Genomic DNA, 71,728 nt, shown 5'->3' with positions numbered 1-71,728 from the left:
AGATACGAAATCTGTGTCTGTGTCCATTGGTCCTTTGTGCTGCTTCCTTCTGGGTGTTGTCTTAATGCTGCCACATTTATTTTCAAAGAGGGTATTTTCAAAAGAAGGTGATCGCTTCTAACTCCCAAGGCCGTCAATATGTCTGATCTTCTTTAGTGAGCCCACTTGACAAGTTTTATTGTTCTTGGGTCTGGCTTCCATCTCCTCTCCAACGGTTGCAGCTGTCTGGAGGTGCTTGCCTTCCACGCCTTACCCATTCACACCTCGTTCATTCAACAGGTCAATTGATTAACCGGGGGGGGGGGGGCAGGAGGGAGAGCTCTTATTCTACTTCTAGCAAAAAGACATTTTTAACATTATACCAAGGCTCAATACAAAGTTTTCTATATAAGGATCTGATATAAAGTTGTAGGAAAATAGAGGCATAATACAAAGTCATATGAAAGTTATATGAAGATGCTTAATGCAGAGATTTATCTACAACAGCGCAATAAAGACAATGGATTTCAGGAAGGCAGACTTTTTAGCAAACTCAGGGAGTTGTTAGGTAAAATCCCATGGGAAGCAAGTCTAAGGGGAAAAATAATAGAAGACAATTGGCAGTTTTTCAAAGAGACATTATTAAGGGCACAAGAGCAAACTATCCCATTGTGTAAGAAAGATAAGAAGTATGGCAAGAGACTACCCTGGCTTAACCAGGAGATCTTCAATGATCTAAAACTCAAAAAAGAGTCCTACAAAAAGTGAAAACTAGGTCAAATTACAAAGGATGAATATGAACAAATATCACAAGTGTGTAGGGACAAAATTAGAAAGGTCAAGGCACAAAACGAGATCAAACTAGCTGGGGACATAAAGGGTAAAAAGAAAACATTCTACAAATACATTAGAAGCAAGAGGAAGACTAAGGACAGGGTAGGCCCATTACTCAATGAGGGGGAAAAAACAATAACAGAAAATGTGGAAATGGAAGAGGTGTTCAATGACTTCTTTGTTTCAGTTTTCACCAAGAAGGTTGGTGGCGATTGGACGTCTAACATAGTGAATGCAGTGAAAATGAGGTAGGATCAGAGGCTAAGATAGGGAAAGAACAAGTTAAAAATTACTTAGACATGTTAGATGTCTTCAAGTGACCAGGGCCTGATGAAATGCATCCTAGAATACTCAAGGAGCTGACTGAGGAGATATCTGAGCCATTAGTGATTATCTTTGAAAAGTCATGGAAGATGGGAGAAATTCCAGAAGACTGGAAAAGGGCAAATATAGTGCCCATCTATAAAAAGGGAAATAAGGATAATCCAGGGAATTACAGACCAGTCAGCTTAACTTCTGTACCCAGAAAGATAAAGGAGCAAATAATTAAGCGATCAATTTGCAAACATCTAGACAATAATGAGGTGATAAGTAACAGTCAGTATGGGTTTGTCAAGAACAAATCCTGTCAAACCAACCTGATAGCTTTCTTTGACAGGGTAAAAAGCCGTGTGGATAGGGAAGAATCGGTAGATGTGGTATATCTTGACTTTAGTAAGGCTTTTAGTACTGTCTCGCATGACCTTCTCATAAACAAACTAGGGAAATGCAACCTAGATGGAGCTACTATAAGGTGGGTGCATAACTGGTTGGAAAACTGTTCCCAGAGAGTAGTTATGAATGGTTCAGTCATGCTTGAGGGGTGTAACGAGTGGGGTCCCACAGGGATCGGTTCTAGGTCTGGTTCTGTTCAATATCTTCATCAATGATTTAGATAATGGCACAGAGAGTACACTTATAAAGTTTGCAGATGATACCAAGCTGGGAGGGGTTGCAAGTGGATAGGGTTATAATTCAAAATTATCTGGACAAACTGGAGAAATGGTCTGAAGTAAATAGGATGAAATTCAATGAGGACAAATGCAAAGTTCTCCACTTAGGAAGGAACAATTAGTTGCACACATACAAAATAGCAAATGACTGCCTAGGAAGGTGTACTGTGGAAAGGAATCTGGGAGTCATAGTGGATAACAAGCTAAATAGGAGTCAAAAGTGCAACATTGTTACAAAAAAAGCAAATCTCATTCTGAGATGTATTAGCAGGAGTGTTGTAAGCAAGACATGAGAAGTAATTCTTCTGCTCTACTCTGTGCTGATTAGGCCTCAACTGGAGTAGTGTGTCCAGTTCTGGGCGCCACATTTCAGGAAAGATGTTGACAAATTAGAGAAAGTCCAGAGAAAAGCAACAAAAATTATCAAAGGTCTAGAAAACATGACTTATGAGTGAAGATTGAAAAAAAAAATTGGTTCGTTTAGTCTGGAGAAGAGAAGACTGAGAGGGGACCTGATAACAGTTTTCAAGTACATAAAAGGTTTTTACAAGGAGGAGGGAGAGAAGTTGTTCCTCTTAACCTCTGAGGATAGGACAAGAAGCAATGGTTTTAAATTGCAGCAAGGAAGGTTTAGGTTGGACATTAGGAAAAAACTTCCTAACTGTCAGACTGGTTAAGCACTGGAATAAATTGCCTAGGGAGGTTGTGGTGTCTCCTTCATTGGAGATTTTTAAGAGCTGGTTAGACAAACACCTGTCAGGGATAGTCTAGATCAGGGTGGGCAAACTACGGCCAGCGGGCCACATCTGGCCCGCGGGACCATCCTGCCCGGCCCCTGAACTCACAGCCAGGGAGGCTAGCCCTGGCCCCTCCCATGCTGTTCTCCCTCCCCCGCAGCCACACCGCTGTGCAGGCAGTGCTCTGGGCGGTGGGGCAGAGCACTCCTGCGGGGGTCCCGGGGGACAGTCAGGGGACAGTGGGCAGAGATTTGGGGGTGCCAGTCAGTGGCCGGGGAACGGGGGGGGAGAGTTGGATAAGCGTGGGAGTCCTGGGGGACCTGTCAGGGGGTGGGGGTGTGGATAGGGGTCGGGTCAGTCAGGGGACAGGGAACGGGGGGGTTGGATAGGGGTTGGGGTGCTGGGGGGTTGGTTAGGGGCAGAGGGTCCCAGGGGGCAGTCAGGGGACAAAGAACAGTGGGGGTTGGATTGGGGGTGGGGTCCTGGGGGGGCGATTAGGGGCACGGGGTCTCGGGAGGGGGTGGTCAGGGAACAAGGAGCAGGGGGGGTTGGATGGGTCGGAGATTCTGAGGGGGGCAGTCAGGTGGCTGGAAGTGGGAGGAGGCGGATAGGGGCAGGGGCCAGGCTGTTTGAGGAGGCACAGCCTCCCCTACCCTGCCCTCCATACAGTTTTTCAACTACCATGTGGCCCTTGGGCCAAAAAGTTTGCCCACCTCTGGTCTAGATAATACTTAGTCCTGCCATGAGTACAGGGGACTGGACTAGATGATCTCTCGAGGTCCCTTCCACTTCTATGATTCTATGAGTCTATGAAAGTAAGTTTTCTATTTCAATTAAATATGTTAGAGTATTAATGTACAGGGAAAATTTAATATCAGAAATATGAATTGTCATTAGAACTCTTTGAGACTTTAACTATCAAATTATGCAGACATCTAGATATCAGATTTTTTAAAAAAAATTTCATCAGAAAAAATTAACTTTTCATTGAGGTTGTGAAAACCAAACAATTTCAGCCTAAATCTGGGCAAACTTTTTGGCCCAAGGGCCACATGGGGGTTGCAAAACTGTATGGAAGGCCGGGCAGGAGAGGCTGTGGTGGAGCCAAGAGTAGAACCCAAGTCTCCTGACTGCCACTGACCCACACAATACAGAGATAAAGTCACAGAGGGAAACAATACAACCTAGCAGTAACTGAGCGACGCTACTAGCCCATCATCGCCCAGAGATGGAAATGCAGCTACAATTTGGTGCCATAAATCAATGTGTAAACAGGCAGCAGGCCATCTGTGTGGTATTGGGGTGGAATCATCACAGATGAGCTGCCACGTGGGACTCCGGATGAGTCTACACCGCATTTCCCAGAAAAGTGGGAATCAGACTGTGTGGGCATTTTAGTTGGTGTCTGTAGCAACAGGGGCACAATGCTGGCTAACATTCTTGGATTTGGGTTGTGTTTTGTTCCATCCTCCATACTGCATTTGATCAAGCCACATATTAGGCCAGATCGTCAGATGGAGTAAACTGACCCCAGCTACATTGACTTTAAGGGAGCGATGCCAATTTACACTCCCGTGATAAAGCACCAGAGTCGTGCTCTGGTTGTGAGCAGTGAGGAGCCCTCACTACTCCAGTCAATAGAAGTGATGAATGCTGTGCACCTTTGACATTTACATAATGAGATATTATGGAGAGGGGAATTGGAATCATTCCCTCTCTCACTATAATCCTGGCCATTGCCCTTGTCTTTCCCTCCACAGGCAGGACACTATGAACTAAGAAAGAAAATGTCCAACCAAACCAACATAACTGAGTTCCTTCTCCTGGGATTCTCTGACATTCGGGAGCTGCAGATTTTGCACTTTGTGGTGTTTCTAGTGCTTTACCTGGCAGTCCTGGCAGGGAATCTTCTCATCATCATAGTCATAGCTCTTGACCACCACCTTCACAGCCCCATGTACTTCTTCCTGATGAATTTGTCCATCCTGGACCTCGGTACCATCTCTGTCACCATCCCCAAGTCCATGGCTAATTCCCTCATGAACACCAGATCCATTTCCTATTCTGGATGTGTTGCCCAAGTCTTTTTCCTCGTCTTCTTTGCTGTAGCCAACTTCGCCTTACTCACCATCATGGCGTACGATCGATACGTCGCCATCTGCAAACCACTGCACTATGAGACTATAATGAACAGGAGAGCTTGTGTCCAAATGGCAGCCAGTGCCTGGATCAGTGTAACTGTCTATTCTTCACTGCACACCAGGAACACATTTGCAATCTCCTTCTGTGGAGGCAACATGGTGGATCAGTTCTTCTGTGAAATCCCTCAGCTACTCAAGCTCGCCTGCTCTGACACATACCTTGGTGAAGTTGAGATACTCATCTTGAGTGCATGCTTAGGCTTAAGCTGTTTTGTTTTTTTAATTGTATCATATACTCAGATCTTGCAAACAGTGCTGAGAATCCCCTCTGAGCAGGGTAGGCATAAAGCCCTATCCACCTGCCTCCCTCACCTCATTGTGGTCTCCTTGTTTGTTTCCACTGGCATCTTTGCATATCTGAAACCCACCTCCAGCTCTCCATCAGGTCTGGATCTCATGGTGGCTGTTCTTTATTCCGTGCTACCGCCAGTGATGAATCCGATCATCTACAGCATGAGGAACAAGGAAATCAAAGCTTCCCTGAGGAAACTGACTGCGTGGAGATTATTCACAAAGAATAAAATGTCTATATTTCTCTTATGAACATGGTTTTATCTGTGTTTCTTTACAAACACAATCAATTGATGATACTCTGTTATTGTCCCCATAAGAATATGGTATGTGATTTTTTATGCAAAATGCTGTATTTATAGTGGTAAATCCACACTTGCTCCACTAAATCAGTGGAGTTATTATAGGTTTATATCAGTGTAAGTAAGTTACCCATTAACACGTCTCAGGTCATAGGGAAGGAGGCAGGGGGTGGGGTGGTTAGTGGATTACAGATTGTTGTAATAAGCCATAAATCCAGTGTCTCTATTCAGTCCATGATTTTTAGGATCTAGCAAAGTTATGAATTTAAGCTCCCAGGCTCATCCCTTGAAGGTGTTGTGCAAGTTTCCTCTGGGAGAAGGACTGAGAGATCAGATATAGAATGCAAAAAGAAAAGGAGTACTTGTGGCACCTTAGAGACTAACCAATTTATTTGATCATGAGCTTTCATGAGCTACAGCTCACTTCATCGGATGCATACCGTGGAAATCCACGGTATAGATATAGAATGATCACTTTATGAAAAGTGTACACCCACAGGCAATAGGGTGTTTTTGTCTTTTATCATTTTCCTGTGCGAGTTCTTTCGAGAGCGTAGTGAATGTCTGGTTTCACCCACATAATTGTTATTGAGGCATTTAGTGCACTGGATGAGGCATACCACATGTTGTGATAGGCATGTGTAGGACCCATGAATCTTGACAGGTGTTTTGTGGGGGGTGCTGATCATCACAGCAGTGGAGATATGTCTGCAGGTTTTGTATCTGTTGTTCTGGTAAGGTCTGGTGTCGCTTTGAGTTGGTGTGTCCTGGTCTCTGAGGAGCTTGCTTCTGAGGATGAGCTTGGAGAGGTTGGAAGGCTGTTTGAAGGCCAGAACACGGAGTTCTGGAAGTATTTCTTTCAGGACGTGGTCCCTATTGAGTATGGTTTGTAACTGTTTGATGATACCCTGTGTCGTCAACAGGCCAATTCACATTGAATGGTCCCTTGAAATATGTGTTAACTACTTACACTAAACAATCTGTTTCAATTTTTATTTAGCTGTAACACCCTGAGTAGATTTCCTAGATCTGAAGAAGAGCGCTGTGTTAACTCAAAAGCTTGTCTCTCTCACCAACAGAAGTTGAGGAATAAAAGATCTTACCTCATTCACCTTGTCTATCTAGTATCCTGGGACCAACATGGCTAAAACACCACTGCATAAATCAATGTTGTGTCATTCTTGCTGTTGTTGAAAGGCTTATTTAAGAGGAAGGTTTTGCAATGTTTCCTAAAGACAATCAGACTCTGGATAACAAGGCCAAATTCTGATCCCCACTGAAGTAACTGGAATTTAGCCACTCACTTCAAAGGAATCATGATTTGGTCAATGGTTTGTACACACAAGGATCCAAGTGGGGCTAAAGGCAGCCTGGAGAAAGTGAATGCAACAGACATGTAAGGGTGAGATTCCCATCTCAGCTAAACCAGAGCTAATGCAGAGTAGCTCAATTTGCATCACCAGTTTACTACTGACAAGTTCTTGGACCAAAGACATGGAACTAAGTTCAGTAGTAACATAAACACTGGTGCAAGTTATTTGGCTGGGGTAATTTTGTTATAATTTCGTGTAAATGGAAAAATGCCATCACATGCTGTCATAAAAATAAAGGGAAGTGTAACCACCTTTCTGTATACAGTGCTATAAAATCCCTCCTGGCCAGAGGCAAAACCCTTTCACCTGTAAAGAGTTAAGAAGCTAAGATAACCTCACTGGCACCTGACCAAAATGACCAATGAGAAGACAAGATACTTTCAAAGCTGGAGGGGGGGGAGGAACGAAGGGTCTGTCTGTCTGTTTGATGCTTTTGCCAGGAACAGATCAGGAATGCAGCTCAGAAACTCTGTAAAGTTAGTAAGTAATCTAGCTAGAAATGCATTAGATTTCCTTTTGTTAAATGGCGGGTAAAATAGCTGTGCTGAATGGAATGTATATTCCTGTTTTTGTGTCTTTTTGTAACTTAAGGTTTTGCCTAGAGGGATTCTCTATGTTTTGAATCTGATTACCCTGTAAGGTGTTTACCATCCTGATTTTACAGAGGTGATTCTTTTATCTTTTCTTTAATTAAAAGTCTTCTTTTAAGAACCTGATTGATTTTTCATTGTTCTTAAGATCCAAGGGTTTGGGTCTGTGTTCACCTGTACAAATTGGTGAGAATTTTTATCAAGCCTTCCCCAGGAAAGGGGGTGTAGGGCTTGGGGGTACATTTTGGGGGAAGACGTCTCCAAGTGGGCTCTTTCCCTGTTCTTTGTTTAATACGCATGGTGGTGGCAGCATAGGGTTCAAGGACAAGGCAAAGTTTGTACCTTGGGGAAGTTTTTAACCTAAGCTGGTAAGAATGAGATGAGGGGGTCTTTCATGCAGGTCCCCACATCTATACCCGAGAATCAGAGTGGGGAAGGAACCTTGATACATGCACTGATCTGGTATTCCATATGCCATCCAGTGTAAATCTAGTCACCTCCAAACTGAGAAAGGATCTCAGAAGTTGGCCTTTTATTACTATTAGAATACTATCTTTGTGTGTGGTTGTGTACACTACACATACGATAGACAAAGGCAGAGTCTGAGATTAGATAGGCAGAGAGAGAGGACCATTCTTTGTCCTAACATGCAACCTAATTGTGTCATAATGATAGATTTCTATTTGATTGTGAACTGTTAGATAGATAGATAGATAATGAATAATTTATGGAAATTATTGTGACTCATTTCCTATTCAAGACTATGCCCAGATCATGATTTTCTTATAAAGATTAATTATTAAACATTTACCAAAGAATTTCTCTGACAATATCTTACTCCACAGCTCATCTACACAGTTCATCCTAAGTACTCAGCATTTGAACTTTGAGCTGTTTCGGCTGGATATATTTTTAACATGCTCTGTTTCCCTTCCCTGAGTGGATCAGTTGAACTGTCACACACAGGTTCCTTAAAAAGGAAGGGGCCAGTCCTCAGCTGGAGTAAATTGTTATATCTCCACTGAAGTCAACAAAGCTCTGAGAATTTACACGACCTCAGGATCTGTTCTAAACACACATGGTTGTGAATTTGAAACTCCCCTCCACTGAATATTCTGCACTAAGGCCCTGATCCAGCAAACCACTTCAGGATGTGCTTAATTTAAACACGGTAGTCCCATTGAAAACTGGAAGTTAATCTCATGCTTAAGTGTTTTGTTGGATTAGGGATAGGGCCAACTGGTCTCAGACTTGCCACTGCTTCAGTTTCTCCCCTTCCCCAATTAAACAAACTGCTACAATTGGTGCATTTAAATTTCTCTCTGCTTCTGGTGTCTGGTTATTGACATAAAATAAAAGTTTATCTCAAAGCCAGTCTCTCAAGGCTGTCTTCTCCACGCTCACTAGGCCATTACACCCATCCTGGACTCCTAATTCCCTCTGTGGGTTTTGTTCCTGCCCTGCAGTGCAGGTCACTCCAGCCAGTCCTCCCCTCTGGCAGCTATGGAGAGCTTCTTCCCAAGTCCTCTCTGACCCTGGGTCCCCTCTGGATCCCCTGCAGGAGACTCCCTGTGCCCTCTTTAAGTCTTTACCCTTGGATCAGGGCATCAGGTCCAGCTCTCTTTGCTCCTCAGATCTCTCTGAGCAGTGGCGCTCTGCCAGACCCATTCCAGACTCTGAGCTTCTCCAGACAGACCTCCCCTGGGTCTGTCCTACCCACTGGTACCCCTTGCTCTGATGGATCAGGCTCCCTCCCATGATGCCTGGTCACCTGACCCACCCACAGCCCCAAAATCAAGCCCATCATCTGGGACTGAATAACAGGGCACAGGTGTGGATGAGACCATCTCCCCTTAAAGGGCCAGTCCAACCTGAGAAACTGGGATTTTCAACTGGGCCTAAGGTATTTAGGCATCCAACTCCTATTGACTTTCAATGGGAGTTCTGCACATTAATCCCTGAGGCCCCTTTGAAAATCCCATCTCATTGCTTAAATGTCATTGATTCCACCAATTTTCCTGTCTGCATTGCAGGAATATTCACACAGGGGTCATGAACTCAGCTGAATCAAATTCTCTGAAAAAGTAACATTACGAGTCACCCAGGGATGACTTTGCTGTATTCAGTCAGTTCTTCCAATGATACAGGGTGGAGCACACTCCAGCTTCTGGCTGAGACAATAACAGGGAGGCCACGTATTGAGCTAGATGGAAATTTTCCAGTGAAACAGAGTTTTGTCCAAAAATGCTGATTCATAGAACTCAAAGAGTCATAGAACTCAGGAACTTTGGGGTTCCATGAACTTTCAGTGAAGCAAAAGCAGGTTGGCCATGGAGCAGTGCCTGCCTGCCAAGCTGGGGAGCCCGTTCTCTCAGGGTCCTTGGCTTCAGGGCAGTGCTTCCAGGCTCCCCACCACAGAGTTGGGAGACTGAAAGCCCTGGGATCCCCGTCTCTAAGTGTGGCTCAGAAGCAGGGAGCCTGGGAATGCTGAAGACCTGTCTTGAGCCAGGGCTCTCAGGGCTTCCAAGTCCCTACCCTGGACCTGGGAGCCTGTAATTCCTGGGATGGGCTCCCAGGTCAGTGGCTCTAGGGCTTCCTCGCCTTGTGGGCTGCAATTGGGATTCTGGGACCTGGTGTGTCAGTTACGTTAGACACCCCACTGATGAATGGAGCAGAGAGGGATCAACACGGACAAGGGTGTGCACTGAGAAAGGGTGTAGTGCCAATGTCCACATCATCAGTGCTGTGGGGTATTATCAGGAGGGGATCCCTGTCAATAAATAATTACACAGGCATTGGAGCAGGGGACTGAACCTTGGGTCTGCCACCTTCCAGGGGAGTGCTCTAACTACCTGTCTAGAGAGTCATTCTCGTGCTTGCTTTCTCTCTGTCCCAGTGACTCTTTACCTCTTTATCCAAAGTGGAACAGCTTTAACAGGACAGATTGAGGGCGCTCCATATCAGAATATCCTACAGACCAGTGGTTAGAGCACTCACCTGAGAGGTAGCAGATCCCTCTTCAAATCCCTTTTCCTCATCAGGCAGAGGAGGGATTTGAACCAGGGATCTCCCATATCCCAGGTGAGTACCCTAACCACTGGTCTGACAGTTATGAGGGAGGGGTTCCTCCTCGTTGCAAAAAAATACCATATATGACTGACCCTAGGAGAGGGTTCCCAATTGTGAATCACAAGCCAAGATGGACGCTTCCTGCCTACCTGGACTGAGGCACCTTACACTGCAACAGGGACACAGCTTAGCACACACCCTTCTAGTTTGTATCTCACATTGGCTAGCTTAGGTGCCTCTGGGCCCCGCATGCTGGCTTGTGTGGATCCCGTTGTTAGGCACCTGTTTTTTCCCATTCATTGAATAGGGAGCCTAGGCCACTAACTGAGGCTTTGTCAAGGCCAGTGATTTTAGAACATGGAAGGGCCAGATTTTTAAAGGTATGTAGGTGCCTAGTGGGATTTTCAAAAGCAGGAGTTTGGGGGCTGAGACAGATCAATTTGTTCACACAGTTCAATTTGCTTCCCAGTTGGGTATAAGTTAAAGGTTATTCCATTTGCTGGATATCTGACAGTCCATGGTAGCTGAGCACCTTTGAAAATTAAGCCCCTTTGAAAATGCCAGCTGAAGGCTTTGAGAAGTAGAAATTTAGCCAGCCTCAAAATTTACAGTTGGCCACTCTTTCATCATTGGCCAAACAAAAACAACAGAAACAACCAGGCCTGAGCTTTGGAGTGTTCAACGCCCAGCCTTGCATTCATTGCTGCCTGCACAGGGACCATTCACCCCTCTAGGCCGCTAGTGGCAATGTTTTGGCACAAGCATCTAAGCGTATGTCTACACTACGAAATTAGGTTGAATTTATAGAAGTCGGTTTTGTAGAAAGCGTTTTTATACAGTCAATTGTGTGTGTCCCCACGCAAATGCTCTAAGTGCCTGTAGTCAGCGGAGTGAGTCCACGGTACCGAGGCAACCGTCGACTTCCGGAGCGTTGCACTGTGGGTAGCTATCCCACAGTTCCCGCAGTCTCCGCCGCCCATTTGAATTCTGGGTAGAAATCCCAGTGCCTGATGGGGCTAAAACATTGTCACGGGTGGTTCTGGGTACATATTGTCAGGCCCCCGTTCCCTCCCTCCTTCCATGAAAGCAAGGGCAGACAATCATTTTACGCCTTTTTTTCTTGAGTTACCTGTGCAAACGCCATACCATGGCAAGCATGGAGCCCGCTCAGGTAACCGTCACTGTATGTCTCCTGGGTGCTGGCAGACGTGGTACTGCATTGCTACACAGCAGTAGCTTATTGCCTTTTGGCAGAAAACAGTGCAGTATGACTGGTAGCCATCGTCAACGTAGTCCAGGGTGCTCTTTTAACCGACCTCGATGAGGTCAGGGGTGCCTGGGCAAACATGGGAGTGACTCAGCCAGGTCGTTTCCCTTTTAAGTTTCATCTCATGGCGATTGAGTCCTACCAGCAATGCACTGTCTTTTAATCAGCAGCCAGCAGAAGACGACAGCCAGCAGTCATGCTGCACAGTCTTCTGCCGAGCTCCCAGGAGATGATGATGGCTAGTGGTCATACTGCACAGTCTGCTGCCAGCAAGATGTATAAAGATAGATGAAGGGGCTCAAAACAAGAAATAGACCAGATTTGTTTTGTATTCATTTTCTCCTCCCTCCCTCTGTGAAATCAATGGACTCCTAAACCCAGTTTTGAGTTCTATCCTTGAGGTTTTGAGTTCTGTCCTTGAGGGGGCCATTCAGTTTCTCGCAAAGCCACCCCCTTTGCTGATTTTAATTCCCTGTAAGCCAACCCTATAAGCCATGTCATCAGTCGCCCCCTCCCTCCGTCAGGGCAACGGCAGACAATTGTTCCGCACCTTTTTTCTGTGTAGATGCCATACCATGGCAAGCATGGAGCCCGCTCAGATCACTTTGGCAATTAGGAGCACATTAAACACCACACGCATTATCCAGCAGTATATGCAGCACCGGAACCTGGCAAAGCGATACCGGGCGAGGAGGCGACATCAGCGTGGTGACGAGAGTCATGAGGACGTGGACACAGACTTCTCTCAAAGCACGGGCCCTGGCAGTGTGGGCAAAACTTTAAAACTTATTGAATGCCAGCCTTCTGTTGCTTGGGCAATCCTCTGGGGTGGAGTGCCCCCCCCCACCGCGTTCTTGGGCGTCTGGGTGAGGAGGCTATGAAACTTGGGGAGGAGGGCGGTTGGTTACACAGGGGCTGTAGCGGCGGTCTGTGCTCCTCTGCCTTTCCTGCAGCTCAACCATATGCTGGAGCATATTAGTTTGATCCTCCAGCAGCCTCAGCATTGAATCCTGCCTCCTCTCATCATGCTACCACCACCTTTCAGCTTCAGACCTCTCTTCAGCCCACCACTTACTCTCTTCAGCCCGCTACCTCTCCTCCCAGTCATTTTGTGCTTTCCTGCACTCTGATATTGTCTGACTCCATGCACTCGTCTGTGCTCTGTCAGTGTGGGAGGACAGCATGAGCTCAGAGAACATTTCATAGTGAGTGAGTTTTTTTCGCCTTCTAAACTTCGCTAGCCTCTGGGAAGAAGAAGATCCTGTGATCCTTGAAACACATGCAGCTGGTGGAGAAAAAAAAAGGGACAGTGGTATTTAAAAAGACACATTTTATAGAACAATGGGTACACTCTTTCATGGTAAACCTTGCTGTTAAAATTACATACATAGCACATGTGCTTTCATTCCAAGGTCACATTTTACCTTCCCACACTGCGTGGCTAGCCCCTCCCTCTTCCCGTGGCTAACAGTGGGGAGCATTTCTGTTCAGCTACAGGCAACCAGGAAGGGACTTTATTCCCAGACCAGAAAATAACTGATGGGGGATGTTGAAATGCCTATAGTTATCCTTGGGGACCCAGCCTATCCCTTAATGCCATGGCTCATGAAGCTGTACACAGGCAGCCTGGACAGTAGTCAGGAGCTGTACAACTACAGGCTGAGCAAGTGAAGAATGGTGGTAGAATGTGCATTTGGATGTTTAAAGGCACACTGGCGCAGTTTACTGACTCGCTTAGACCTCAGTGAAACCAATATTCCCACTGTTATTACTGCTTGCTGTGCGCGCCACAATATCTGTGAGAGTAAGAGGGAGACATTTATGGTGGGGTGGGAGGTTGAGGCAAATCGCCTGGCTGCTGGTTACGTGCAGCCAGACACCAGGGCGGTTAGAAGAGCACAGGAGGGCGTGGTGCACATCAGAGAAGCTTTGAAAACCAGTTTCATGACTGGACAGTCTACGGTGTGAAAGTTCTGTTTGTTTCTCCTTGATGAAACCCCCCGCCCCTTCGTTCACTCTACTTCCCTGTAAGCAAACCACCCTCCCCTCCTCCCTTCGATCACCGCTTGCAGAGGCAATAAAGTCATTGTTGCTTCACATTCATGCATTCTTTATTCATTCATCACACAAATAGGGGGATGATTACCAAGGTAGCCCAGGACGGGTGGTGGAGGAGGGAAGGAAAATGCCACACAGCACTTTAAAAGCTTACAACTTTAAAATTTATTGAATGCCAGCCTTCTGGTTTTTGGGCAATACTCTATGGTGGAGTGGCTGGTTGGCTGGAGGCCCCCCCATCACATTCTTGGGCGTCTGGGTGTGGAGGCTATGGAACTTGGGGAGGAGGGTGGTTGGTTACACAGGGGCTGTAGCGGCAGTCTGTGCTCCAGCTGCCTTTGCAGCAGCTCAGCCATACACTGGAGCATATTGGTTTGATCCTCCAGCAGCCTCACGATTGAATCGTGCCTCCTCTCATCACGCTGCCGCCACATTTGAGTTTCAGCCCTGTCTCCAGCCCGCCACTTACTCTCTTCAGCCTGCCACTTACTCTCTTCAGCCCGCCACCTCTCCTCCTGGTCATTTTGTGCTTTTCTGCACTCTGACATTATTTGCCTCCACGCATTCGTCTGAGCTCTGTCAGTGTGGGAGGACAGCATGAGCTCAGAGAACATTTCATCACGAGTGCGTTTTTTTTTCTTTCTAATCTTCACTAGCCTCTGGGAAGGAGAAGATCCTGTGAACATTGAAACACATGCAGCTGGTGGAGAAAAGAAAGGGACAGGGGTATTTAAAAAGACACATTTTATGAAACAATGGCTACACTCTTTCAGGGTAAACCTTGCTGTTAACATTACATACATAGCACATGTGCTTTCGTTACAAGGTCACATTTTGCCTCCCCCCACCGCGTGGCTACCCCCTCAACCCTCCCCCCTCCCAGTGGCTAACAGCGGGGAACATTTCTGTTCAGCCACAGGCAAACAGCCCAGCAGGAACGGGCACCTCTGAGTGTCCCCTGAAGAAAAGCCCCCTATTTCAACCAGGTGACCATGAATGATATCTCACTCTCCTGAGGATAACACTGAGAGATAAAGAACAGATGTTGTTTGAACGCCAGCAAACATACACTGCAATGCTTTGTTGTACAATGATTCCCGAGTGCGTGCTACTGGCCTGGAGTGGTAAAGTGTCCTACCATGGAGGACGCAATAAGACTGCCCTCCCCAGAAACCTTTTGCAAAGGCTTTGGGAGTACATCCAGGAGAGCCGCGAATGCCAGGGAAAATTAATCCTTTCACATGCTTGCTTTTAAACTATGTATAGTATTTTAAAAGGTACACTCACCGGAGGTCCCTTCTCCACCTGCCGGGTCCAGGAGGCAGCCTTGGGTGGGTTCGGGGGTACTGGCTCCAGGTTCAGGGTGAGAAACAGTTCCCAGCTGTCGGGAAAACCGGTTTCTCTGCTTGCTTGCTGTGTGCTAGCTACAACCTCATCATCATCGTCGTCTTCTTCATCCCCAAAACCTGCTTCCGTGTTGGCTCCATCTCCATTGGAGGAGTCAAACAACATGGCTGGGGTAATGCTGGCTGAACCCTTTAAAATGGCATGCAGCTCATCATAGAAGTGGCATGTTTGGGGCTCTGACCCAGAGTGGCCATTCACCTCTCTGGTTTTCTGGTAGGCTTGCCTCAGCTCCTTAAGTTTCATGCGGCACTGCTTTGGGTCCCTGTTATGGCCTCTGTCCTTCATGCCCTGGGAGATTTTGATAAAGGTTTTGGCATTTCGAAAACTGGAATGGAGTTCTGATAGCACGGATTCCTCTCCCCATACAGTGATCAGATCCTGTACCTCCCGTTCAGTCCATGCTGGAGCTCTTTTGCGATTCTGGGACTCCGACATGGTCACCTCTGCTGATGAGCTCTACATGGTCACCTGCAGCTTGCTACGCTGGCCAAACAGGAAATGAGATTCAAAAGTTTGCGGTTCTTTTCCTGTCTACCTGGCCAGTGCATCTGAGTTGAGAGTGCTGTCCAGAGTGATCACAATGGAGCTCTCTGGGATAGCTCCTGGAGGCCAATACCATCGAATTGTGTCCACAGAACCCCAAATTCGACCTGGCAAGGCCGATTTAAGCGCTAATCCACTTGTCGGGGTGGAGTAAGGAAATCGATTTTAAGAGCCCTTTAAGTCAAAAAAAGGGCTTCATTGTGTGGACGGATGCAGGTTTACATCGATTTAACTCTGCTAAATTAGACCTAAAGTCCTAGTGTAGACCAGGGCTAAGCTGTATGAACTGGATTGGGGATCTGTGTGCAGTTCATAAGAACGGCCATACTGGGTCAGATCAATGATCCATCTAGCCCAGTATCCTGTCTCTCATAGCGGCCAGTGCCAGACGCTTCAGAGGGAATGAACAGAACAGGCAATCATTGAGTGATCCATCCCCTGACGTCCAGTCCCAGCTTTTGGCAGTCAGAGGTTTACGGAAACCCAGAGCATGGGGTTGCATCCCTTACAATCTTGGCTAATAGCTATTGATAGACCTATCCTCCATGAACTTATCTAATTCTTTTTTGAACCCCATTATAATTTTGGCCTTCACAACATCCCATTGCAACAAGTTCCATAGGTAGACTGTGTGTTGTGTGAAGAAGTACTTTCTTTTGTTTGTGTTAAACCTGCTTCCTATTAATTTCATTGGGTGACCCCTGGTCCTTCTGTTATGTGAAGTTTAGAGTTAGAAAAAGTACAGAGAATGGCAACCAAAATGATTAGAGGTATGGAAGAGCTTCCATATGAGGAGAGAGTTAAAAGACTGAGCTTATTCAACTTAGAAAAGAGACGACAAAGGGAAGATATGACAGAGGTCTATAAAATCATGTATGGTGTGAAGAAAGTCTCCTTTTGGCTTTCTCTCTGACTCTTTAAACTTTTGCCTCTGGGCCTCTGCTTTTGAGCTGTGCAGAGCTCCGGGGAGCGAGTCCTATAAGTCCGAAAATAAACATGGATAAGTCACCTTCCACAGCACCAGTCCTTTAATGTCAGTGAAGCTCAATGCTAGCTGCACACAGCTCATCTGCAGAGGGCAATAGGTCTGAGCCGAGCTCTATCAGATCAATCTAAGAGTGAAGGGAGAAAATACTCTTACATAGTTTAACCTTTGGCTTCTAGATACTCCAGTGGTGTTAACAATTGAGTTAGATAGATAATGACCAAAGAATCCTGGCGCTGGAGGATCGAATGCAACACAAGTTGGGGAAAAATCCACAATGACCTGCGCAGTAAGTTCATTATTTCAATTAAATATATTTGGGGATTAATATACAGAGTATATGTAAGACCTTCCATGTAAATTACATTTTGAACTCTGTAAGGCTTTTGCTATCTATTTAGTCATACATCTAGATCCAGTCAGAAAAAAAAATTCAGTGGAAAATTTTGACTTTGCACCAGAAACCCAAAATCAGAAAAGTTTTGGAGACTTGGCAGCCAAAAACTATTTTTTTCATCTGAAAACACTTGAAAACTAAAAAATTTAATTTGAAAACAAAAGAAAACTGGGTTTTCCAATTTATAAAAAAAATAGTATCACAGACACTTTCCCAGACATTTTTGTTTAGTTTAAAATCCTGGTTTTGAAAACAAAAATTAGAACGAAAATTTCCAACTACCCCTTATTGGAAATGGAGTTGTTAGCAAGGGTGGGACACATCAATAGTTTTGAATAATGCCATGATTTCCAATCTATTTGTGCTATTGCAACTGTGCTTATTTCTGTTTCAAAGGAATAGCAAGTAGATGATAAAAATTGAGTAACAAGCAAAGCTGGTAGCCCCAGAATGTGTTTTAAACCCACCAGCACCTTTCAATTTAGAGTCAGAGTTGAACTAGCTCGCTAATGTCTGGCTATCCTGACCCAACCCAAGAACCAAAAGGAGGTGAACGGGACCAGAACCCAGCTCTCCTATTCTAGCATCAGATCCTCTGCCCCACGCTGCTGCCAGCTAAACACCAATGCTCTTGACAGGGATACAGAAGATAGACACAATGAGACACAGCCACTCCCCACATGAGCTCACAGTGCAACTAGACAAGGCAGGGAAAGGGAGAGTGGAATTATTAGAGATGAGCTGGTGCTCAGTGCACTGGGCGTGTCCGTGTCATGTTTCCATGGGGCAAGGGAATCACACGGTGTTGGTGGTTTAGAAATTTAGTTTCTTGTCCAAGTGGTGAGCCTGCTGTTTGTCATAAGACCATAAGACCGGAAGGGACCTGGATCATCAAGTCCAATCCTCTCTACCACTGGCAACCTCGTCATATAATCTCCATCATAAACTGACCCATCCCCATGTTAACTCTAGTTGGGTTATTTGCTCCCAGGGCTGCTCCTGGCCTTCCTTCCTCTGACGGGGACAAACTTTCTATGCATTTCCAGTCTAAATTTACTCATGGCCAGTTTATCCCAATTTATTCTTGTGCCAACATTCTCCTTTAGCACCAACAGCTCTTCTCCCTCCCTGGTGTTCACCTCCCTGATCTATTTATAGAGAGTGATCATATTCCCCCATAGCTGGTGTTTTGCTTGGCTAAACAAGCCAAACTCTTCTATGCTATGTCTAAACTAAGGGCTAGGGGTGTAATTCCCAGCTCACGTACTTGCACTAGCTTGATGGGCGCTAGCATGAGTACAAACAGCAGGAGTATCTGTGGGGCCCTGGGCAGTGGCAGTGAGCACACAGCTACAAAGCCACCTGTACCCTGCGGGAACGTACTCATCAGGGCTCAGCTGTGCCTCCACCGATACTGCCCAGGCTACCCTGCAACTCATACTCGTACCAGCTCTCATTGACCCACTGCGAGTGTGTGTGTGCAAGCTGGGAATTACACCCCAGCTCAAAGTGCAAACAGCGCCTCATTCTCCTCTCCTAAAACAGCTCTCCATTGTTGCAATAGCAGGACCGTCGTTCCTAAGATTATTGGATGTGTGTTGCAACTCGTTCCATACTTACACTGCTTTTTATCAAGCCACATCTTGGATGGACAGTCAGCTGGTGGAAACGGAGCCGTCTGTTAAGGGAACTATACCAATTTACACTGGTGTGATAATGCACCTGAATATTGGTGTGATTGTCAGACGTGAGGAGGCAGGAGCGCTCTATCCTGACATTGCCCTTGCCCTTCCCTTCACAGGCAGCACACAATGTCCTGAGCAGGAACATGTCCAACCAAACCACTGTGACTGAGTTCCTTCTCCTGAGCTTTTCTCAGGCTTGAGAGCTGCAGATTTTGCACTTTGTGGTGTTTCTAGGGATTTTCCTGGCAGCCCTGATAGGGAACCTCCTCATTATTACAGCTGTAGCCCTGGACCACCATCTTCACACCCTCATGTACTTCGTCCTGATGAATTTGTCCATAATAAACCTCGGATCCATCTCTGTCACTGTCCCCAAGACTATGGCTAATTCCCTATTGAACACCAGGTCGATTTCTTATTCTGGGTGCATTGCCGAAGTCTTTCTCTTCATTTGTTTCACTGCTGTTGACCTTGGTTTTCTCACCATCATGGCGTACAACCACTACGTCGCCATCTGCGAACCACTGCACTATGAGACAGTGATAAACAGGAGAGCTTGTATTGAAATGGCAGCCAGTGCTTGGATCAGTGATATTTTCTGCTCTGCACTTCACACTGGGAACACATTTGCGTTAACCTTCTGTGGAGGCAACATGGTGGATCAGTTCTTCTGTGAAATCCCCCAGCTACTCAAGCTCGCTTGCTCTGACTCATATCTCAATGAATTTGGGGTTATTTCCTTTTTTGCATGTTTAACTATCAGCTGCTTTGTTTTAATAGTTGTGTCATATGTTCAGATCTTCACCACGGTGCTGAGAATCCCCTCTGAGCGGGGCTGGCATAAAGCCATCTCCACCTGCCTCCCTCACCTCATTGTGGTCTCCTTGTTTGTTTGCACTTGCCTCTTTGCCTACGTGAAGCCATCCTCCAGATGTTTATCAGGTCTGGATCTTGTGGTGGGTGTGCTCTGTTCTGTGGTACCACCAATCATGAATCCAATCATCTACAGCATGAGGAACAAGGGAATTAAAGGTGCTCTGAGGAAACTGACTCGGTGAACATTATTAACCAAGAATAAAATTTCCAGATTTCTCCCATTACCATGGCTTCATTCTGTGTGTCTTTACAGATAGAATCAACTGAAGACAGTATTGTCTCCACAGGAATGTGATGTGCAATCTCTTTATGTAAAATGCTGTATTCAGAGTGGTAATGATCCAAACTAAGTTAACTAAAGTTAATGGAGTTACTTTGGGCTTACATCAGCTAAATTAGTTAAGAACCTATCTATCTATCTATCTATCTATCTATCTATCTATTGCAACAAATGAAAACAAAACTTTAGTTAACACAGAGTTAAGGTTGTCCCCCGGAAAAGGCAATAGCTGAAGCTGTATTGAATGGTAAAGGCAGATATTGGCACGCACACAGGAAGGAAATATGGGGCTGTCAGGCATACCTGTTCTGCCCCTGCCCCTATTTTCCCCCAGTCATCTGTCATTCACTATCACTTCCCCCTTTGCAGTGTCCCACCCTTCCCCTCCACTCCGCTCCACTCCACTCCACTCCACTCCACCAAGCTACCACTCCTCTCCAAGTGACCCACCCACCCCATTTATCCCCCACTTTAATCACCACTCTGTCGCTACTCCCCAAACCCCTTGTTAGGGGAGCTTTTGGCAACTAGCAAAATGCCCAGGCCACTGCCAGTAGCTGGAATCCTGATTATCTTGCTCATTGCTAAAAGCAGCTCTAAGACCTTTGTAGTAACCATAGCATAACTAGGCAAGCCAGAAGGGAGGGGGTTGAGCAACCACAAGACATGAGTATGACCCTGCCTCCTTCCTGATAAGCTCTCGTTTGAAATTGCTGAAGTTTGCATCTTAGAAAAACAGGAAGTCTGGCTATAGTTTTGACTGCTGTTATGTGGAAATATAGCTGCAAGGCTAACAGCTCAAAATTGCTTGCTAACATTATTATTTTTTTCAGTGACGTGTTTTGTAACATCTGCTTCTTGCTTAACGGTTGGTTTTGACTGGTAAGCTATGTAACACTTGTAAGGATAAGAAGGGGACAAGATCTGGGTTAAGTGAACTCTGCTGTGAACCCGTCTTGAGTTCCCCAGCAGCAGACGGAAGGCTGGCCACTGTAAATCTGCCACTGGACACTCAAGGACCACTCCAGACCTTGGGGTAATTATAGTTTGGGGTGCTCTAACATAACCCGTTGCCTGTGTGTGTATGTGCTGGAGACTAAATAAAGTAAAAGCTTTAAGTGAAAGCACTCTTGTTTGCACTGTTTATATCAATCACTTATCAGATGGATGCACTGTGTCCCCATTGATTTATTTCCTGACACTGCCTCGCAAGTTACTGAGAGCTTTGGGTTCAGAAAACCGCCAGGTAACACCCTCTCCTGCTGTTCCCCCACTCATCCTCCTCACCCAGCAGGAATGTGCATGTGTAACCTATTTTCATTCCAAAAATAGTTTCAGCACCTTCTAAATTTTCTGCTGTGCTCAGGTGCCATTTCCAAAAATTAAAAACCCTTGGACAGAGGCAGACGCTGCCTGCTTTTAGTTTCAGATTTTGGCCCACCATTAAAGTCAAACTCAGATCCCATTTGGGGCTCAGGTTTGATGGCCAGACCATTCCTCCTTCAGAAGCTTAGGTCCTGTGAGCCAGAGGTAGCATTCAACCAGTTCATGCTCTCTCCATACACATGCGCACTGTAATCTGTTTAGCACCACACCAACCACTTCAAAGACTGATTTGCCTAACTGGAAAGCTACACACTATGGCTAATAGCATTGTAACTTGATTTCCCCCAAAGGGCTGGTATCTGGCCTGCACTCTGGTGGAGTAACCATCAAGCACTGGAGACCCTGCTGTGAGGATCTGAGCCCCAAGTTAGAAGTAACTCCATTGCAGGCAATGGGGCTGACACGACCCATACTCAGTCAGGAGTAATTTAATGGGGCTGACTCCCCTCTCACCCCAGGGTAACTGAGTGGAGTTATGATGCAGTACAGCTGGTCTAAGGAAGAGGAGATTCAGGCCTTTTGACTCCAGCCCCCACCTTGTCCTCCATCCACTGAACACCTCTTACCCTAGTCCCTGTGTATCTCCCTCCCTCTGTCTCACACAGCCCAGACCCCCCCAAACAAACACCCACAGTCCCTAATACCCTTGTTCTCCACTCACAACCTTCCATCCCACAGCCCTTTCCAGCCCCTGTCCTTTGAGATTCCCCTACCATGGGCCAGAGCCAAGTTCCCCACCCAGATTTTGTGACTCAGCTTCCTCAGAGATCCCTGCTTAACCTCTCTGCCCACCGGTCCCCTCCTCTGCTCAGCCCCACTCCCCTGACATGGCCCCAGACCCAGGGAACAGCCCACCACCACTTTTCCCTTCCACCCCACCTCCAAACACCAGCCCATTCTCTCCTCCATCTTCCCATTGGCTAACCCAGGCCACCACTTTCTTCCTTCCCTACTCTCCTCCTTCCTCTGCCTGGCCCAGCTCCGCTCTTCTGAACAGTGACTCCAGGGTGGGCTCCGCCCAATCCTGCTCAATACACAGTTAAACTGGAGAACTCCCTGCCACAAGGTATCACTCAGACAAAGAGACCATCAAGGTGAATCATTGACAGGGATCACAAGAGCCTTCACATTTACATTAGATCGGAGAATGAATTAAACCACATTGGAGCAGGTCTCCCGCCAGCCACTAACTCACAGGGAACCTCCCTGACATGGAGGTCAGTGAAGAATTGTTAATTGGGGGGCACTGCCCCTCCCTCTACAGCAGCTAGTGCTGGTCCCTCCAGGAGTCACTACTCTGAGCAGGGCTGTTCCCAGGAGCCTGTGGAAAGAGACACTTTTAATCTCCATAAAGCTCTGTTGACTCTCAGGGCTAGGTTCAGACACTTCAGGGCCATGCATGGGGTTCTGCCCCCTTGACCCTGTACCCCACTTGGAGTGGCAGTGGTGGGGGCTCCTCAAAGAGAGGCTGGGACAGTGGCATGGGAACATCTGCTCCCTCCCAGAAGATCAGTAGGTCAGCCAGGGTCTGCAGCATTTGAGTTTGCTGCCTGAGAAGGCCCATTTTGTCCTGGTGCATCTCCCTCTCCTTTTCCTGCTGGGATTCCTGGGCCATTCTCCTGTTTGCTCCACCCTTTTCCATGCCATCTGCCACGTCAGCCCTCCAGGCCCTCTGTTGCCGCACTGGCTTGCAGGATCTCACCGAACATGTCCTCCCTTGTCCTCGTCTTTCTCTTCCTCATCAGGGTCAGGCCTTCTGTGGGTGCAGAGGGGGCACACCTCAAAGGACACCATGCTAGAAGCTGCTGATGAAAGAGACAGATGTATCATTTACAGTCACAGTGGAAGGGGAAAGGTAAGTTTCAAAACTACCTTCCCTTATTCCCATCAACACTTTTAAGAAGACATGCTTAGTGACACTGGAAGTTTTGGATCACCTTGGTACAACACCGCTTTCCACCTCCAGCCATGTGGAATATGGCCTACTGGGGGGTCGGGGGGGAAGGATTTGCTGTTGCCCAAAGCTATAATATTTCAGGCCCCATTCCAGGGATATGATTATAGGGCAAGGGCACTGATTATTGGCACTATTTGTCACAGACAGTGTAGGGTGACCACCTTTTCAAAAGGCAAAAGCGGGACACATGCACGAGCCCCGCCCCTCCTCTTCCCCTGAGCCCGCACCCCCCTGCTCCTCCTCTTCTCCCAAGGCCCCACCCCCTAGCCAGGCCAGAAGTGAGAGCCAGCCCATGGTAAGAGCCACCCCGGGAGCCCGGGCCACTGTGAGGAGCCCTAGACCCTCTGCCTGCTCTGGGTGGGGTGCCCGAGAGCAGCCTCCAGCCCGTGTCCCCACCCCCTGGGGCATGCCACTCAGGGCAGGTGGTGGGTCCAGGCCTCCTCACAGTGGCCTGGGATCCCTGGGTGGCTCTTACTACTGCCTGGCTCTGGCTTCTGGCCTGGCCAGGGGACAGGGCCTCGGGGGGGGGGGGGGGGACAGGGAGAGGAGGAGCAGGGGGCGGGTCCTTGTGGCGAGCGGCGGGTTAACGCCCACCTCAGCACCCCCCGGAAGGAGGCTGGTGCCACCCCTGAGCCTCGGGCAGGCACGGAGCTGTGATGCAGGGAATCCAGGACAAATGCTGTCCTGGAGTCATGCAGCCAGGACTGGGTCTTGAACTCTGCATTTAAGGACTGTCCCACCCAATTCAGGATTGGTGGTCACCCTAAGTGGTGGTGGTCTTAGCTGGTATCTCACTCCTGAGGGTCACAGAGGCACAGAGAACACAGCTGTTACTGGTGTCTCAAACCTGCCCAGGCCCATATGTTGCTAGCCTGTATACTGCAATGGCGGCCGCCAAACTCATTGTGGAGTGGCATGGAAAAGTGTCCTACTGCAGAGGAAGGAATAAGGCAGCCATGCCTAGAAACCTTCGGAAGAAGTTTGCAGAGTATTTCCATGAAAGTTTGATCAGGATCTTACAGGAGGATACAAGGGACATCCTTATGCACATAAACAGATTGCTCCACATGGCCCTCCTAACTCCCAAAGGGGGATGAAAAGCAGATACAAACTCTACCTCTGTTTGTTGTACCTCTACCTCTTCTCTTATGAGTAAACCAGCGAAAATCTGATGTCTTAGTCTTGTTAACTTGGGGATGGGCTGGGCATCATCTTTAAATATAAGCATTGAAAGGATAAATGCATGAACACACTTATCTGAGTCCCCTTCTCCTTCACCAGGATCATCTGCACTCGCCAAGCGGGACCGGTTAGGCTGTGGCAGAGTCTCAAACAGATCCTGGCTTGCAGCGTGGCTGGAGTCCCCCACTGTATCTTCTCCCTCCTCACTGTTCATGGCAGGATGTATAGGGTCTGCTGGCCCTGTGGTATCCTGGAGAAGTTCCTTCACTTCCACACAGCGCTGCTGCTGATCTCTGTCATACCCCTTTGCCTGCGTCCCTGCGCCGTCTTTTCATAGATGTCCCCTTTTCTACAACTGGTCCGCCACTGTGCCTGCATAACCTCTTCTCACCACAGGCACAGGACATCCCAGACCTCCTGCCTACTCCAGGAAGGAGCGAGCCTGGAGCGTGTAGCAGGCATGGTGGGTTGGGCAGCTGCACACAACAAGGGAGAGCTCCTAGGTGGGCAATCAGGAAAAGGCATTTCAAAAAAGACGCAGGGATTTAAAAAGGGTGTGTGGCTTCTGGTCTCCCCGAGGCAGTTGAGTTCACCATTGTGACAAGTACAGTCATTGTTGCATGGAATGAGGCATTGTGGGACAGCTGCTGGAGGACTGTTAGGGTTGACACAGGTCATGCAATGTCTACACCAGGGGTCGGCAACCTATGGCACACGTGCCAAAGACGGCATGTGAGCCGCTTTTTAATGGCACGCTGCTGCCTGTCAGGTCCCAGCCACCGGCCCCGCTCAGCCCGCTGCTGAACCCAGGCCAGCAGCAGGCTGAGCGGGGCCGGCGGCCGGGATCCCGGCAGCCAGCAGTGTGCCATTAAAAATCCTGCCCACCCCGGCCCACTCTTCTCTGCCCCCCCCCCCGGCCCCGCGGGGGCAGGGTGAAGAAGCTTGGTCCTGCCGGCTACTGTTGCAGGGCAGGCAAGCTCCCCCTTCCCCCGCCTCTTCCCCCTGCGTGCTGGGTTCCTGCCCCTCCTCCTCTGCCTCCCTGCCGCAGATCAGCTGATGGCCCTTGCGAGGGAGGGGGAGAAGCGGAGCCGCAGCAGCTAGCTGCTCCGGGGAGGAGGTGGAGAAGAGGTGGGGACAGGGCCTTGTGGAAGGGGGTGAAATTAGGACATATCCCCTCCAGCCCCCTGCCGTGAGCTGCTCTGGGCAGGGTGCTGGGAGCATCCCCACAACCCTAGCCCACACCACCAGCCCTCTGTCCTGACCCCTACACCCCCCAGCCCTCTGCCCTGACCCCTGCAGCCCCCCCCACACACCCAGCCCCCTGCCCTGACCCCAGCAGCCCCACACACACACCCAGCCCCCTGCCCTGACCCCTGCACCCCCCACGACCCCAGCCCTGACTCCAGCACAGCCTGCTGCTGGCCTAGGTGAACGGAACCCCAGGCTGGCAACGGGCTGAGCGGGCCGGCGGCACAAGATCAGCATTTTAATTTCATTTTAAATGAAGCTTCTTAAACAGTTTGAAAACCTTGTTTACTGTACACACGACAGTAGTTTAGTTATATAATATATAGACTTATAGAGAGAGAGAGACCTTCTAAAAACATTAAAATGTATTACTGGCACGCAAAACCTTAAATTAAAGTGAATAAATGAAGATTTGGCCGACCACTTCTGAAAGGTTGCCGACCCTGGTCTACACTCATGCAGCATCAACCTCTGTAGGTCGACCATGGCTCAATGCCACTCAGGGAGGTGGTTTTACTGCATCACCTGAACGGGGTGCTTATGTCAGCCAGAGGCAAAAGTGTAGACACATGCACAGATAGAGCGATGCAAGTTGACTTATGTCGACCTAACTTTCTAGTGTAGACCAGTCCTTAGACGCACCCATGATCCACAGAACCCCACACTCAGCTGCTGAATAACCCTGTTGGCACCTAAGTTGCTGCCTCAGGCAGGCACCCAGATGCCTAGCTCACGGCTAAGCCCCAGCGGGAACCTCAAAGCAGGTGAAGTTGGACATTCCCCCACCGAGCTCACCTGCAGGGCCCGATCCTGTAGGTGTCCTCAGAGCATACGTCATTCCACCCAACACAGCTGGTGGGGTGGGGAGGCAAAAGTCTCCTTCAAGCCATTGGTTAAGGCACTCAGCTGGGATATGACAGTAGCCAGTTCAAGTCCCCCCTCTGCCTGAGGAGAAGGGGCCCAAACAGGGATCTGTTCCCTCTCAGGAGAGCGCCCAAACCTCTGGGCTATGGGATAGCCTGACATGGGGCTCTCTCCATCTCTCCTGCTGCAGCCGTTTGACTTTGCATCCATAATGAAACATGCCTTGGTCCGGAGAGAATGTGGGACCCGCTCCATAGCCCAGTGGTGGGGGCATCCCGCTGAGGGGGGAACCCCTGTTCAAACCCTGCTCCCTACCAGGAAGAGAGGGGAGCTGAGCTGTGGTCTCCATGGGACGTCTCAAACTCCTGGGCTAGATGCCCCATGGGTGCAGTCCTCTCTCCCCCACACCCATGGCCATCTGCTGTGTGGTTAGGTATGTGCCACCACCAATCTTGCAAGAAACAACTTAGATGCCTGGCTCCAGAAGAGGCGCTCCTGGCAGTGAATTGCTAGAAGAGCTAGGCAACTCCTTTCTGCCTGGACTTAGACACAAAACTCCCTGCTAGAACACATCCCTCTCCTTGGCATCTGCTACTGGCTGGCTTAGGCAGCTCCCCACCTGGTGTGCTGGCTTTATGCATCCACCCTCAGGCATCTCCCCAGGCATTGTATGGGGATCTGGGGCACCAAACAGAGGATCTGTGGTTTCCCTTGGGTGGCAGGTCAACTAAAAGTTAGGCACTGCAATATAGGGCATTGCAATGACTAAATGGATCCCCAACGCACTAGGCCATCCTTCCACCCCATGTGGTTATAAATCTTCTCCATTCTCATTCATGAACCTCCTATGACTACTGCTGCCCCTGATAATATGAAAGCTGCAAGCAACAGGTAAGGCTTGAGAAGGGGACATTTATTTCCTGTGATAGCCATTGGCTGGCAAAAAAAAAAAAAAGACACCTGATGACAAAGACCTCCGATAACTTTACTATTAATGGGCAATGGAGGCAGCAGAGGGTGGGGTGGGAAGGAGTTGCTATATCTGACGAACAGGGCTCCAGGGAGCGACTCACCAACCGCTCTAGAGAACAGACATGGATAAATCTTCTACCCGCAGCACCAACTCTTTGCTGCCAGAGAAACCCAGAGTCAGCCACACAGCTCAAAGGCAGCAAGCAAGAGGTCTGAGTTTATTGATATTCAGTCTCACTGAGAACAGTGAAATGGTCCTTTGGTTACCTAACATTTGGCATCCAGATCCTACAGTGATAGGAACATCAGAGGTAGATAGATAGATATATGAGCTTCAGTGATTCCTTTTGTGGCCAGCAGTACCTTGACGTTGAGAAAGAAACAGTTTCAGCTGGGATAAAGCCACACTTCTCAGCACAGTAAGTTGACTGTTTTCATTAAATCCCTGGGATTTTTAAGGGGTTGAATTGAGCCATATAAATGTGAGTGACAATATCCACATTTTACTGTGAATTCAATTAGCCTGGTATAGCTAATTCTATGGTAACCAGGGGCAAACTCATTTAGCTTAATTTTTATCTTTTTTACATAATGGGGAATGTGGGATCTGAATGGAGACCTCGGGTCCAGTTTCTGCATGCCAGTGTCTTACCCTGTAATTTTGGGCAAGGGACTTAACATCCATGGCTTTCTGGTTCCCAGTTTGTAGAAGGGTTGTAAATCAGGAACAAATTCACTAAATTCAGTGGGATTGGGCTGTCATCTGTAGGTCAGATTCAGGTCTTTTAGGCTCTCTCTTAGACACTTGGGGCCAGATTTTTAAAGGCACCTAGAGGGATTCTGAGATGAACCTAGGCACATACAATCCATTAAAATCAATGGATGTTAGGCATCTAGATGCTTTTGAAAATCCCACTGGGCACCTAAAAAACACCTTTAAAAACCTGGCCCTTCATTTTTGATCCACTGCATGATCCAGTGGAAAGAAGAACTTAGCTCCAATTAGAGCTGTCCAGGAATTTTTCAATTAAAGTTTTTTTTTTTGGTCAGAAAACGCCGAATGTCAAAACCAAACCGTTTTGCTAAAATGTACCCGTTTCAATGAGACATCTGTCAGGAAGGTTTCTCAGGTCCAGGATGAAATTTCTGCTCAGAATAAGAGAGCAATCCACCCCAGAGTAGCCCAGTGTTTAAGCTCTCACCTAGGATGTGGAAGAACCAGATTCAAGTCTCTCCTCTCAATTAGGCAGAACAGGGACTTGAACTTCTCACATCCCAGGTGAGTGTCCCAGGCTATTGGCTGTTCTGCAGCAAGTGGGTCAAAGTTTCCTTCTTCTTTTTATTTTTCATGAAAAAAATCAAAAAGTGTCATTTTCACTCCCCATTAGAATAAAATCAAATGTCCGAAGTTCTTGTTTTCCAGCCAGCACCAGTTCTGCTATGTTTGAATATTGCTGTTTAGCTATGGGAAAATCATTTCATGTCCTCATGCCTCAGTATTCAGAGATTCATATATTCCAAGGCCAGAAGGGACCATTGTGCTCATCTATTCTGATATCATGTATAACACAGGCTAGAGAATTCCCCCAAAATAATTCCTAGAGCAGATCTTGATTTAAAAAATGCCAGCGATGGAGAATGCACCACAACCCTTTGTAAATTGTTCCAGTTAATTACTCTGACCATTAAAAATGTATGCCTTATTTCCACTCTGAATTTGTCTAGTTTCAGCTTCCAGCCATTGGACCATGTTATACCTTTATCTGCTAGATTGAAGAGCCCATTATTAAATATTTGTTCCCCAAGTAGATATTTATAGACTGTGATCAAGTCACCTTCTCATTGTTAAGCTAAATAGATTGAGAACATAAGTACTGTAATATTGGGTCAGAACAATGGCCCATCTAGCTCAGTATCCTGTCTTCCAACAGTGGAAAATGACAGATGCTTCAAAGGGAATGAACAGAACAGAGCAATCAACAAATGATCCATCCCCTATCATCCGGCATCATCCAGTTCCAGCATCTGGCAGTCAGAGGTTTAGAGACACCTAAAGCATTGGGTTGCATTCCTGACCACCTTGACTAATAGCCATTGATGGACCTATCCTCCATGAACTTATCTAATTCTTTTTTGATTCCAAAGTTATAGTTTTCACCTTCACAACATCCCCTGGCAATGAGTTCCACAGGTTGTGTGTTGTGTGAAGAAGTACTTCCTTTTGTTTGTATTAAACCTGCTGCCTATTAATTTCATTAGGTGACCCCTGGTTCTTGTGTTATGTGAAGGGGTAAATAACACTTCCTTATTCACTTTCTCCACAACATTCATGGTTTTATAGACCTCTATCATATACCCCCTTAGTCGCCTCTTTTCCAAACTGAATAGTCCCCATATTTTTAATCTCTCCTCATAGGGAAGCTGTCCCATAACCCTAATAATTTTTGTTGCCCTTTTCTGAACCTTTTCCAATTCTAATATATCTTTTTTGAGATGGGGTAACCAGAATTGCATGCAGTATCCAGGGTGTGGGCATACCATGGATTTATATAGTGGCATTAACATATTTTCTGTTTTTATTATCTATCCCTTTCCTAATGGTTTCTCACATTCTGTTCGCTTTTTTGACTGCCGCTGCACATTCAGCAGATGTTTTTAGAGAACTATCCACAGTCACTCCAACATCTTTTTCTTGAGTGGTAACAGCTACTTTAGACCCCATCATTTTTTATGTATAGGTGGGATTATGTTTTCCAGTGTGCATTACTTTGAATTCACCAACACTGAATTTCATCTGCCATTTTGTTGCCCAGTCACCTAGTTTTATGAGATCTTTTTTTATCTCTTCCCAGTCTGCTTTGGATTTAACTATCTTGTCGGTTACATATCACAGTTAGTAGTTCTGAAATTTCATATTTGAGTTCCTTCAGAACTCTTGGGTGAATACCCTATGGTCCTGGTGATTTCTTACTGTTTATAAATTTGTTCCAAAACCTCCTCTTTTGACATCTCAATCTGGGACAGCTCTTTGGATTTGCCACCTAAAAAGAAAGGCTCAGGTGTAAGAATCTCTCTCATATCTTCTGCAGTGAAGACAGATGCAAAGAATTCATTTACCTTCTCTGCAATGGCCTTATCTTCCTCAAGTGCTTCTTTAGCACCTCGATTGTCCAATGGCCCCACTGATTTTTTGGCAGGCTTCCTGCTTCTGACGTACTTAATTTTTTTTTTCTTTTAGATTTTGAGTCTTTTGCTAGATGCTCTTAAATTCTTTTTTGGCCTGCTTAATTATACTTTTACACTTGACTTGCCAGATTTTATGCTCCATTCTATTTTCCTCAGTGGGATTTGACTTCCAATTTTTAAAGCATGCCTTTTTGCTTCAAACTGCTTCTTTACTTTCTTTACCAGTCCTTGCCTACAGACAGCCCCGCAACCTGAAGCAAATACTCACCAACAACCACATACCACACAACAGAACCACTAACCCAGGAACTTATCCTTGCAACAAAGCCCGTTGCCAACTGTGCCCACATATCTATTCAGGGGACACCAACACAGGGCCTAATAACATCAGCCACACTATCAGAGGCTCGTTCACCTGCACATCCACCAATGTGATATATGCCATCATGTGCCAGCAATGCCCCTCTGCCATGTACGTTGGTCAAACTGGACAGTCTCTACGTAAAAGAATAAATGGACACAAATCAGATGTCAAGAATTATAACATTCATAAACCAGTCGGAGAACACTTCAATCTCTCTGGTCACGCAATCACAGACATGAAGGTCGCTATCTTAAAACAAAAAAACTTCAAATCCAGACTCCAGCGAGAAACTGCTGAATTGGAATTCATTTGCAAATTGGATACTATTAATTTAGGCTTAAATAGAGACTGGGAGTGGCTAAGTCATTATGCAAGGTAGCCTATTTCCCCTTGTTTTTTCCTACCCCTCCCACCCAGACGTTCTGGTTAAACTTGGATTTAAACTTGGAGAGTGGTCAGTTTGGATGAGCTATTGCCAGCAGGAGAGTGAGTTTGTGTGTGTGTGTGTGTCCCCGGGGAAAAAAAAGGGGGGGGGTGAGAAAGCCTGGATTTGTGCTGGACATGGCCCACCTTGATTACCATGCACATTGTAGGGAGAGTGGTCACTTTGGATGAGCTATTACCAGCAGGAGAGTGAGTTTGTGTGTGTATGGGGGTGGGGGGGGGGTGAGAAAACCTGGATTTGTGCTGGAAATGGCCCACCTTGATTATCATGCACATTGTAGAGAGAGTGGTCACTTTGGATGAGCTATTACCAGCAGGATAGTGAGTTTGTGTGTGTGTTTTTTTGGAGGGGGGTGAGGGGGTGAGAGAACCTGGATTTGTGCAGGAAATGGCCCAACTTGATTATCATGCACATTGTGTAGAGAGTTGTCACTTTGGATGGGCTATTACCAGCAGGAGAGTGAGTTTGTGTATGGGGGGGCGGAGGGTGAGAAAACCTGGATTTGTGCTGGAAATGGCCCAACTTGATGATCACTTTAGATAAGCTATTACCAGCAGGACAGTGGGGTGGGAGGAGGTATTGTTTCATGTTCTCTGGGTGTATATAAAGTCTGCTGCAGTTTCCACGGTATGCATCCGATGAAGTGAGCTGTAGCTCACGAAAGCTCATGCTCAAATAAATTGGTTAGTCTCTAAGGTGCCACAAGTACTCCTTTTCTTTTTGCGAATACAGACTAACACGGCTGTTACTCTGAAACCTTCTTTACTCTATTGTTTTGGCACAGTGGCATTTTTTTTGTCCTCTTTCTATTCTTTTTAATTTCAGGTATACATTGAATCTGATCCTCTGTTATGGTGATCCCTCTCCAATGTTTCACCATCTGTCTTGAATTATGGGCACAAGATCTGGATGTGGGATTCCAGCAGTGGTTGCACCAGTGCCAACTACAGAGGTAAAATAACCTCTCTGCTCCCACTCGAGATCCCCCTGTTTATACATCCCATAATTGCATTAACTCTTTAGGCCACAGTGTCACACTGAGAGCTCATGTTCAGTTCATTATCCACCATGACCCCCAAATCTTTTTCAGAGTCACTGCTTCCCAGGGCAGAGTCCCCCCATCATGTAAGGATAGCCTACATTCTTTGTTCCTGGATACATACATTTATATTTAGCCATATTAAAATGCATATTGTTTGCTTGTGCCCAGTTTACCAAGCAATCCAGATCACTCTGAAATACTACTGTGTCCTCTCCATTATTTCAGTATCCCAGTCTTATCATATCTCACCTTTGTTTAAATTCACTTGAGTTACCACACGATGCAACTGGTAAGAGTCCTAATCACTAGTCTATGGTGCGGTCCTCACTCTCTGCATGTCTGGCCCAATGCATATTTAATTGTTTATACACAGTGGAACAGCTTCAACAGAACAGACTGAGGACACCTTGCCCAGAATACCCCAGCCACCAGTGGCTAAGGACTTCTTCTGCACAGTGGGAGACTCAAGTGCCTTTTCCACAGTGGAGAGAAGGGGGGATCGAACCCAAGTTTTCCCAAGAGAGCTCTAACCACTGGGCTAAATGTCATAAGGAGAGGCCTGACTTTCATTCTGGGTGGGCTCAGGCGTGCTCTGAGAGCACCTACTGGATCGGCCCCACTGGTAGGCAGAAGAACACCCAATTTGAGGATCCTGCTGGGGTTAGGCGTGAGTCTGGGTGCTTAGACAGTTAACCTGGCAGGCTTTTAGGCACCTATAGCACTTTACCAGTGGCAAGTTAGGGACCCAGGCCCAGAGGTTTAAAGGTATTTAGGCACCCAGTGGGATTTTGAAACACACCTGGGTGCCTGACACCCATTGGAATCAATGAATTTTAGGCATCTTGATACTTTTGAAAATTTCACCCGATGCCTAAATACCTTAAACAATCTGGCCATCTATGGGGTAAGGCAGCAGCTGAGTGGGGGTTTTGTGACTGTCCGTGGGGCATAAATGTTGGACTGAGGTGCCTAAAATGGCATTTAGGGGCCTAAGCCCCTTTGTGAACCAAGAACTTAGTCAGAAAAGTGACCAGAAAGGGCTTAAAATAAACACAAGCAGCAGGTCTGTTGAATAAGAAGATGCCATTAAAGTTGCACCTCATGAACCTGTATTGTAAGCCTTGTAAATACATGGTGATGGCGAAGAAAAGGAGGAGTCTTGTTATTTTCCTGAGCTGCAAGATATGTCCTGCAGCATAATATCTAAAACCAGTCTCCATCTATCTTCTGTTTCTTGTTCCATGACCATTTCCCATTGGCCTTCCTTCTGCAGTGTACATCTACACAAGAAATGTCCAACAGAACTACTGTAACTCAGTTCTTTCTCCTGGGATTCTCTGACGTACGGGAACAGCAGATTTTACAATTCCTGATGTTTCTAGTGATTTATCTGGCAGCCCTGGTGGGGAATCTTCTCATCATCACAGTCGTAGCCCTCGACCACCACCTTCACACCCCCATGTACTTTTTCCTGGGCAACTTATCCTTCCTCGACCTCTGCTACATCTCAGTCACCATCCCCAAGTCCATGGCTGACTCCCTAACCAACAACAGAGTCATCTCTTTCTCTGGATGTGTCACCCAAGTCTGTTTGATTGTATTTTTTGCAATAGCAGAGCTGGCCTTTCTCACGGTGATGGCGTATGACCGCTACACTGCAATCTGCCGCCCTCTGCATTACAGGGTGACTATGAACAGAGGTGCATGTGCCCAGATGGCAGCTGGTTCATGGATTAGCAGCATGATCTGCTCTGTATTACACACAGCTAATACTTTTAGGTTACATTTCTGCGGGTCCAATGTTATCGCTCAGTTTTTCTGTGATATCCCACAGTTGCTAAAGATCTCTTGCTCTGATACACATGCTAATGTAATAGTCATGATTGCCCTTGGATCACTTACAGATGTGGTCTGTTTTGTATTGATAATTGTGTCCTACATTCACATCTTCTCCACGGTGATAAGAATCCCCTCTGAGCAGGGCAGGTACAAAGCCTTCTCCACCTGCATCCCACACCTGATTGTTTTTTGTTTATTTATCAGTACAGCATCATTTACATACATGAGGCCCAGGTCGATGTCTTCAACATCTCTGGACCTGACGGCTGCTGTGTTGTATTGTGTGGTGCCACCACTAATGAATCCAATCATTTACAGTCTAAGAAACAAAGAGATAAAAAGTTCTCTGTGGAAAATGATAGGCAGGATATTTTTTTCCCAAGAAGAACAAATTCCTCACACTGAACTCTTAGTGTCCTCCTGGAATAAAGTATTCCCATGCTCCACCTTATGTAATGGGTCAGGCTGACTTTGGATGAGGACCAGCCTATGTTCATGTTAAGATTAGAACCTGACATTTTGCATTTTCTGATTTTGGTTGAAAACTTTTAAAATTTGAAAGAAATCTGGGGAAAAAAAAATAAAGCATCTAAGTGTCCCAGGATCCAAAGTCCCATTTTCAAGGAAAACTCAGGCACTTCTGAAAATTTTACTCTTAGGTGCTCAAATCCCGATGAGTTTTTGATAGAATGTGGGAGTCTAATTATCTTTTGGCCCCTTTGAAAATCCCAGGAAGAGTTAATTGCAATTTTTCCATTTCCTATTTTGGACTATCCACTTAAAAAGAATTTTTTTTTAATTTCAAAATGTAATTTACAAATAAAAACAGTGATTTTTTTTCATTTCAAAATGCTAACTCCAAATTAAAAAAAAATTGATTTTTTTTAAATGGGCATTTTGACTTAAAATGTCATTTTAAGTCAAACTGACAATTCATAATGATTATTGTCGTTGCTGTTTTGTAGCCGTGTTGGTCCTAGGCTATGAAAGAGACATGGTGGGTGAGGTAATATCTTTTATTGTACCAACTTCTGTTGGTGGAAGAGAAAAGTTTCCGAGCAACCTGAAGAAGAACTGTGTAGCTTGAAAGCTTGTCTTTTCCACCAACAGAAGTTGGTCTAATTCACAATGACTTTTTTTCATTTGCAGATGACATTTCTAAATGAAAGAATTTTCATTGGCATGTTAAAGAGTTTCATTCTGGTTAAAAAAACAACAACAGCATTTTTAGTTTTGACATTTCCCAATCAAGATTTTGAGAACTTTTTATTCTGTGAACATGTTTGTATTTCTACTTTTCACCCCTATCTGAGATGAAAACAAATTTCAAAATACCAGAATTTCTCACAGAAGTTTCTGTGTTACAATCAGCTGTAAGCCTCAGGCTTTTACACTAACAACATTTTCATTTTGACTTTACAAGGAGCGGGCTGCTGACCTCTCCACACCTCAGGGGAAAGGACTGAGGAGGGAAAAGGGGCCAGTGGGGAGGACATGGCTGAGGCCTGCAGCTGGCCTTATTTACACCCCAGCTCCAGCTCCTCCTCACCCCCCATAGGGGAGGTAGGCACACTTCCACCCATCTCCCCATTGTATCCACTGAGCAATGAGTCCCTTTTGACTAGGGCTGGGTAGAAAATATGTTTTTTTCTGTAGAAAATTTTGACTTTATGACAAACAACCCATCCCCCCAACTTTCAGCTGAAAATGTAAATTTCTATTTGGAAATACCACTGCCATGTCTCATGGGAGTTGCAGTTCATGTGCTTCAAACCCCCATTCTCCTCTATGGACAGGTTCTCTGGCTGGACAACATCTGTACCATGGGATTCCTTCTTACTGAGCCATTGTAGTGCATCATGGGAGTCCCATGGCTGTAATTTATCATGGGGGATGTAGTCTGGCTAGGGAGTCCAGCCCATAAAGGAGAATGTGACCACAAGGAAATCAAACTACAGCTCCCATGAGACACTGAAGTAGAGAGATTCACTTTTCTTTCACCTGAAAGTTTTCAGACAAACAATGTTGGGCTTTGGGGTTTTGGTTTTCCAGAGATAGCAGACATTTTTTGCAAAAAGATCCATGTGGTTGAAAACTGAATTTTCCATTGAAAAACATATCTGACAAAAAATTTTAAACCAGTTTTACTTGTGACGACAGCACAGAGAGACATTGACAAGAAGGTTTGGTGCTCCATTTTCTGCCCTCAGGGTGGTCCCCTCATTCATGCAGCCAGAGGAGATTGGGGATTGTGCAAAAAAATTTCATTAGTTTCTTCTCTTGTTGATAATCAGACAGGAGCCTGGACCTTGGAGAATGGGTTCTCCTGTTGCCCACAAAAGGGGCTCCTGCAGAGTGGGGCTGAAGTATATTGGCAAGGAGTGGGGTGTGGAGAAAGGTTATCTAGCCACAACCTCTGCTTTTAAGTGTTCTGTCAAAAATGGATGACTTCAGGCTGGAGTTTTCAAAGGAGCTCAAGGGCTTTAAGCACTGAACTCCCACAGTGATTCAGTGGGTGTTGTGCAATCCTTACTCCTTTAGGTGCCTTTGAAAATTACAGCTTTCTGTCTCTTGTGCTGCTCAGTTGCTTGGACACCTCCAAGTGTCTGGGCTTCTGTGTTGGGTGTCCCCTCATTGATGCTAGGACCTGCACCTCTGTCCCTTTTTTGTCCCTCCTTCTTATTTCTTGTAGCCCCTCCCCTCCATGAGCAGCCCCACATACCCACCTTGTCCCGCATCTCCTCCACACCCCCACTTCCCCTGAGGCCCCTGCTGCTCCAGTTCTTCACCCCTCTCCGGTGCCAAGTGCTCCCCCCACCTGTTGCAAGCGGTAGGCAGCAGGGTTCTCGCGAGGGAGGGGGTGAGGAGGGACATGGCAAGTGGTGGGTGGGGGGTGAGGAGGGATGTGATGGGCAGGGGGTGTCTCTCAGGCGAGAGGGGTGAGGAGGGATGTGGTGAGCAGTGGGGTATCATGGGGGAGAGGGGTGAAGGAGAGGAGGGATGGATGTGGCAAGAGGGGACCTCCAGAGAGGGGGAGTGGAGTGGAGGGGAGGATCACTGCAGCCAGGCAGCAGTGGGCAGTGGGGGCCTCGGGAAGGGGCAGAGCAGGGACAGGGAGAGGTGGGGCCACCACGGCCCAGGCATCCGGTGGCGGGTTGTCAGTGACTGCGCCAGAGGAGGCTTAGCCTCCCCTGGCCTATTATACCCACCACCCATTGGGACATGGAATGGGAAGAGATTGTGCCTGATAAAGTGTTGCGGTTCAAATACAAGACAGAACAAGGCTTTAAGCAAGCAAGCAGGCTGGTCTGCTGACGGGCTGGTCCACCTGTCAGCTTTTCACCCTCTCTTTTATTTCTCTCTCTCCCCCCGTGCATTACATACTCCAACAGATAAAAGGAATACACTGGCTTTGTATAATATTCTTATTTACCAATATCTATCTACCGCATTCCTTGCTCTCGGGCCTTGAGCCCAGTCCTGGGAGGCTTCCCACGGTTCATGTCATCTGGGTGAGATTCCAAGGTTCATGCCCTTGAGAGGAGCCGTGTGTGCACTGCTCCTACACAACACTCTCGGTGTGCCCTGAATGTTGCCAAGTGCATGAACCTTGCATGAATGCTACAATAAAGTGTCCTGGGGAATGATGACACATTCCGATATAAACCTCCACTGGACAACAGAGGAGACGAAGAGTGAAATGTTGAAAAGTGCCTAAATGCCAAGTGTTAAAGGTATTTAGGCACCTAAATATTCAGAAAGGTGCCTACTGGGACCCTCAAATGTGCCTAAGTCCCATTGATTTCATGATTTCCACCCATCTGAGCTGTTGCTAATGGTCTCCAACTGTGCAGTCTTCTGAAGGATCAATAAGCCAGCTCTGACCTGTGATGTCCATCTGGATGGTGCAAGTGGGAGTTCAGTCTCCAGGACCCATTCATGACCTGCATCTCCACAGAGATTGTGCCAACCAGCAATGGGGACATTGTCTGCCCATCCAGCTAGTGGTGGGTTTTGTAGTGACAGGGCAAATCCAGGATCTCAGATCCCAAAGCTCCTCTCTTGAACTTTGAGGAATCTGGGATCCCAACATGGTTTAGAGTCTTGGTTTGGGTCTATCTCTGCTTTTCTGTCATGTGGACACAATCCTGCTAAGGGGAATGTTTCTTCTTTCAGCTTGAGTAAGCCTCGATGCTATATCCCAGCAATGTCCCAGTCTTGTTTCCACTGGAGTCCATAGACTCTCCATGTCTTCTGGGTAGAGTTGGTAGGGAATTTTCCACTGGAACGATTTTCCAATGTAAAATTCTTGCTCACAAAATCAAATTTTTCCATGAGAATATTGTGGTGTTCAGCGATCCCTCTGTGCTGAGGGAGCTTGCAAGAACTCAATGCGTAGGAAAAAATGTGTCTCTTCTCCACATGAATGTGGTTAGCACCTAGGGATTCCTGCCTCCAGCCACTGAGTTCAGCCCACTCGGCCTTGCTGCTTCTACGTTTTTGCTCTCCCGCTTGTTTGCCAACACTGCAGACATGCACAGGGCAGGGAAGCCTGCGTCTGAGCTGGACAGGGCTCCAGGGATTGAGTCCTGGAAGCCCTCAGAGAACGGATGTGGTCACATCTTCTTCTCCCTGGCAGTGAAATGCAAAGTCAGCTGCACACAGCCCAGCTGCAGAGACCAGTGTGTCAGAGTCACCTCTAGTCCCGTGGTTAAGCCACCCAGCTAAGGGGTGGCAGAGCCCTGTTCAAATCCCATCTCCTCATCAGGCAGAGGGGAATTGAACTGGGCTCTCCCACATCCCAGGGAGTGCCCTAACCACAGGCTAAAGGTGAAGAGGGAGGCTTCCCCTGGCCTGATTCCTTCTGGCAGGAAATGGCTTAGGTGCCTAAGGTAGCTGACTCCAGGAGAGGCGTTCCCGGCTCTAGACCTCAAACAGAGATAGGGGCGTCCCTGCAGCTGGACTTTGGTTGTGACGTGCCTGAAAGGGGCAGGGCTTAGCACACACCCCTCTTGTCAGCATCTCCCATTGGCTAGTTTAGGAATCACTCTGGCTTTTGTGGGTCCTATTCTTAGGGGCCTGTCTCTCCCAGTTCATTGTATGAGCCAGGAGTCCTAACTCACTCTTTGTGGATCCCATTATTCCACAATGATTTCCTAGGCACCTGGAAGTTAGTCACTGTGATGCTCAGCCATTGCAGCCCATGAGTCCCCTTATAGATTTGCGGCTGGGCTCCTCTCTCATCCCTTAGAAGGGTCCCTCCTGCTCACGGGGGAGGCTCTGGGCAGGGCTGATGTAGTGGGAATGTCCCACTGCCTTGCCCACACTGTGTATGTTAACTACATGACTCAGGGCTTGATCATGCTCCCATTCAAACTAATGGGACTTATGCCATTCATTTATTTTATTTGGGGCATGAGAAGAAAAATAGACCCCTTTCTAGTGTGTGATCTGACCCATCTTCGAAACCACGGGGCAGGAAAGAACCTGCTATTGTCCCCCACCAAAGATGGGCCACACTATTCAGTGGCCACGCTGACTCCAGGGGCAGAAGGAGGAGAACCGGCCCAATGGGCAGAAGGTGGCAGCAGCACTGACTTTGGTTTGGGAGGAAGGGTGGGCTTGAGTCAGAAAATGTCTCGACTGGGTCAGTTGGGTGGGCTTGGATCGGGGTTGGGTCCAGGTCCGGGTCAGGCCTAAAAATCAGTCCTGAGCACACTGCTAGTCCAATCGCCATTACATGTCTACCGAGGAGCCAATCATCTAGACAGCATGTGTTCCATTATGCCCTAATACACCTCCCAATTTACAGAGGACAGAAGGTGACTACAGCTTTGGCCAGTGGAGACAATAACACTTATTTTGCCCATTGCGGTTGGAACATTCTATGCTTTGGCAAGACTTACATCTTTGGTTTTGATTATAACTTGTTAGTCACAAAGTACAGCCAATCATAAAGCATAAAACAGCTTCAAAAATAGGTCATGACTTTTAGATATATTTTCCGCTCTATAAACCATGTAAAATCTGCTTGCTAACAATTCTTTATTGTCTCTCTTATCCTAGCATTGCAAAGATTCATGGGAGTCTTGTTTGTCAATTGTTTAGCACAGCCATGAGCAATGCTTAACCTTTAGGTCCATGTGGCAATATTTCCCCCATTTGCTACCATAATCATTAGTTATGGTAGTACCTTATCTGCTTAACCTCCACTGGAAACATTCATATATGTAGCTGCAGATAGTGCTTCAAGATGAGATTTATAGTTGTGCATTAAAAACTATGAGTCACAAAACAGAACTAATACAACTAATATAATTAGTTGAAAAACCTTAAATCCTGCCTCTAACCTAGTATGAATTATGGACTGTTATCATGAGCTAGATCATCCTGTTAGCTTTTCCTTGGACTGGGCCATACTGATACTGATTTGGATCACATGAGTATACTTTCTATTTAGTAACTTCTTAAGGTTTGGAGTTAAAGGATTTATGTTGACCCTGAACTTGGGTATATATATATATATGTCAAGGTCCATCTCTTCAGGAGCATTGTTAATGGTGGTCTCATTAGCCCAGACTGAGCCAGGAGTAATAACTGTGTGGAAGCAGGGAAAGAAAGAGAGGGTTTAAGTGCAGCCATTTAAGTGTCAGAGACAGAACAACTGTTAAGCTAAGTCTTAGCCCAATATCGTGAGACCTGTAGAAGCAGGGCTCACGTCAGAAGTGAGTAGGAAACAGCAGAATAGTCAGTGTGACCGAGGCTTGAGATAATGATGTGTTGAGAAGAGAAAGTGAGAAAATACTGAATTAGATAGTAAACAGCCTAAATAAAATGCAGATATTTTTAAGTAATGCACATCACAAAGAGGTATAAATACTTGTGTGATTTTGCTTGCACTTTGGAGAAACTGAGGCAGAGATGCTCTCTGCCAGCTGTATTCTTCCCTTGCATTTTCTCAAATAAAGCTGTCTCTGATTTTGTTGCTTCCAACCTGAGAGTGGAGTTTGTTTTCTTTCACACCTATAACAGTTTTTTTTCTAGGGGTGTAAAACAGAAGTTGTAGTCAGTAACGGGACACATTAATGAGCCATAGTGATAGATTTTATGGTACTGCTCCTTCACAGTATAGGTCACCCTCACAGCTGGTTTATGCCATTTGGTGAGCTGTACCAGACAAGACACAGTAGCAGCTGTTAGAAGAAAAAGGAGCAGGTTGACACTGAGGCGGATATAAGTACAAGCTTCTTTACTGTGATACTTGTTCCCCTGGACCCAAATGTCCAGTAAGCACCAAATTGATTACAACACATGCTTTTTATTTAGATTAGTACGTAGATGCCTACATCCGTTACAACACCCCAAAAACCCTTATTAAGTAATAGAAACACCCACTGTCAGTAAACCCACCACTATCCATTAATCATAGCATTACACTTTACTTTTACCTTGAGGATACATTTCTTTGCAACAATTTGTTGCCATAAATCTCCCTCATCAGCTGTTGTCAGGGGAGGAGGGGAAAGGGGCCCTAAGCTAGAGCTTGTTTATGTAGCTGGGAAAGGGAGGGACCGGGAGATAACATTCCTTTTACCTTCTTTTACACAAAGGGCATTTCTCCTGCAGCTGCATCCTTATCAGTCTTTATGAGCAACAGAGACGGGAAGAATCTGGCAACTTATATTTCAGACAAAGAAATATTAAAGATTCTGCAACTTATGTATTAGACAAAGTAATACTGAAGAATCTGTAACTTATGTATTAGACACACAAATATTGCCTACATATGCCTTTGTCCCCTATACCATTTCAGCACATTAGCAGCTTATTGTTATACTTAACCCTAAAATATCCCAACACTCCCCCACTCTCTTCAAAGAAGGGCCCAGGCACCCCTCCTTCTCGCACACTGAACAGCGGGGCATTCAGGCTGGAGGCCTGGCTCCAGCTAGCCTGATACCTTGGTCCACTGATCATGCTGGGAGGAGAGAGAGAAGGCAGGTCATAAAGGGATAAGCTACTGAATTTACAAATGTGGCTTTCGGGAAGAGGCTAAGGCGGCGCATAATTTCAAACACCCCCTGAATATGATCAATATTACAATTAATAGGAATAACATTCCTACAACATGAGTAACACAACCAAGAGGTGAATGAGTGTCCATTAGGCCTGTCCAAAGCGCACAGGCAATATCAGTCCAAGCACAATCAGCAGGCAGTTCAGTAGCCAGTTGGAAGACATTCGTTCCTTGAAGGGCCTTGGCTTCCAAAATCAGCGTTTGGCGATGCTCTACCTGGAGCTCTTGGAGTAGGTGTATCACATGGTCCCAGTTTATCCAGGTGGGTTCCGGTACCACTATAGTCCAATTAGTAGGTACTGTTGGGTGTCCGGTTACACCAAGCCGATGCATAGCTCGTATACGGATCTGATCGGTGGAGTTTTCCAGCTGCAAGGAAAAATTTCCTGGTCTAAATCCTACCCGCTCCACACACCTTCCACCCTCCAGAACCTGGCCATTAAGTATGGCTGATCCCTCCCGGAAAATTTTATTTCCCTGTTCCACCCAATGCTGAGGGGCTACCGGTTCAGAACACTGCAGGGGCAGTGGTTCCTGTGGCCACCCCTTCCGGGTATTTCTGTGTCCCACCCACGCAAGAGCCATCTGTGGGTAGCAGACCTCTGATCCCATTAGAAACTGTGTGTCATTATTTGTTATTACTACTTACCAAACGGGTGCTTGGGATCATTTCCATTTGCACCCACCCCCAAACCCTGGCTGTAAAAGGGTGGCTGAAGTCCAATCTCTTTCAGCCACTCCCTTGACACTAAGGGTATACTGGCTTAGTGTACAGGCCCCTAAAATGATCTCCCAGGTGGCTCTAAAGGGCCAATACACCTTTAATTGATTTGCTACATTGGTACCCTCTAATCCAGATGGCCATAAACCCCGGTGGGCATCCTGCAAGAGGTATACAAGATGATTGGTGTGGGTTTGTTGAACCTGGCTACATGCTTCTCCCCACAAAATAGTCTTTACAGTGTTACCAGTTCACTCATAAGGGATTCCGTAATATTCTCAAGGGTTAGAATAACATTTCCCAGCAACCGGTTGGTTGAGCTAAACACAGATCCCTGTAATAATCCCCTGTAATAATCCCCCCACTGTCCAGTAGCCCAAGGGCATGTTCCAAAAGTTGGATTCGAGCTGCTGAGTCAGCTTCCCACAACGAGTTTCAACCTTCCCAGAGGTAGTTTTTGGACGTTCTTGTTTAATTCCCATCCATCCAATTCAAACGAGTTTGAAATTACCCATAGAAGCATTCTTTCACCTACTTTGGTAAACTGAGAACAGTTAGCAAATGTACTACTGAGATACCAGTGAGTGGGGAACAGAGTGATAGTCATTTGTAAACCAGTTGCATTAAGAACCACAGGTCTCTGGGTGGGGTAGACCACCATGGAGATGGGTGTGTCACAAAATTTTTGGAAGGAAGTGGAGGAGTAGGGGGTGAAAGAGGTTTAATTAGGGTACATTTGGCTTTGGTTCCAAAAGGGGCAGCACGACATGTCCAATTAAAAGGGGATGTCATGCCTGAAAAATTCAGGGGAATCCAGAGGGGAGCGAAATTTCCATTTCATATCCACGTTCCCCAGAGAGCCGAATCATTCCTCTGCAGGGATAACAAAGGAGAAAAAGTCCACACTCCTGCATAAACAATTGCCTGGGTAATTTGTACAAAGTGATTCAAGTGGCCATTTATTCCCTCCATTTCATTGCAGGAATACTTGGGTGCTTGTAAGGAGCCATTATTAAACCACTGAACAAAAACTACTGGTCGGGCGACATTCATGTTGCAAGTATACTCAGCACCAGTGACTGAGGGTATCTGGGTCAGTAGGTGGTGGGTTAGGGGAAGGAGAAGGGAGAGTGGATTGACATGGGGTATTAGTGGATGCCTTAGGAGCTATAGTGCACGGTGGCACAAAGGGTGTAGGCCTAAGGTCACTGACCACACTGGGTGCTTTGGGTAAGGCCGTACACCCTCTTCGCACCTTTCCAAACCTACACTGGCGACCATAGGGAAGAAACCCCCGATAGCATGCAGTACCACAATTTAATAAACCACAGTTTCCTCCCTGCTACCAAGGAATTGTTCTTCTTCGATACCAGGACCACTATTGAACTTGTTCTGGAGTGTAGTACTTTGAATCCCATTGTATTCTAATGTCCTCCAGATTAGTGGCTGGGTCACGAGGTCGACTGTACCCGATCCATGAGGCCGTGGGAAGTGTCTACAGGAGTGGCCATAATCCTGAAAAACAAAACCAGAATCACTTCATTCCTTTTGGAGTTTGGTTAAGGCATTATAGTGCTTCACCTGAGAGACATGAGCCCACCAGTGCTGATCGTCATGGGAAAAACACACCAGAGATGGATGAACCATGTCAGACACCTGATAAGGACCCTCCCACCGAGGTATTGGAAAAGGGTAGGGGCCATGAGCGCGATACATTACCAGCATCCCTGTTTGTATTTGATCCGGGGGATTGTGTGGAGAGTCATTCAAGGCTTTGGTTTTGGCCTTAGCCTTGCCCTTTGATTGGGCAGCCTCCCTATGTAGTATTTGGATTCTTTCCTGGAGTTGGAGGATTCAATCCTCCATGTTTGCCTGCACAACCTGTTCCATCGGTGAGGGTATGAGCAGGTTTTCCCACTGAGGCATTGGTCTGCCTGTCAGTAGTTCATGAGGACTGAAGCCTGTGGCCTTGGCAGGCTGAGCTCAGATATGCATTAAAATAAAAGGCAAGAGCTTGCCCCAATTGGTGCATCCCAGACTGGCACTCTTCCAAAGCTCCTCCTTGATGGTGCGATTCATGCGCTCCACTTGCCCAGCAGCTTGAGGGTGGTCGGGGATGTGGAGTTGTTGCCCCACTGCCAGCAGTTTACTAGATGCTGCAATAGAGCACTGTGAAATGCTGGCCCCCGATCCAAATCCATGATCCGGGGAACCCCCCAACAGGCAAAGACCTGGGTAACAAGAAGTGAGGCAGTGGTTTTGGCCCCGAAAGGCTTCCACCCATTTACTGAATGCTTCTATTACCAGCATGAACCAGTACCCAGCTTTAGTGCAGGGAAGGGGACCCACATAATCCATCTGTATTCTTTCCCAGGGGCCAGTTAAGGGTCACTCCATAAGCTTTCCCTTGTGACCAGCAGGGGCTGGTTGGTGTCGGGCACACTCTAGACATGCGGCTAGCCAGGCTTTAACATCCCCTTTCCAGGAAGGCCAGCAACCCAGGCGTCTTACTGTACCCATCATTTCTTCCTCCCTTGGGTGTCCACCCGCCATAGAGCCATGTATCCACTGCAGCAAGGTGTCCCTCCACCGAAGGAGTATGTAGGGAATGAATTGCCCCTCCTTTTCCCTGACGCATAGGCCCTTCTCCTGCTGCAGACCCAGAGGAGTAGGTCCTTCCGGTCTCGTTGCTCTCGCTCAAAAGCAGCAGCCCACTCTGCTTGCCTTCGGGTGCAGACGGCTACTACTGCGTGATTCCTAGGGGGCAGCTAGTATTGAGCCGGGAGCAGCTGTGCTGTGGCTTTAGCCACTGCATCTGCCTGTGCATTTCCAGCTGCTCCGAATCCTGTCCTTCGGTGAGCCTTTACCTTCATCATGAGGACTGGGTTATGCACTTTATTGCGGATTGCTTTCCATAGATGATGACATATGGGGGTTTCCGAGGTATCCTGCCCTTCATGGGAGGCCCACCACCCCAGTAACTGGGTAGCCCCCCAGAACACAGTCACTATCCAGGACTATTGCCCCGCACCAGGGAAGTCTTCCCACAAGTGGAGCAACACCCAGGGAGCATTTAGCTCAGCCTATTGTGCACTTCCCCCGAAAAGGGAATAGGACCAGCTTTGCTGGGGACTAACTATTCTGATGCCAGTAACCTGCTTGCCTGCTGGGCCAAGGTGGCAGCTACCATCAACAAACCAGAGCTCATCCCTGCTTTTGACCTGATCAGGGGAAAGTGCCCGGAACCAACTTGTAACCTCAGGAGACTCTGGAGTCACACAAGTATGGGGTGTACCCTTGATTAGCATTCCAGCAACCCAGTGCTCTGGATCTTTCAGCTGCTGTTGCTTGATTTGGCTGTTTTCTAAAGCCATTGCCCATTGTCCAATTTGAGTATCAGTTACACCCCCTCTAAGCAAGTCACCAGAATGAACTAGTTTACCCGGTGTAGGAAAGGTTTGCGGAATGACTTTCCCCCCTCCCCCTGATTAAGTACTTTAGCTTTTGCAATGCCCAGTAACAAGCTAGCACCATTCTTTCACAGGTCCATACTTACTTTCTAAGCTGACAGGTGGCAAATGCTACCGGTTGCAGATCTGACCCTGCTTGCTGACAGGCTACTACTCCAATCTCCTCCCCAAAGACTTCAGGGTACAAAATAAAGGGTCTGTCAGGCTCAGGGCTGATCAGACTAGGGGTAGAGGTGATATGCTGTTTTAATGCCGTGAAGGCTTCTTCACAGTCTGGTGTCCACTCCCAATCTGGAGAGCGGAGCAGAGCTTGCAAGGGTCGTAGCAAGGTGCTGCATCAAGGAATGAATTCCTGGCAGAACCCAGTTAGTCCGATAAACGAGGCTAGAGCCCTAGCATCAGTGGAATGGGGCAGCTGGGCAATTACAGCTGCCCAACTTGAATCAACGGTCCCAATGCATTCATAACCCACTTGAGCTCCCGAGAAAGAGGGTGGGGGTACTGTTGTATCCTCGAGGCAGGACCGACACTTGAAATTGAGACCCCTGCCACGTGAAGGCAGTTTTCCACCAGCTTTCCTGGACCAGAGGAAGGGACCAGAATCTGTTGGAAATATTCAGCATGGAAAGCCACTGGTCCCCTGAGTGAATTCAAGCAATCATCTTGGGCAGGCACGCTACCAGTGGGGCGAGAAGGGGAGTGATTGGTCCTGCTTTGAGCAGGGGGTTGGACTAGATGACCTCCTGAGGTCCCTTCCAACCCTGATATTCTATGACATGGTTTAGTTTCCGGTAATTAATAGTTAGTCTCCAAGACTCATCTGGCTTACGGACAGCCCATAGGGGGGCATTAGCACAGGAGGCAGTGGGCTCAATAAGCCCCCACTGCTCTAGGACCTTCATCATAATACAGAGATCCTGAATAGCTGCTCGGGAAATGGGGCACTGCTTAGCTGCTGGTGGAGCTTCCCCCTCCCGTGCTTACTAAGGTTTGGAGCTGCCCAGTGTATAGGCTGTCCCTTGCCTATCCCGACAGGTCCTCCCAAACAGAGGGAATGATTCCTGGTTTTGGTCCGTTTCCTATACTGCTTACCAACCCCATGGGGATCACATGGCTGTTCCCATTAGGGATGGACCACAGGTGGTGGTTACACAGGTCAATAACCACATGCTTTAAATTGGGTACCCCGATGATATTGAGCTGGATATTAGGGCCAACAACCCAGGGAGCAGAAACAGATTCTCCCTCTGAGGGCCAGAATATCCCATCCTGTTCAGTTCCCCAATTTTGGCCTCCCGTGGCACCCCCAAATGATATTGGGATTATGTTTGTGACACTAAATGATAGAAGAAGGAGCAGGTTGACCCAGAGGTGGATATGAGTACAGGCTTCTTTATTGCAATACTTGTTCCCCTGGACCCAATTATCTACTATTAACCAAATTGATTACAACATATGCTTTTTGTTTAGATTAGTACGTACATGCCTACCTCCATTACAACACCACAAAAACCCTTAAGTAATAAAAAACACCCACTGTTAGTAAAGCCACCACTATCCATTCCTCATAGCATTACACGTTACTTTTACCTTGAGGATACATTTCTTTGCAACAATTTGTTGCCATAAATCTCCCTAATCAGCAGTTCTCAGGGAAGGAAGGAAGCGTCCTTTTCACACACTGAATGGCGGGGCATTCAGGCTGGAGGTCCTGGCTCCAGCTAGCCTAATACCTTGGTCCACTAATCATGCTGTGCCAAAAAAACCCAACCCCCCTGCAAAAAACCATGCAGCACAGGTCAAAAAAAATAAGCTACTAAATTTACAAATATAGCTTCCAAAAAAAGCTAAGGCAACGCATAATTTCAAACACCCCATAAATATAATCAATATTACAATTCATAAAAACATTCCTACAACATAAGTAATACAACCAAAAATTAAATATGCATCCATTGAGCCTGTCCAAAGGGCACAAGCAATATCACTGCAAGCACAAAGAGCAGGTAGTTCAATAGCCAGTTGAAATGCATTCGTTCCTCAAAGGGCTTTGGCTTCCAAAAATCAACATTTGGCGATGCTCCACCAGGAGCTCCTGGAGTAGCTGTATCACATGGTCCCAGTTTAACAGGTGGGTTCCAGTACCACCATAGTCCAGTTAGTAGGTATTATTGGGTGTCCGGTTACATTAAGCCAATGCATAGCTGGTATATAAATCTAATAGGTAAAGTTTCCCAACTTCAAAAAAAGTTTCCTGGTCCAAATCCCACCCTCTACACACCTTCCACCCTCCTGTCCAGCATATCCACAGATTGGAATTGTGATGTCAAATACATTACAAATATCCCTCAATAGAACAATGTGACATATGACGCACGCTGCAAGCTCTGGATTTATCATGCCATATGAAAATTTTTGGTATCTCCAGGCATTCCTTATAAATATTTCCTTCCAGGTAACCTCTTGGATGGTCAGCTGCCAATTTATCAAATACTTGGCCAGAAAGATTAAACACAGGCAAAGAAATTAAAATATATAGCAGACTGGCTATTGAGATACAATTAATTTTACAGGCATCCTCATTGGGAAGTGGCATTACTGACCCAAAGTTCCTGATGGTATGAAACTGAATTAGTTCACGTGTCCAAATACAGGACCAATTTATAGTCTGATTTTCCTGGGTATATTTGGGACAATACCGCTTGGGCATATGTCAAGGTTCCTTCCCCACTCTAATGTCTAGGGTGGAGATGTGGGGACCTTTATGAAAGACCCCCTAAGTTTATGCTTACCAGCTTAGGTTAAAAACTTCCCCAAGGTACAAACTTTGCCTTGTCCTTGAAACCTATGCTGCCACCACCAAGCGATTTAAACAAAGAACAGGGAAAGAGACCACTTGGAGATGTCCTCCCCCAAAATATCCCCCCTCCACGCCCTACCCCCGCTTTCCTGGGGAAGGCTTAATAATAATATCCTCACCAATCTGTACAGGTGAACACAGACCCAAACCATTGGATCTTAACAATGAAAAATCAATCAGGTTCTTAAAAGAAGAATTTTATTTAAAGAAAAGATAAAAGAATCACCTCTGTAAAAATCAGGATGGTATATACTTTACAGGGTAATCAGATTCAAAACAGAGAATTATTCTAGGCAAAACCTTAAGGTACAAAAAGACAAAAAAACAGCATAGCACAGCAAATTTTACAAGCCAAAAAAACAAGAAAATCTAACGCATTTTCGAGCTAGATTACTTACTAACTTTACAGGAGTTGGAAGGCTTGCATCCTTGATCGGTTCCCAGCAAAGGTATCACACAGACAGACAAAACTCTTTGTCCCCCCTCCCTCCAGATTTGAAAGTATCTTGTCCCCTCATTGGTCATTTTGGGTCAGGTGCCAGTGAGGTTACCTTGGCTTATTAAGCCTTTACAGGTGAAAGGATTTTGCCTCTGGCCAGGAGGGATTTTATAGCATTGTATACAGAAAGGTGGTTACCCTTCCCTTTATATTTATGACAGCATATATTTGTCTTTAATTAATCTAGGCACTCTGTGTCCCTTAGGATCCTTTTGTACTTCATCCACAGCTTATAATATATAACTGCTAAAAGCAGTAGAAAAATATTGCCTTACCCCTGTATTTATCTTTCCACTTTGCACTATTAACATTAATTATTTCCTCAGCTAGCCCATCTGTTTCATTGGTATTGGGTTAAGTACTATATCAGCCTCTTTATAACAGAAATAGAGGATCTGTTTTTTGATATTCTCTTAGTGTGCCCTGTTCCAAATTGACTTACCTGATTTGAAAAGGCCCACAATAGAATTTATAATTCTGTTTAGGCTTTGTAACCCCCATGTTCTGAATGCCAGAGGAGACCTGATTTTCCTGACCTCCTATAGTACCTCATTTTTTGTAGGATATGCAGCCAGTCTCTCAAATCAAACCAACATGTACAACCTGGATACACTAGTATCATTACAAAGACCAATCTCTGCCATATTCTAATTTAACAAATTTAAAACCCCAGATATATGCATAACCTGAACATTATTAATCAAAGGCCCAGATATCAGAGTAGCAGTGAGTCCATCTTTGGTCCTACTTCAAATTCTGTACAGGAAATGGGTTCTGCAGTTGTCACTGTGGTGATCACTGAGTGGATCTACAACCCATAGAATAATTTTGTTGTTTGTGGTACACGGTTCCCTTCGGGTCCCTCTTTCTTTGGAGAGGAGATCAATACTTATTTATAAAACACTTGTTCTTCCTTTGTTAAGTTCTAAATTAACAAGGAAATGCTGTTGGCAAAACCAGACACCTGATTGCTATTTGTACTTTCAATTGCATTGTGTTTTACGTTATTAGTTGTTCCATTATTATCAAGTTTCCATACAACAAAATATACAGAAGATTTTGTCCAGATAAAATATATCACAAAGAAGTTGCGGATTCCTGTGAGATCATGTTATTGGTTGCAACGCATTGTTTCAGAAGGTCCCCACTACTGCAGTTTTATGGATGTTGAGATATGAACCTCATTTACTACCTACTGGGAAGCAGATCCATAGGAACGGCCCCGGTAGGATGTTGCCTTCTATGACTTCTTCTGCTGGGAAGAGAATTCTCTTTTGAACAGCTTAAAGTTGTTAGCATAATGAATTTTATCAATCGAACTCTTATTTCCAGTAACTCACTTTCATGTATAGGTGATCTTTATGCAAAAAAGTTTACTTTCCCCCTTTGACTTTCTGTCTTTTGATGGATAGTGTAGCAGATCAAACACTCACCACCGTGGCCCCTCCTGCTGGCTGCCTCAGGAATTAGCTCAATTCCAGGCCCTCATGTCCCTCCCAGACCCCAGTGCCCCTTTACCTTGGGGTTCTGCCCACAGCAGTACCCCCACACTCAGTTTCCCCTCGCAGGGGAACACCCAACCCTCTATGCCCACCTTGTTTCAGTGGCTTCTGCCAGTTGTCATCTAGCCCACATTCTCTGGGGCAAACTGCAGTCTGTAATAGCTACTCATCACTAGCAAGAGGGGTTGGACCTGCTGCCTTTCTTGGCCCAGCTGTCTCCCTGCAGCCCCAGTACCTCTGTTGCCCTTCAGCAAGGCCTTAGCCTGGGGACTCGCCAGGCCAGGACTCCCCAGCCCTAGCCTCCTTCAGGCAACTAGGTCCTTCCCATTCCACAGCCAGAGTGAGAGTGATCCAGCTCCTCCCTTTGCCCTTATATCAGGGCCAGCTGTGGCCTGATTGGGTGTGGCCACAGCTGTGGCTACCTCTTCCAATCAGCCTACCTTTTTTCCTAGGAGCAGGGTAACTGCCCCGCTACAGAGAGTTACAGGACTTTACCCAAGTTTTTTAATTAATTTGCTTGTTATAACAATTAAACCTCCATTACGGGTTATTAACAGTTTTGTACAAAACATCAATTCCACTAACCAATAAATTTAAAAAAATAATTTTGCCGAATAATTGAATCGATGTTATGATAATTTGCTAAACTGATGATTAAAAGTAGTGTGGTACCACTAGTGAAAAGCAACATTGTTTTTTTTTTCTTTTTTTTATAATTATGCACACTAAATTAATTTTTGTTCTTACAATAAAACCAAATAAGACAAAAATAGTTACATGACACACAAATGTATAGTATATATATATAAGACATCTTACAATTAAGATGAATGTGGCACCACAATTGTTATACTTGGCCATAAAAGATAAGACATTGAAACTTAAATCCATTAAGACAATACTTGCCAGGAAACAAAAGGGATTAAATGATTGATTAGGCAGGTTATCCGTTACCTTTCCATTTAAATACTCCCATAAAATGAATTAGAATTCATATTAATTTATTTGCCCCCTTAATTGTATTCATTTAATTAACTTAAGGCAATATACATAATTTCCCCTAATGATTATTGCTATATATAGAAAATTATATTACAAATTTGACATTTGGAGTCCTAAAGGGTTAAAATTATTAATTTCACTGAATTTATTCAATGTATTTATTGCTAAAGTCAGTTTGGTTTGTGAGAGTTTAAAAGGGAAGTTTTGTCACCTTATTTTTCCTCTTTGTCTACACCTGCTTTTATAAATTAAGTATTTTGCTTTTCTCTTTTTTTTTCCCATGCTGACTTCCAGACAGCAGATCATATCATTTATGCTAAAGGGTTTATTCTCTTTCCCCACTCCTCACCCCACCTTCCACATCTGGATTTGCAAAGAGTTAAATTTATTTAAAAAAATAAATGGGGGGGGGTGGAGAAAAGTGTAACTTTTAGCTACAAACAAATGCACTTGTATCTTTTGTCTTTTCAAATGACCAGTGGGGACTAAGGCCAGGGACTGAGTGCATATGATGAGCTGATTGTAATGGAGATATGGGATAGGAAATATTCATATACATGCTTTGGTAAATAATGTTTAACAATGAATACTTATAAGAAAATTATGATCTGGACATAGACAGTCATTGCAGGAAAAGAGGATCAATAATTTGCGTTATCTATCTAATCTAATCTATTTATCTATCTATTAGTTCACAATCAAACAGAAATCTATCATTATGGCACAATTAGGTTTTGTGTTAGGTCAAGGAATGGTCTATCTAATCAGATACCCAGTTTTTATCGACCATATATGCAGCAGTGTACACAACGATGCACAGAAGGAAGAATAAATAAATAAAAGAATCAACCAAATTCTGATGTCCTTTTTCAGGTTGGATGTGAGTAGATTGACATGGGATGCCGCATGGAATGCCACATCAGTGCAAGTGATGACACTTTTCCATTTACACCAAGGTTAGAACAAAATGACCCCAGGTAAGTAACTTATACCAGTGTTTATGTTACCACTGAATTGATCCCAGAGACATTGGGCCAGAAACTCATCAGTATTAAACCCTTGATGTCAACGGAGCTACTCTGCATTGGCACATTGAAATGGGAATGGGAGGAGCAGGGGGAAGGGGAGGAGCAGGGGGTAGGGCCCTGAGGTGAGGGGTAAACTGTTTGTTTTTTGTGACCAGGGACCCAATCAATCTTAATCCACCTCTGCCATGAGTGGGCAGAAATAGAAGGAACTCTACAAGGTGACTCTCATGCCTCGATTTCCTTGGCCACATGGATTTTATCCCTCTCTGGCAACAAGGACACAAAGAGAATAAGTATCTACAACTGCTACCACCTGAGGAATCTGTTTGGTTGAGCTCAAGTGGTAGAATCATGTGTTTGGGGATTGATTCTGAGACTTCAGTTTCCTACAGTGACCAATTAAGTTTGCAGACACATCCTGAAATCATAGCAGGGTATTCTAAAGTTTAGTTTGAATGTAAAGAGGCATGTTTTATTCACTTCATCACACAGGAAAAAAAGCCCTTCTTATTAATTTCATATGTATTGCTAATGATCTAAGGTGATGTGCTGTGGAAGAAGGAGGCAGGTCATGGTCCATCGGCAGGTGAATGTTCTGCAAAAATGAGCGCCTTCCCCTCCCCATGGGGCTGAGACTCAGTGATCTGGGGGAATATGGGACTCACTGATTTAAGAGCTGTAGAAGGGCTTTTGCTGCTCTCAGGATTCTGTCCATGTCCTTTGGGTTATGTCCCATAATTGTCTCACTAGATCAGAGGTTGGGGCAATAGGTGGTCAGTCACTGCTGACCTGTCTCCTTAATGATGTGCTGTTCATCATTCAGGGTTTCAGAATCCCTGCCCATGTCTGCAGCTCTCTGGGGTGAAGGGAAGGTTCAGGATGATTCCCTCCCCCTCTCCAATAATCTGTGTCCGTGGGAGAGAAGGGTCGATTCCCCAAGGGCCCTCCTTTATCTCAGGGTCTCCCTGGGGAGGAGCCAGTGGCTCTTCTCAGGGCCATCTCCTGGGTCTCACAGGGGTTAGAGGTTCTCGCTCCCCAAGGCAGCCTGGTGCCCTATGGTTGGTGAGAGGCCTGGATTTGGGCCTTACTAATGGTCGTGGTTTGTGTGTGCTACAGAGATCCATCACTATGTGGTTCAAAGGGAATCCCCTGGGTGGGTGAGTCAATGCAGGATTGTGCCTCAAGGGATCCAGCCACTGTCTCCCTGGCTGATCCCCAAGTGTCTGAGAGCAGAGCTGCTGGGTCAGTGAGTGGTGAAGAACATGCCTAGCTATTACCTGACCAGATCTCAGCTGGAGTCCCAGCTCCCTGTGGGAGCACAGAGAGAGTGTGGGGGTTTCCCATCACCATTGGGAGTCAGGAAGCAGAACAGCTCTGCGTTGGGTCAGGGACATGGTGAGCTCCTATCCTGGGATGCATTACGCACCCTGCGAAAGGCTGAGAGAAACATCAGTGGGGTGGGGAGTGGTACCTGAGTCCGCCACTGGGGCCACTCTAGGGCAATACCATCCCAGTCCCAGGATTTGGAGCTGGCTCTGTGCAATCTGCCAAAGGCACATGCCCTGTTGCTTTTAGGTCTTTGGAAAGATCTTCTCTGAAGGGCAGAGAAGATCCTTTCTGCAGGTGGTGCTGCTGGCCATCTATGACCCCTTGCTGTCCATCAGCCAGGCTGTTCTCCATCTTGGGGGAAGCTGCCCAGCTGATGGGGACAAGGTGAGAGGCTGGATTAGGCTCAGGAGATTGGGGATGGGACCCAGGACCTGTCACCTCTAGGCCCCGAAAAGTCACTCCCGTCCCATCGCCATTCGGTGTCTGGGAAGCAGCAAGGCGAATGAGTCAGAACGGATACCGTGGGTTGAGTTGAATTCAACTCCATGAGCAGGATGGACTAAGGGACTGAACTGCAGAAATGCCACAGCCACAAAAACTCCAGTTCCAGTCAGTGCCGTCTGTGCTCCCTCAACACCTCTGAAAACCTGGCCTTCAGTGAGGAGCCAGGACCTCAACCCACTAAGAGAAGGAAAGAGGAACATCCATAGCCAGGTACATCACCATCCCACTCCTCATTGCCTCTGGCCCAGCTCCCTTGGCTTGATGGAGCTGCTGAGATTGGGATGCAGTGAGAAGAGATGAGAACAAGCTGGGGACATAGTAGAATGGCAGGGAGGGCCCCTTCCTCCCAAAGGAGAGTCCATGGCCCCTCCATGGGGGACCCTTCCTTCCCTCCACACTGTGTGCTTTGGTGCATGGACACTGCCCCGCCATCATTCTCAATGAGTTCTGTGATTCATGCACTCCTTCGTACCTCTCCCTTTAATACCTATAAGGAAGCAACAGGAAACTGTTTTGGGGGGCTATAACTCAGAAAACCCTTAGTCAAATGACCCCAGATTTGGATCACTATCACAACCCCATGCCCCCTGGAGGCAAACCAAACTTCAAAGCAAACTGAGTGACTGGATTTTAGAGCACTTACAAGGTTTAAGGTTCAAAGCGTATAAAATGGCTGGAATGGAAACCCTCTGACTATTTCTCTGTACTGGTGCATGAGGACAGTAAGAAGTGATGTGGTGGAAAATTAACCACACGTTGTGTTTGGTTCAGAACAAACCTGAGGCCAGCTTTATTCAAGCATGCCCAGACAGGGAGAGTCAGCTGGAGCTGCTCTGGCGTAAACAGAAATATAGGAGCTTATATTGCTGAAAACCACAATTTGCCAAACCCACTTCCTTCAACAGCATTTTTCTTATTTGGCATATAGTGCAAGCTTCAACAGTAGCTTTGCCTTACTTGGTGTTTAGCAAAAACAAGCTTTTTCTGTTATTGACAGCTGTTTTTCTTTGTGGCTAATGTTTTTTTTTAACTTCTAGCAGTTATGGTTGAATTTCTTAAGCTGTGCTGTTGCAATTGCCCCTCAATGGCATTTTCCTTACTCTCTTCTTATGCTTCATATACACAGTTAGCGTGACTGAAGATTTAGGCCTATTAGTTTAGGCCTACTAGATTTTTCCTTCACAGTGAACACTGTGTTAAATACAGCTTGGGTTCCCCAAAGATAGAATAAACTCAACAGGCTGAGACATTTTTGACTCTCATCACATCAATAGTTTGAGCTCTAGCACTGCACAAAAAAATTCACCTAGAAAAATCCTTTTTATCTCCGCGACCCCTAGCTCAAATGACTTTTTGAAAAAAAAAACAAACTCTTTTTCTTGGCTTATAGCTCCATAACCCCTAGGTCTAATGACCCCTAATTCAGTTTACTAATCCTACCCTGCACCCTCTGGAAGCACACCAATTTTCAAAGGAATTTGACTAAGCATGTCAATGTTATGGGCCTTAGAAAACCGACTTTTAAATGGTAGTCACAACACAACTTTAGCTATACTATAATATTTCTAAGTTTGTTTACTGGCTGAGTACCCATCTCTCAGATTTCTGTCTATTAACTATGATCTTGGAATATTGCATGAGCATTAAAACGGGATTGTGCTGTTAAACAATGAGAATGCTGACAGAGCAATAAGCATCAAAGTATGCACCACAGTATAGACATTCACCTCATGTAAACTGTCACAGCTCCACAGCACTATGCCAATTTACACCAGCTGGGGATCTGGCCCTTCATATTTGTTCAGTCTCTCTGACATACACAAACCAGTGTGAATTAAACATTGTTAAAATGCCATGCAGCATTGCACCTGCAGCATAATGAGCCTTTTATTATAGTGTTGCCTGCAGTAAGAAAAAAAATGTAATTGCTAGAAGAAAGAAAGAAAGAAAGAAAGAAAGAAAGAAAGAAAGAAAGAAAGAAAGAAAGTTGGGCCATTCATCCCAATAGAAGTCAAAGCTCAGACACAGAAAATCTTAGCAACAGTGAATTCCTCCAAAGTTCTGTCCCTAGTAGGAATGAATCGCTCCTTAACATTAAAATTTACACACTTGAGATTAATCCCATGGAACAAAGAATGAAGAAAGTGCGGATGGGTTCAGAACTTTTGTCACATCTTTGGTTTAAACTCACAGGCAAAGAATATGGGTTTGAAACTGTGTAACAGGCGAGATCCCCAGCTGGTGTAAATCAGCCATTGCTCCATTGAAATCAAAGAGCCAGATCCCCAGTTGGCAAAAATAGCCCTAGCTACACGAGTGTGGACATGGTTCTTAGTTGTTAGTGTTTGCTTTGGGTACCTCTTAATGACCTAATTCAATCAGCCCAGCCAGCCTGAGCTGTGGGTTCCCCTGGTGGCTGTACTCCAAGAGCTGCTGATGCAATGCAGGAGAAAGAAGGGTGGGGGGAATCTCTGCTCACCCAGAGGTAATTATGTGGAGTTAATGAAGGAATAGGCTATTCCAGGCCAGCTGAGCATCTGGTGCCACTAGGCTCTTAGCGATTGTAGGTGACATGTCTGTGCTATACACATATATTTTATTCTGCAACCCCTTTGGGACACCCTTTGAGCCTCAGCCCTGCCTTATTTTTAGCCAAGCATCCTTCCAGGGGTGCTGCCATTGTATGAGATCCAGGGAGGGTGCTGTTCCCTGAGGCTAGGTTGAGCTAGTGCAGGTTGTCAGGGTGTTTGCTTCAGAGTTGAGATTAGAGCTGGGTTCACAACCCTGGAGACTGGATTCAGCTATTTTTCCCCTGCACAAACCAGGATCAGCTCTAGAGCTGGGAGGGGCTTTCAGTCTCTGATCTCATTTAGTCCATCACCTCTTGGACTATCCTGCCCAAGGAGGGGAGCAGGGAGCACACATCTGTGGAGTGGATCCCTGTTTTCTAGGAACTGCAGAGAGACCCAGCAACTCAGGAAACAGTTTCTGGATAATACAGTGATGGGGGCATGATAGACAGATATGATTATTTGGACATTATCACTCTAACAGAGGAGGATCAAATGCATCACAAGTTGGGAAAAATTCTACAAAGACCAGCAAAGTAAGTTTCCTATTTCAATTAAATATGTTAGGGTATTGATATACAGGGCACATCTGAGAACATAAATATGCATGACAATTGGAACTCTTGAAGAGTTTTACTATCAATTTAATCAAATACCTAGCACCAGTCAGACTTATTTTTTTGTTTATTTTTCAGCAGCAAAAATTGATTTTTCATAGAAATTGTGAAAACTCAAACATTTGTTTCATCGTGGCAACTGAGAAGAAAACAATTTTAACTAAAAGCTGTTGAAAACTGAAAAAAAATAGCCTCTGCTGTCCTTGGAAAAACAAAATATATATCGAGGATAGCAGAGACTTTCCATGAAAATGTGTTCAATTCAAAACCCAATTTGCCTTTGAAATAATTAAAGCAGAAAATGTCTGTCTACCCGGAACTGGAAACTTTGCACCAGGGTAGGGAACATTAAGATTTTCCACTAATACCACAATTTCAAACCCATTCGCTCTATTGCAACTGTTTCAAAGGGATAGCTCCAGGATGGTTAAACTGAGTGAAGTCAAGTCGATAGCCCACAGAATATATTTTAAGTGTCATGATGCTAAAAGACAGAGTTGAAGCCCCTAGACAAAACTTTTCTATCTTGACACTGCCCAAGGAGAGACAGAAGGTCAATGGGATTAGAACCTAGATCTCCTGCTCTAGCACCATATCTGCTGTCCTATATTGCTGCCAGTTAAATGGCAGTGCTGTTGAGCAGTGCACAGAACATACACATAATAAGACACAGTCCACCCCCCTAAAAGCTTCCATACTAATGGACAAGGCAGAGAAAGGGAGGGAGGAGATACAGAGGCACAGGGCGGGGAAGTAACTGGCCCAAGGTCACCCAGGAGATCAGTGGCAGAACCAAGAACAGAACCCAAGTCTCCTGACTGTCACTGACCTGCACAACATAAAGTCACAGAGGGAAATAATGCAACCTAGAAGTAACTGAGTGATGCTACTAGCCCATCATCACACAGAGATGGAAGTGCAGCTGGGATTGGTGCCCTAAATCAATCTGTAAATAGGTAGCAGGCCGTCTATGTGGAGAAATCATCACAGACGAGCTGCCACATAGGAAGCTGGGTGAGTCAATGTCGTATTTCTCTGGAAAGTGGGAATCGGGCTGTGCTGTCATTTTAGTATGTTAGTTTCATGCCCAAGTTGTGGGCTTGCTGTTTGTCACAATAGGGAACCATCTTGGCTAGAACTGTTGGATTTGGATTGTACTTTGTTCCATCCTTCATACTGCATTTTATCTAAGGCCAGAGCCTCAGATGGTGTAAACTGACCGAGCACCATTGAGTTTAAGTGAAATAATCCAGTTTTCACTAATGTGATAATGCACCTGATTACTGCTCTGAGTGATGGGTGAAGAGCACTTGTGACTCCTCAACAGTGGAAGTAATGAGTGCTGTACACCATTGACATCACATTATGAGATATTACAGAAAGAGAATCAGGATCATTTCCTCTGTCACTGTAATCCTGACCGTTGCCCTTCCCCTTCCCTCCACAGCCATCACACTGAGGAAGAAAATGTCCAACCGAACCACCGTGACCGAGTTCCTTCTCCTGGGATTCTCTGATGTTCAGGAGCTGCAGATTTTACATTTCATGGTGTTTCTAGTGATTTACCTGGCAGCCCTGATTGGGAATCTTCTCATCATCACCATTGTTGTCCTCGATCACCATCTTCACACCCCCATGTACTTCTTCCTGATGAATTTGTCCATTCTAGACATTGGCTCCATCTCTGTCACTGTCCCCAAATCCATGGCGAATTCCCTCATGAACATCAGGTCAATTTCTTATTCTGGATGTGTTGCCCAAGTTTTTCTCTTTGTCTTTTTTGTTTCAGCAGATCTTGCTTTTTTGACTGTCATGGCGTATGATCGATACGTCGCCATCTGCCAACCTCTGCACTATGAGAGAGTGATAAACAGGAGAGCTTGTGTCCAAATGGCAGCTGGTGTCTGGATCAGTGTTTTTCTCTACTCTGCATTCCACACTGGGATCACGTTTGCAGTCTGCTTCTGTGGAGGCAATATGGTGGATCAATTCTTCTGTGAAATCCCCCAGCTCCTCAAGCTCGCCTGCTCTGACACATACCTCAGTGAAACTTGGGCTATTGCCTTTAGTGTGTGCTTAGCTTCAAGTTGCTTTGTTTTAATAATTGTGTCATATGTTCACATCTTTACCATGGTGCTGAGAATCCCCGCTGAGCAGGGCCGGCATAAAGCCCTATCCACCTGCCTCCCTCACCTCACTGTGGTGTCCTTGTTCTTTTGCACTGCTAACTTTGCCTACAGTCATCCCACCTCCAGCTCAACCTCAACTCTGGATCTCGTGGTGGCTGTTCTCTATTCCGTGCTGCCAGCAGTGATGAATCCGATCATCTACAGCATGAGGAACAAGGAGATCAAAGCTGCATTGAGGAAACTGATAGCGAGGATGTTATCCACCAAAAATAAACTGTCCATTTTTTCCCTTTGGTTGTGATTTCATTCTGTGTTTCTTTATAAATGTAATCCTCTGATGACATTATCAACTCCATGAGAACATACTTTGTCATTTGCTTATGCAGAAAGATGTATTTAGACAGGTAAAAATGTAGACAAACACCACTCAAGTCAGTGGAGTTACTGTAGATTTACACCGGTGTAAATAAGATCAGACTCTACCTATCTATCTATCATGTTTTTTGTTCTGACACCCATCATCCGAGCACCTTCCACCTCAAATGAATAGCCATAATCAAGTCCTCAGTGGACTTCATGAAGTCTCTCTGTCTTCTTTCTTGGGGCATAAACTCTGCTTGGGGTACCATGGCTTTTGGTTAATTGTTTGCTTGTGTGACAGAGTGGGATATGATGGTGTCAAACTGTAAACTCTGTTGTAGTGTGTGTGGAAATATTGGCATGGTGACAGCACAAGTCTGGCCTGCCTCAATGGCAGCCTGTTGTGCTGATTTCCAGACAGCTGCCCTGCCTGGGAAAGGTGTTTGACACCATCATAGGAGGACCTCATTGAGAGCCATCCAGGCGAGAGACTGAGGCCATTGAGTTTTGTTGTGTCTCGACTACTTGCCCTCCCACATGCAAAAAAATGATTTTTCTATACAGGGGGCCCACAGGAATGAATGTTGGAGATGGAACTTCACTGTTTGAACCCATGGCACAGTGACAGGGGCCTATTTAAGAGTGCTGTTCTGCTCTATGCAGAGAGGGGCCAACCATGCCCACACGTAGGAAAGACTTGCAGGAGCAAGAGCGCGGGAGGGACTCTGCCCAGCCTGAAACCTCAGACTCACAGAATGGATGAGATCAGACTAGGGGAGGGGGTGTCTCAGGACCATCTTCTTTCCAAAGATCTGTAACGCTCGAGGGCTTGATGCATAAAGTTTCTGTGGTTAAGAAATACCTTTGCTAAACCCATGTTCCTCTCCTTCTTGTCACATTCATCTTAAAGGGGTTCAACCAGAGTGAGCACAGCCTAGATTAAGCTCTGGCAGAGTGTGTGTAAGTGACCTGGGGGCTTGGAGGAACTCAGACACTGGTTTTGAGCTCTAAGGCAGCTGGACAGGGGCCTCCCAGTGGCCAAAGGAAGGGCGTCAGACCAGACGTCTGAGCTGGGGAATGGTGTCTACAGCCCCAGAGCTAGAAACAACGGTGAGACTCTACCCAGATACAATTACCTTGGAAGAATATGCCACCCAGTGATTGGGTCCGCTTTCATGAGATGAGTGACTATACAACTGGGTACTGGGACAGATTGTAACAGCTAGCTCGTCTGGCTATTGTTTTGTTTTATCAGTTGGTCAATTTGCTTTTAGGATTTTGTTTTGTTTTTTTGTGGGGTGGGGAGGGAAATGATTGGCTACATAGGGGTTTCACAAAAAGAAAAGGAGGACTTGTGGCACCTTAGAGACTAACAAATTTATTTGAGCATAAGCTTTCGTGAGCTACAGCTCACTTCATCAGATGCATCCGATGAAGTGAGCTGTAGCTCACAAAAGCTTATGCTCAAATACATTTGTTAGTCTCTAAGGTGCCACAAGTCCTCCTTTTCTTTTTGCGGATACAGACTAACAGGGCTGCTACTCTGAAACCTGTCATTATGAGGGTTTCAGTAATTTGTCATGTATTCAGGAGAGCAATGTATTATTGCTTTGACTGGGTTTTCTGAGAGAGCTGAAGGTTTGCTTCCCACAAAGATGAAGGGGTGGGGAAAGAGTTTCTGTAGCTGTCTGAATGACTGAGTTCCTGTTGAAATGACTAATTTTAACATGCCTAGAGCCTGAGCTAGGCTTCTTTTTTATTAATGTAAATGTAAATGTAAATAAATAAAATCTATGTCATTCTTACTATGGTGAGAAGGCCTTTTTGAAGAGAAACTTACTCCAGTGTTTCCTGAAGAAGAACTGACTCTGGATAATAAGGCCATATTTGGATCCCACTGAAGTCACTGGGCTAAAGCCAGTCACTTCAAAGGGGTCAGGACTTGGCCAACAGCCAATATACACAGGGATCCAAATGTTGCTAAAGACAGCCTGGAGAAAGCGAATGGGCCAGAGATGTAAGTGTGAGATTCCCATCTTAGCTACACCTGTGCCAATGAAGAGTAGCTCCATTGACATCAAGGGTTTAATACTGATGAGATTCTGGCTCAATGTCTCCCGACTCAATTCAATGGTAACCTAAACACTGGTGTAAGTTACTTGTCTGGGGTCATTTTGTTCTAACTTTGATGTAAATGGAAAAGTGTCATCACTTGCACTGATCTGGATTCCATGCGGCATCCTGGGTCGATCTGCTCACAAGATGAGAAAGGAGCTCAGAATTTGGTTGATTGATTTATTTATTTATTATTCCTTCTCTGTGGATTGTTGTGTAAACTATGTATATGATAGATAAAAGAGGAGTATGTGATTAGACAGACATAGTGATGGGACCGTTCCTTGTCCTAATACACAAACTAATTATGTCATAATGCTAGATTTCTGTTTATGAATTAGTTTATGCTAATTCTTGTGCAGCTTTTCCTGCCATGACTGTCTATATCCAGATAATGATTTTCTTATAAGTATTCTTTATTAAACGTTATTCACCAAAGCATGTCTATGAATATTTCTTACTCCACAGCTCATTAACAAGCACCTCATCCTATGTACTGCGTGTGTGAACTTAGAGCTCTTTCACGTGGATACATTTTCCACACACTGTTTCTTTTCTTTGACTGGATAAATTGAAGAATTAGAAAGCTTAAAAATGAAGAGGCCAATCCTCAGATGGTGTAAATTGTTATAGGGCCGTTGAAGTCAATAGCGCAAAGAGAATTTATATCATTGGAGGATCCATGCTGAACACTCATGATTACGAATTAACCCCCGCCCTCCCCGCCGCCCTTGAATATCCTGTACAAAGGCCCTGGTTCAGGAAACCAATCTGGCATGTGCTTAACTTTAACTACGTGAGTAGTCCTTTCAAAGCTTAAAGTTAAACTCATTCCTAAGCACTTTGCTGGATTAGGGTCCGGGTTAGAGCCAAAGGCTGCATGTAACAGGATCTTACCCAAACTGCTTTCACACCCAGCCACTGCCCCAATTCCTCTCCTTCCCGAGTCAAATGTCCCACTGCAATTAGTGCATTGGAATTACTCTCCCCTCTTGGGTTTGGATTATTTACACCGAATAACAGTTAAAAGCCAGAATCTAGGGGCTGCCTTCTCCAGGCTCACTAGGCCCTTATGACCCTCCTGGGCTCCTAAGTCCCTCTGATGGGTTCTGTTCCTGCCCAAGAGTGCAGATCCCCCCAGCCAGGCATCTCTTCTGGCTGCCGTGGAGAACTTCTTCCCAAGTCCTCCCTGACCCTGGGTCCCCTTTGGATCCCCTGGGGGAGTCTCCTGATCCCTGAAATTCTTCTAGCCTTTACTCTTGGATCAGGGCATCAGGCTCAGCTCTCTCTGCTTCTCAGATCTCTGAGCAGTGGAGCTCTGCCAGACCCATCCCAGACCCATGGCCTCTCCAGACAGATCTCCCCTAGGTCTGTCCTACCCACTGGTGCCCCTCATTCTGATGGATCAGGCTCCCTCCCATGCCTGGTCACTGATCTAACCCAGCCCCAACCCAAACCCTCACCTGGGATCAGATGACATGGCACAGGTGTGGATGATCCCATCTCCCCTTAAAGGGCCAGCCCACCCTGAGGCACTGAGATTTTCAACTGGACCTAGGGTATTTAGGTGCCCGACTTCTATTGTTTTTCACTGGGAGATCAGCACCTAACTCTGCTGGCATTGCCAGCAGATTGAGGGATGTGATCGTTCCCCTCTATTCGACACTGATGAGGCCACATCTGGAGTACTGTGTCCAGTTTTGGGCCCCACACTACAAGAAGGATGTGAAAAAATTGGAAGGCATCCAGCGGAGGGCAACAAAAATTATTAGGGGACTGAACACATGACTTATGAGGAGATGCTGAAGGAACTGGGATTGTTTAGTCTGCAGAAGAGAAGAAGGAGCAGGGATTTGATAGCTGCTTTCAACTACCTGAAAGGGGGGTTCCAAAGAGGATGGATCTAGACTGTTCTCAGTGGTAGCAGATGACAGAACAAGGAGTAATGGTTTCAAGTTGCAGTGGGGGAGGTTTAGGTTGGATATTAGGAAAACCTTTTTCACTAGGAGGGTGGTGAAGCACTGGAATGGGTTACCTAGGGAGATGGTGGAATCTCCTTCCTTTGAGGTTTTTAAGGTCAGGCTTGATAAAACCCTGGCTGGGATGGTTTAGTTGGGGACTGGTCCTGCTTTGAGCAGGGGATTGGACTAAATTACCTCCTGAGGTCCCTTCCAACCCTGATATTCTATGATTCTATGATCTGTGTTCTAGTTTTCCAAAATGTTTCCTCTTCATGGCAAAGTTCTTCATACTTTGATATGTTCTCTTATTGTTTTTTTTTTATGTGTCTGTCTGCTGGTCTGGCAATATGAGTCAATATGGTCTTGTTTGTCTTCTTTTCCACAACTATGTCCAGCCTTTTTGCTTGCACTGTTCAGTCTGTGACAATTGCCAGATCCCTTCATTCTCTAGAGCATTTTCAATTCGATGGTTGTAATAGTGCATGGTTTGCTTCAATCCATATATGCCACAGAGGCTCCAAGGGAGACACTTGGCAACCGCATTGCATCCATTCATATCTTCTCTCCCAGTCAGGCTCCTGCAGGAGCTCAACACAGGCTCCCCATCTCTTCATTTTCAGAACACATTCTGCAGTGTTGTCATTCAATTTTGCTTTCTACATCATTAAGCCATATTCATGTGCTCTCCTAATCACGCTTTCTGTCTCTCTTTTGAGGTATCTTTCTTCAAGCCACAAGTTTGTTAAACTTCTCTCACTAATGGGTTTGATCCCTCTCCACCACTGTCTGTGCATTCATTTCTTTGTAAATCTTTCAACCCTTTCTTTGGCAATTAGCTTTCTCCTTTCTTTCATGCTTTCTTGGGCTGTGTTACAGCTCGGTCATCGCTTGTTATCGCGACCAGATGATCTTTAAACTGGTTGACTCTGCATATAATTTGATGTTATATTCTTCATTGTCAATTGCTTCCTCCACAGATAGCAGACCTTTTTCCTCCATCACATCATCAGATGTGAAGCCTGTCCAAGTCTTGATTGATATTCAATGCTCTGTGCATCACCAGGAGCTTTCATGTTTGGATATCAATTTCTTTCTTCTCCACTTGATCCACTGGATCACTCTGGCAAGTTTTCTGGTCCATTTAAAGACAGGGGGTCTGAACCTCAAGTGATAAGCAATATTACTGTATTATAAGAGTCGACAGAGTGAGGTCTTTTCTGAAAGCTAATGACACCCTTGTGGTTAATATCATTGTGAAATGTATGTATTAACACTATATGAGGAAATATGGATCCTTAATTATATTCTGTTTTAAAGTCTGTGGCCAAACAGGGAGAAACTGGTTGCCTCCCAGAAAAGAGAGAAGGCAGCAGTCTATGTGTCTCCTACGTAAATTAAGCATGGTGGAACCAAAACAATGAAAGCTCCATTTGTATATGGGGGCTGGGAAGCCCACATGAAGGGAAGAACATGATAAGGTCATCCTGCCTCTTGAAGTAAGGCTATGGGGTTGACTTGGCTTTTTTACACTTGGTGGAAGAGGTGATGGCCAGTAATTCCAAAGCCACAACTGCCTTGGCATCTGGCAACCAGGAAGGCTAGGATTCCCAAAGGAAGTGAAGGGAACTAAGCACCCAAATTACAGTTGGGTGTGGGTGCCTAACTCCCATAGGCTCCTTTGAAAATCTCAGACAGACTTCATATTTTGTCAAGGATTAGTTCCAATATTAGGGCCTCAGCTATGCAGTGCCATGCTGTTTCAGACTGAGAAGAGGGACTCAGTTTAAACATGTGAACAGCTGATTTACCCTCCCTCCAACCTTGAATACTTGGTCATGCACGACGTTTTTTCTGCATGTTCTGCTTTTTTGCGTGAGTCTCTGTGTAGATAAAGCTCGGAGGAGGAACTGTTATTGTGTGCATGGAGGAAAGACCGAGAGGGAAATCGAAGATCTTAGAAACATCTAAGGCACCAAAGTTCAGTGTCCACATTTCATTTTGCAACCATGAAAAGACACTTCAAATCTAGCTGGACAATAAGGGATAAATGATAAAAGTCCCTTCTCAAACTTCCTGCCTCTAACTTCACAGGAATTTTTTCAGGCCCAGTGTTGTGAAATCCTCAGTGACGTGAGGGAAGAAGAAAAGCCCAATCAAAGAGATCGTTAAATCCAGTTAAGATTGTAGGTGATCTTCATATTTCTGTTGAGATCTGGGCTAGGTTATTCAAAGTGACCTTGTTATAACCATAGGGGTAGCCTAAATTCCTCCTTACCTGTAAGGGGTTAAGAAGCTCAAGTAATCTGGTTGGCACCTGACCAAAGGAACCAATGGGGACAAAAGATACTTTCAAATCTGGGGGGGTGGGGGGGAGCGAGAGGATTTGTTTTGGGTTCTTTGTTTCTGTGGCCGTTCACTCTTGGGACTAAGAGGGACCGGATATCAATCCATGTTCTCCAAACCTTTCTAAACAAGTCTCTCATATTTCAGACTTGTAAATAACAGCCAGGCAAGGTGTATTAGTTTATCTTTGTTTTCTCAACTTGTGAATTTTCCCTTTGCTAGAGGGAGGTTTATCCCTGTTTTGTTGTAACTTTGAAACTAAGGCTAGAGGGTGTTTCTCTGTGCTCTTTCAATTTTCTGCTACTCTGTAAGATTAATTACCAGCCTAAGTTTACAGAGGTGATTCTTTTACCTTTTTCTCTTTAAATAAAATCCTTCTTTTTAAGAACCTGACTGATTTTTCCATTGTTCTAAGACCCAGGGGGTTTGGGTCTGTAGTCCCTTTGTAACCAATTGGTGAGGATATATGCTCAAGCCTTCCCCAGGAAAGGGGGTGTAGGCTTAGGGGAATAGAACTCCAAGTGGTCCTTTTCCTGATTGTTTGTTAAATCACTTGGCGGTGGCAGCGATCCCAAGGCAAGCAAGGTATCTGTGTCTTGGAGAAGTTTTAACCTAAGCTGGTAAGAATAAGCTTGGGGGGTCTTTCATGCGGGTCCCCACATCTGTACCCCAGAGTTCAAAGTGGAGAGGGAACCCTGACACACCTAAAGAAATTAGGCACTGATCTGTCAATGGGAGTTGGGTGCCAAAGTTCTTTAGGCCATTCTGAAAATCACACCCTAAATCATGCCTAAATTCTGCATCATGACTTTCCTGAAGGCCCCCCTTTCACCTCTTTGTTTCTCAGATTGTAGATGATGGGGTTGAGCATTGAGGTGGTGACCGTGTACATAAGTGACAGAGCTTTATGGAAAGCTGGGGACCACTCCGCTGATGGTGCCACTTACATGATAATGATGGTCCCATAATACAGACTCACCACCAGCAGGTGAGAGGCGCAGGTGGAAAAGGCCTTTTGCCTCCCGGCAGAGGAGGCAATTCGCAGGATGGCTGAGAGGATAAGAATGTAAGACACAATTATGAAGAAGAAAGGGACCAGGCTTACCAGGGAGCAGGAGATGAGGGCAATCATATCTGCCAGGGGGCTTTTTCTGCAGGACAATTTGAGCAGCTCTTCATGTCACAGAAGAAATTATTAATTTCATTAGGGCCGCAGAAGTTTAGCTGGGGCACCATCCCCACTACTAATGCATCCAGGAGGCAGATACCAGCTGAAGGCAGACCCTGAGGTACATCATAACTTATAGCTGAGTGGGTTCCATATGGTTGAGTCACTGTCATAAGCCATAACTGCAAGAAGGAAGCACTCTATGCAAGCCAAAGCACCAAAGAAAAATAACTGTGTGATACAGTCCCTGAAGGAGATTGTCCTATCCCCTACCAGGAACCTAGCCAGCAACCTGGTGGAAATGACTGAGGTGTAGCAGGTCTCCAGGAAAGACAAGTTCCCCAGGAAGAAGTACATGGGGTGTGAAGCTTCTGATCAGCCACAACTAGAACAAGAACTGTTACCCAAGAATTTGACATTCCTGCATGCTACCCCAGAACTTGACAGTACTGCAGCCAGCAATTTTGTATGTTCAGTCACTGCCAGCTGAAAACCAAACATCACATAGCTAGGAAAATCATAGGCCCTGAGAAGCATGGCCAAATAACTGCATGTTTGCAGTTTTGCTATCAGAATGGGAGGTTGGGACAAGAAGTGAAGATTCCAGGAAAATAAAAGGAATGTTTGGATAATGACCTAGGTTTTAGGTGCCTCTAATACGTAAGTTTATTGTTGTTATGAATAGAAATGCTTTCCTGATAAGGAGAATAATGAATTGTTATGGCTGTTGTTAAGGAAATTATTAGTCTATTAGAGGCTGAGTTATGTGCTTTGTCCGGATAAAATTTATAAATATTTTAGTTAGGAAGTGTGCTTTGGAGCAGTCCGAGAAAGCTGTCTTTGGGCAAGGATTTGACCGCTAAGTTCCCCAGCAGCTAGACGGAAAGCAGGGCCCCCCTGAAGCCTGGCCACTGATCCCTCAAAACCATTTCTTAACTTTAGGTAAATATAAATGTTTTGAAATGCTTTAAACCTACTGCAACAGCATATGTGTGTGTGTGTGTGCATATGTGTGTGTGAGATCTAATAAAAAAGTAGTTTTAGGTAAAAGCACTTTTGCTTCTACCAATCATTTATCAGACGGATGAGCTGTGCCCCCATCAATTTATTCCTGACACTGCCTGGAGAAAAACAAGTAAGTTACCACTGCTTTGGTTTCTGAAAACCCTGGTTAACACACTCTCCTCAATGGGCGGGGATCCCCCATCTGGACTACATCTCCCATAATGCAGCAGGAACAGGGACTCCATATTGCACAGCTTCCCCTTATTAAAATAAGAGACCATGATGCATTATGGGAGGTGTAGTCTAACTGAGGATGCCAGCCCCGAGGGAATACAGACACAAAAACGAAAACTACAACTTCTAAGAGGCACTGCATTCCCCATTTAAAATATTTTGATGAAAAAAATGAAATTTTCCATTGAACACAGACACATTTTTGAAAATTAAAAAAAAAAAAATACTCAAAATCCCAATATCCCAATGAAAAACAGTTGAAGGAAAATTTTCAGCCCCAGATTTTAGTATGAATGAGATTTTGGTCGATAGGACTAGATGCTTTAGCTCCAGTCCAATGGGTCAGAAAACAACATATGAGCTTAACTACAAGATAGAAAAATGCCTGCATGGAAATATGAATCTAGCACTTTGCCCTGCAGGAGCCCAGACCTGGGCTCTGTTTAGCTTCAGAGGACCCAGGAGCCATAGTCCCATTTCTTCATTCAGTGTGCTTTGCTCCCAGTCTAAACAAAACATACCCTCTGATCTGGCTGCAGAAGTGTCCCTGCTAACATAAGCTGTGATGTTGAGTCATGAGCAGCTGAGATAATAACTAGTGATCAGGGTTATGCAGATGAGAGTATGCGGATACAGAGAACAAAAATCTGCTCTCTCTCTCTCTCAAACTATCACCACCCTACTCAAGTAATTGGGCTTACAAGGAATAGAAGTTAAAGCATATACAGTGTGAGCATAATAAGTTGTATACAGATCCATATGAAAAATGATACAACTGCTTTGTATACAACAATATATACTGCTTTGGCCCCAAGGTGATGGACTGGATGAGAAACTCAGTCTATTGATCTTACAATGAGAAAGTTAAAAGATGATTTGATCATGGACTATAAGTATCTACATGGGGAGGAAATTTCTGATCAAAGAGGACTTTTTAGTCTGGTAGAAAAAGGAAGAAAATGATCCAATGGCTGGAAACTCAGGTTAGAAATAAGTTACATTTTTTTAACAATATAGCCAAAAGGGTGGTTAGGTTAAGAAATAAGTAGATGTTAGATCTGGGGTCTAAGTTAGCCCAAATGTAGAGGAGTATGGGAAATTGAAGTTGCTAGTGTGAGAAATTTAGAGATAAGCTGGAGACAGAGTATTATGGGAAAGTAAGAGTTGACAAGGACAGGGCCCAGGGCTATGTTACTGTTATGTTTGCGTTATAACTGGTTTAAGCAAGGCTTTAATCAGTGTTTTTAAGAATTGTTGAGAATGTTTTATTAAAATGCTACCTATCTTGATAGTATGGGAAGGACATTGGTGCAGATGTTAATTGAAATAATGTGTAATGTAAAGAGCAAATAAGAAGGTGGTGGGTATCAAATTATGGTAAAGGACAGTTTAATGTTAATTAGTATTATACTGGAGTATAAAAGCAGTAGCCTTGCTAAACTGTAGAGATCTGCAATTAACATCCAAAGGGTACCGTCACTCTGTTCTCGGTGGACTGATCATCCATTGATATACCATTCCATCTTTGAGTGTAAGTGTAATTGTAGGATTGTGTAAGTGGTAATTGCATGCTTGTTTGCTTAACTGATCAATTTTCTTTTTAATAAAGTTTAGTTGTATTATTCAAAGTGTTTCACAGGTGTCCAGTAGTAAATACATTTTCTGTAATTGACCTAGAGGCTCGAACCTGAAAACTAAGTTGAAATTTATTTCACCCTTATCTTTAATTACTTAATATTATTTGGAAACATTTTAAAGGCTACAACAGTGAGTGTAATTAACCATTGGAACAATTTATTAAGAGATGTAGTGGATAATCCATCATTTGGAGTCTTTAAATCAAGATTGGCCATTTCTTTCTAAAAGATCAGCTATTGCTCAAC

General features: G+C 45.6%; 4 protein-coding genes and 1 pseudogene across 4 annotated transcripts; 4 read left to right on the top strand and 1 right to left on the bottom strand.

The window, feature by feature from the left end:
* Nucleotides 1-4,329: 4,329 nt before the first annotated feature.
* Nucleotides 4,330-5,286, top strand: LOC144275139 (olfactory receptor 14A16-like). Its single transcript, XM_077834277.1, has one exon. It carries the CDS (start codon nucleotides 4,330-4,332, stop codon nucleotides 5,284-5,286), a length of 957 nt encoding a protein of 318 aa, XP_077690403.1.
* Nucleotides 5,287-19,198: 13,912 nt separating this feature from the next.
* LOC144274034 (olfactory receptor 14A16-like) lies at nucleotides 19,199-19,768 on the top strand. The gene has a single exon (XM_077832740.1). It carries the CDS (start codon nucleotides 19,199-19,201, stop codon nucleotides 19,766-19,768), a length of 570 nt encoding a protein of 189 aa, XP_077688866.1.
* Nucleotides 19,769-33,803: 14,035 nt separating this feature from the next.
* On the top strand, nucleotides 33,804-34,820 carry LOC144274033 (olfactory receptor 14A16-like). The gene has a single exon (XM_077832739.1). The coding sequence runs from the start codon at nucleotides 33,804-33,806 to the stop codon at nucleotides 34,818-34,820; it is 1,017 nt and encodes a 338-aa protein (XP_077688865.1).
* A 25,177-nt stretch (nucleotides 34,821-59,997) lies between these two features.
* On the top strand, nucleotides 59,998-60,960 carry LOC144275241 (olfactory receptor 14A16-like). The gene has a single exon (XM_077834423.1). The coding sequence runs from the start codon at nucleotides 59,998-60,000 to the stop codon at nucleotides 60,958-60,960; it is 963 nt and encodes a 320-aa protein (XP_077690549.1).
* Nucleotides 60,961-68,217: 7,257 nt separating this feature from the next.
* On the bottom strand, nucleotides 68,218-69,025 carry LOC144274032 (olfactory receptor 5AP2-like; annotated as a pseudogene).
* Nucleotides 69,026-71,728: the final 2,703 nt, after the last annotated feature.

Source organism: Eretmochelys imbricata, chromosome 14 (genome assembly GCF_965152235.1).
Source record: "Eretmochelys imbricata isolate rEreImb1 chromosome 14, rEreImb1.hap1, whole genome shotgun sequence".
NCBI classification, from domain to species: Eukaryota; Metazoa; Chordata; order Testudines; family Cheloniidae; genus Eretmochelys; species Eretmochelys imbricata.
The sequence above is the reverse complement of the archived record's forward strand: the minus strand, read 5'-3'. Positions and strand labels throughout refer to the sequence as shown.

Excerpts from the sequence above, each read along its gene's own strand:
- LOC144275139 (XM_077834277.1), top strand. The coding sequence starts at position 4,330 with ATGTCCAACCAAACCAACATAACTGAGTTCCTTCTCCTGGGATTCTCT.
- LOC144274034 (XM_077832740.1), top strand. The coding sequence starts at position 19,199 with ATGGCGTACAACCACTACGTCGCCATCTGCGAACCACTGCACTATGAG.
- LOC144274033 (XM_077832739.1), top strand. The coding sequence starts at position 33,804 with ATGTCCAACAGAACTACTGTAACTCAGTTCTTTCTCCTGGGATTCTCT.
- LOC144275241 (XM_077834423.1), top strand. The coding sequence starts at position 59,998 with ATGTCCAACCGAACCACCGTGACCGAGTTCCTTCTCCTGGGATTCTCT.